This window comes from Salvia hispanica, chromosome 1, assembly GCF_029641045.1.
Source record: "Salvia hispanica isolate PSC_SH4W2 chromosome 1, Shi_PSC_v1, whole genome shotgun sequence".
NCBI lineage: Eukaryota > Viridiplantae > Streptophyta > Magnoliopsida > Lamiales > Lamiaceae > Salvia > Salvia hispanica.
This window is the reverse complement of record NC_142692.1, coordinates 34,142,545-34,213,807: the sequence shown is the minus strand read 5'-3', so window position 1 is coordinate 34,213,807 and position 71,263 is coordinate 34,142,545. Positions and strand designations below refer to the sequence as shown.

The following is a 71,263-nucleotide window of genomic DNA, read 5'->3' as shown; positions in this document are numbered from 1 at the left end:
AGGCTCCCACCAGACTCGATCAACACATGGAAGGATTTCAAGCTGGAATTCTTGGATTATTTTTTTCCGTCCAACAAGACAAACGCTCTGAAGAAGGAGATCCAGGAGTGCAAGCAAGAGTATGATGAGTCTCTGAGCTCTTACTGGTCCCGGTTCAAGGGACTGTTGGATGCTTGTCCGAACCACAGGATGATCGAGACGGAGACTTACTATATGTTTTACGAAGGTGCAAACCCTGAATCAAAAGATTTGATGAATTCCTCGAGCGGGGGAAATTTTACCAAGAATAAGGCAAGTGAAGCCAGAGAAACTTTGGGGAGATTGATCGAGGCGAAGAAGGCCTATGATAACCCGCAGAGCATTATGAGAAGGGGATCGGCCAATGCAGTGACTGAGCAAGATGATAAGAAAGTGGAGGCCAGGATAGATAAGTTGGAGAAAGCACTGTTGAATGCAATTGAGAAGTACAACCCTCATGCCCCACAAGAGAATGAGAAACCCCCGGGTCCAGAGGAAATGCAACTTCAACCTTATTACGGTCAACCCTGTGAAGGAGAGTATCAAGCCCAGGCGAATTCGATGGGGAGCTGGAATCTGGATGGAAGTTGGAATCAGGGAAGGCAAAAGGAGGCCCCATGGAGAACGCACCCTAATTTTAGATGGACTGACAATGATCCAAGTCAACCGCCTCCATTGCAGATCACAAATTATGCACACCCTCCAGAGAGGCAGTCCAATTGGTCAGGAAGGAATAAGGAGGGGTAGCAGCAATTGGGATACAAGACTCAGGATCATACTAAATAGGGAAGCAGAAATCAGAACAATCCAGGGAGCTCCTATGTGCCACCACACCAGAGGAATAACCAAGGAAATTATCAGAATTCCCAACCTAACCACCAAGAGAATCAAGGATCTAGCAACCAGTACAATAACCACCAAGGGAATCAAGGGAATTATCGGCAGAACCAAGGGCAGAACTAAGGTCAAGGGTCAAATTCAAATCAATTCAACTCCAAACCACAAAGGAGTCTGGATGACATGGTCCACGACCTAGTGAATTCGCAGCAGTTCATGTAGAATAACCTGCATTCCAACAATGACGTGGTGCACAAACTGCAAGACGCCCAGTTGGAACACAAAGCAGCCATGGATATGATGGCAAAGCAGCTGTCTCAGATTGCGGTTTCTTTGAATGAGATGCGGGGAAATGAAGAAAAACTTCCTGCCACAGTCAAGCCACCTGACCGAGCAAACATTAGTCAGATCACCTTGAGATCCGGGCGGGGCTATGAAGGACCGACGCTGGAGATCGATGAAGACACACACGCACAGGCATGTAAGGGGGAGGAGAGCCAAGTGTTTCACAAGGACAGCTCTAGACCTAGAGAAGTTCATGTTTAGGATGACCTCCAGAAAGGAGATTTAGAGGGATCTTTACCTCGAGCAGCTGATCCATTTTTCCTAGATCCAGAGCCTGAGTTAGAAAGTAAGGGAGTGAGTAGGGAAACTGGCGAAACCCCAGCTGGGAGTTCCACAAATGCGGTGAAGCGAGCGAAGCCGTTTCCATACCGAGGGGAAGCCAAGAAAAAGAAGGATGATACAGAGGACCTCATGGAAATTTTTAGCAAGCCGGAAATCAACATGCCTTTGTTGCAAGCCCTGAAGATGCCTGCCTTTAGCAAGTTCATCAAGGAATTTATAGCTGGGAAGACAAAGCCGGACGAAAAGATTGTGATCGGGGAGAATGTATCTGCTGTGATACAAAAGAGAAGGATGCCTTCAAAATGCACAGACCCAGGTATGTTCACATTACCCATTTCTCTAGGGGACATTAGAGTCGAGCATGCCATGTGTGATCTAGGGGCGTCTATAAATGTTTTACCCCTTTCAATCTACAAGAAACTGACAGGAGTTAGGATGGTCAATACCAAGGTGGTAATCCAGTTAGCGAATAGGACTTGCATCTGTCCTAAAGGTGTGTTAGAAAATGTCATAGTTAAGGTGCATGATTTTCTATATACTGCTGATTTCTATGTTATCAAGATGAATGATAATGAGTCTGCTGAGTCTAGTGGTGTGCTCTTAGGGAGACCGTTCTTACGCACCGCTAAGACCATTATCGATGTCTTTGATGGGAATGATTTTCTTGGACTATAATGGGGAAAAATATACATTTAGCATAGATGAGGGAATGAAAAGGCTATTAGATGTTAAAAATTTGTATGCTATAGATGTTATTAACCCCCTGGTCCAAGAATATCTTGAGACTGAATTGATACAGGAAAAAATTGACAACTCGGAGAAGTTGTTGGATGGTGTGCAGCAATGAACACAATGGAATTTACCGATGAGGAACTAGAAGAAGCCATCATGGAGTTTTGCAAAAATCTCAAGTCAGCTAGATCAAGGGGATCAACCCATGTGGCCAGTTTGGAAAATTCTCCTGGGTCTGGGAAGGAGACATTACCTGATGTTGCAGAAAAAAATCCCTTGTCACAGGAGACGAATGACATCAAGAAGGAACTGGAGACACTTCCACCAGATCTCAAGTATGCTTACTTGGAAGAGAAGGAGACATTCCCAATGATAGTCAACAGTAACTTGACCGAGGAGCAGGAGAAGGAACTATTGAAAGTAATCAGGCGGAACAAGAAAGCAATTGGGTGGACCCTCTCCGATTTAGTAGGAATCAACCCTGATCTCTGCATGCACCACATCCGGTTAGGGGAGGGTGTGAAGGCTCACCGAGATGCACAACGGAAGCTGAATCCGAACATGCGGGAGGAAGTTCTGAAGGAGGTGTTGAAATTACTCTCTCTAGGGATCATCTACTCCATCCCGGATAGTGAGTGGGTCAGTCCTGTCCATATGGTGCCCAAAATGTCAGGAATACAGGTTGTCAAGAATGAAAAGAACGAATTGGTACCCACTAGGCTGGTGACTGGGTGGAGGATGTGCATTGACTATAGGAAGCTGAATGAAGCCACGAAGAAGGATCATTTTCCTTTACCCTTCATTGACCAGATGTTAGAAAGGTTAGCTGGCAAACAGTATTTTTGTTTCCTTGATGGATACAACGGTTATTTTCAGATCTACGTAGACCCAGAGGATCAGGGGAAGACCATATTCACGTGCCCTTTCGGTACGTATGCATACCGAAGAATGTCGTTTGGGTTATGTAACGCACCAGGGACGTTCCAGCGGTGTATGATGAGTATCTTTTCGGATTTGCTTGAAGTATGCATTGAGATATTCATGGATGACTTTACCGTATATGGGAATTCATTCGACACTTGTTTGGCCAGCCTTGACCTAGTATTGAAAAGATGTCAGGAGAAGCACCTGGTCCTGAATTTCGAGAAATGCCACTTCATGGTGACTGAAGGTATTGTCCTGGGTCACGTGGTCTCTGAAAGAGGGATACAAGTAGATAAGGCAAAGGTGGATGTAATATCAAAGTTACCTTACCCCACAAACCAAAAAGAAGTTAGAGGCTTCCTGGGTCATGCGTGATTTTATAGGAGGTTGATTAGGGATTTCGCAAAAATCGCGCAACCGCTCACCCATCTATTGCACAATGATGTGGAATTCGTCTTTGATGAGGGATGCAAGCAGGCTTTTCAATTGCTTAAGGACAAACTCATGTCAGCACCAATAATCAGAGCGCCATAGTGGAATCACCCTTTTGAGATAATGTGCGACGCTAGTGACTTTGTTGTAGGAGTTGTCCTAGGTCAAAAGATAGATGAGAAAAGTTATGTGATCTTCTATGCATCCAAGACTCTAAATCAAGCTCAGAAGAATTATGATATCACGGAGTAGGAAATGTTGGTTGTCGTGTACTCATTCGAGAAGTTCTGACCCTATCTGCTTGGGTCGAGGGTTATTGTTTTCACAGATCATGCAGCGATAAAGTACTTACTGGCTAAGAAGGAGTCTAAGCCAAGGTTAATCCGTTGGGTGTTGCATTTGCAAGAGTTTGATTGAGAAATGAGAGACAAAAAAGGAACAGAGAATAGAGTAGTCGATCACTTGAGCAGATTTTTTCAAGGGGAAACGGAAGAGGCCATAGCCGATGCTTTTCCTGAAGAGCATTTGTATTATCTAGGGGAATTCCCTAGACCGATCAGTTGGGAGGCAGTTTTGGCATTAACCGGTCTAGGAGAATCCGACAAGGGGAAGCGAACACTAAAGGTAGTACCATGGTTCGCTGATTTGGCAAACTACTTGGTCACGGGAGAGGTGCCAAGTTCAGAAGAAATTTCCCGGGCCCAGAAGATGAAATTTAAAAGTGAAGCCTAATATTACTTTTGGGATGATCCTTACTTATGGAAGATGTGCTTAGATCAAGTGATCAGACGCTGCATTCCCGAATGGGAACAAAGAGATGTGCTGAATCATTGCCACACCTTGGCGAGTGGAGGTCACTTTGGACCAAGGAAAACAGCGAGGAAAGTATTGGATAGTGGGTTCTACTGGCCGACGCTTAATAAAGATGCCTTCGAGTTTTGTCAGTGTTGCGAAAGGTGCCAACAGACAGGGGGAATTTCAAGGAGGGACGAGATGCCCGAGGTCCCGATGAATGTCTGCGAAATCTTCGACGTGTGGGGGATGGACTTCATGGGACCGTTTCCATCATCCTATGGGAACACATATATATTGGTCGCAGTGGACTATGTGTCTAAATGGATAGAAGCCAAGGCCACCACGACATGTGAATTGAAGGAGGTAGCAAAGTTTTTGAAGGCCAATATTTTCAATAGATACGGAGTTCCTCAAGCCATCGTCTCGGACCAGGGAACACATTTTTGTAATCGCACCATCGAGGCTCTGATGAGGAAATATGGTGTGCACCATAGGGTATCTACCCTCTACCACCCTCAGTCTAACGGCCAAGCAGAAATTTCTAATCGAGAGATCAAGGCAATACTGGAGAAGACAGTCAATCCCTCGAGGAAAGACTGGAGTAAGAGGCTCGGTGATGCATTATGGGCCTACAGAACTGCTTTCAAGACTCCTATCGGAATGTCGCCTTATAGGCTGGTGTTTGGCAAAATGTGCCACCTGCCCGTGGGTATAGAGCACAAGGCGTACTGGGTAGTCAAGGAGATGAGTATGAAGCCTTCGGCTTGTGAAGTGGAAAGGAAGTTACAGTTACAAGAGCTGGAGGAACTAAGGCTGGAGTCTTATGAGTCTGCTATGTGGTATAGGGAAAGGACAAAGATATGGCATGACAAGAATCTCCGAGTCAAGGAACTCCATGTGGGACAGAAGGTGCTCCTTTTCCAATCCCGGCTCAAGCTTATGCCAGGAAAGTTGAAGTCTAAGTGGATCGGTCCATATACCATTGTCGGCCTCCGCACGAATGGAGCTGTAGAGATCCAGGGAAGTGCCTCTAACTCTATCCCTATCCTTGTTAACGGTCATAGAGTGAAAGTCTATAGGGATTATTCTGAGTTGTGTGTAGTGGAGGAAGTGCCACTACGTGCACTCCTTATTATCACCTAGTCAGACAAAGAAGTATTCTCGATGAACTCCTGGGTCAGGTAAATTGGTTTACGTTTTTTTAATATATACACTAAACCAGGGGATCTCGGGAATACTCAAACGGATTGTGTAAATAGTTTAATTGCGTTGTGAAAATAAGTAAAAATCCAAAAAAAAGAGAATCTAAATCTTCCAAAAATATTTTTGAAGCACCAGACTTCATAGGAAAATCGTTTGTCTTGTATTTTATCCTCGACCTAGGAGTCTGGCGTTTTCATTTTTTATATATATATAAGTGTAAAGTCGTGGTCAGGGAAATTAGCTAGGGGAAGGAAGTGTAGAGAAGGAATTTTAGGGGGGGGGGGGTGGAGAAAATTTGAATTTCAAAATTGGCCGATATTTATGGGAGGTGTACGGTTGCTTACATCACGCCTGCAACCACACCATCCTTTCACCAAAAGGCTAACCGCCAGTTTCTCTCTCCAATAATCTCAAACGACGAACGCAGATTCTCTCCCTTCTCTCTACTTTATTTCTCTCTCAAGAATTGCAAACCCTAACTCGATTTCTACTAAGTTTTCTTTTGATTTCAGATTACAGTGATGGATCCAACTCGTACCACAAGGAGTTCAAGGCCGGAGGTGTCAGCCATGGGAATGGAAACCGTCCAGAACCCATACGACGCGGTTCTTCTGGCGGAATTGACGCAAAAATTGGGAAGTGTCGAGAAAGCTAAGGAGGTCTACGCCCTATTCTCGGCTAGCATGATGACATCCGCGGCTGCCGCACCACTGCCGACGATCCCTGTTGATTCGACGGCTCAAACCGCAGTTCCCCACGAGTACCGGACTTTGGTCTTCAACAGGCGGAAACCAGAGTACCGGACTCTAGTCTTCAACAGGCGGAAACCGCTCCAAGCACAAGTCCACCGGAAGCGGACAAGGAGTGGGCGTCGGGTGAACTGACGGTAGACGGTAGGATGAATGGTGGTAATGAGAATGTGGAGTCCGAGGGACGAGAAAGTGAAAACCCTAACTCTGAGGGTGAGAAGAAGGGGGAAACCCCTGTTCTAGAGGGAGTTGTCGAGGGGGAAACCCCTATTCTGGAAGAGTTTGCTGAGGGGAAAACCCATGTGTTAGAGGAAGTTGTCGAGGGGGAAACCCCTGTTCTAGAGAAGTTTGCTGAAGGGGAAACCCCAATGGAGACCGGGGATGAGACCCCGAAGGATTTTAGGGGGACAACCCCTGATCCAATGGAGGAGGGGGCGACCCCGAGTGATGTCAGGGAGTAAACCCCTGTTTTTATTGAGGGGGGGACCCCAATGGTGGATGATATGGGGGAAACCCCGAAGGAGCCTTTAGGGGAGACGAACCCCGACGATACTGGAGTACCAGAGCCTGTCGAAGAAGGGCAAGATCTGATTGTGGACGTGGTGGATGACCAGGATAAAGACGAACCAAGGATTGAAGAAAGAGCAGAGAGGCGGAGGGCCAGGAGGAGTCTACTAGATGAGGTGGATGACTTGGTCTATTCTGAGAAAGAAGAGTTCCCTGCCCGAGGGACAGCAGTTGATGAGGCGGAGGATAGCCGCCTGGCCAAGGAAAGGACAAGGAAAGGGAAACAGGCAGCTGCGACCCAGTCGAAGCGGTCAAGGGAAACTCCCTTTGTCAAGGAGGTTGAGGAGCCACTTTCCCCACTGACCGAAGTTCCCTCCACCGAGGAATGAGTCGAGCCTACTACTGGGTCCGATTCCAAACCCGGAGAATCTGATGAGGAGTTTAACTATGAGCACCCGGAGGTTTGGCTGACTAGGGAATTGCTGGAGGCAATGAGGCACTTTGACGATCAGAAGAGGGCCGCAGCATACAAGGAGAGATGCAGCGCAGGGAAGATGGCAAAATCAGGCAAGTAGTACAGCTCTGAGGAGCTTAAGATGATTGAATGCGATGAGGAGTTCCGCGCGTGTATCCACGCGATGGGATTTGAGTGGTTATTGAAGCACAGCCAGGCAAAGGTGCCGGTGGACTTAGCTCGAGGGTTTTTCTCAACGTTTCGACTCAAGAACACTTCTGACCTCGACGTGGACTTCATCACATTCAGGCTTTTCAACGAAGAACATGAGATGAGCATCAGGGAGTAGTCCTTGAGGATGGGGTTGTTTTCCAGGGCTGATGATGACGAAGGTATCTGGAATGAGAGAATGGTCAGCGTACCAAAGAACACCCCAGGGTTTAAGATACAGGCAGCATGGGAGCTGGTCACCCACTCTAATGCGGGGGCGTTCAAATCCAGCTACTCCAAAGCCTTCCACATTGAAGACCGCATCCTCCGATTTGCCCAGACATTTATTAGCTACAATCTGATGGGAACGGCGAACTCAGCTCTGACAACCACTGACCTCTACTTCACCTTGTGTATGGCGAAAGGTGTGAAGGTACATCTTGGCTACTGGTTGGCCCAAGCCTGCCATCAAATGACAAACAATCCCGCGCGACATTTGTACACACGCCATCTCCTCGGCGCTTATCTCCAACGGAACATCAACATGAAGATAGCCAAGACCGCTCCTCTAGTCGTGATGTGTGAGCCCCCAGAGACCTTCAGCGTTGAATATTTCTTCAACAAAGGGCTGCTCCAGGCACACGGCAAGGAAACCTTCTTCTACGCGGTGGGAGATAAGGTGAAGACGGAGTCGGAGGCTGTGGAGGCTGTGCCCAGTGAGCAGGTTGAGGAGTTGAAGAAGGAAGTGCAAATGATGAGGAAGGAGATGATGAAGGAACTCGGTGGAATGCGGAGAGAATTGAGTGGGGCCCGAGAGGAGATAAAGGCGCTGCGGGGGAACATTGCAGACTTGGCAATGAAGTCCTCCAACCAGAATGAGCGGATAGCAGAAGTCGTGGAGCTGATGATGACAATGTCAAAATGGGTGGAGAAGACACTCTCCCTGACCCAGCAGAAGGTGCTTCCTGGATCCAGCAGTGAGGTCAAGCAGCCCGGCCAGGGCAGTTCCTCCATCCAGCGACCCCCACACCCGTTCAAGCCAGTGGTCACCCCATCCGCGTCCAAGCCAGTTTTAATCCCATCCAAGTCAAAGTCTCTGACGTTAAAGAACCAGTGTCCAATCAGCAAGAGAAAGAGGAAGAAGAGCCGGAGCTGCCGGCGAAGAAGAAGGTGAAGATGACCCGACCCGGATTCCCACCCCAGTCTGGCTCTCGAGGGGGCCAGACCCAGAAATGAATTGCTGCCCCCCCCCCCCCCATGACCAAGTAACTTTTATTTTCTGTATTAGTTTAATTTTTTTTTTTTTATGTCTTTGTTATTGTCTGTATTTCTGTTGATATTTGCTATATGTGTTTACCTTCTCCCACTTAGCCCAATGCTTGGTCTAAGTGTGATAAGTTTGTGTTTTCTTTTTATATTATCTTCTCCCACTTAGCCCGATGCTCGGTCTAAGTGTGAGAAGTTTGTATTTTCTGTTTTAATGTTGTCTTCTCCCACTTAGCCCGATGCTCGGTCTAAGTGTGAGAAGTTTGTATTTTCTGTTTTAATGTTGTCTTCTCCCACATAGCCCGATGCTCGGTCTAAGTGTGAGAAGTTTTATTTGGTTATATTGTTTGTTGTATGTTGGATTGACTGTCCTGTTTCCCCCCTTCACGACGATGGCTTGGGGACAACCTTGAGTGAAGTGGGAGGGGGAGAGGAGTCAATGCTTGTATGTGTTTAAAATGTTAAGAGTCGTTAAGTCTAGGTTTTGTTTGTGTCGCATGAGCTGGTGAATATAATACGGCATGATCTCCTTAGTGAGAGCAATTGAAGACATGATGTATTTCAACTTAGAAGCCTTTTCCTTTAATACGCCGAGGTCAGTCTGGATGAAGTAAGAACGATAGAAGATGCTTTAGCTGACTTAGTTGTGAAGCCCCACTATAAGAGAGAGTTATAAGCCTAAAACAATTTTGAGCTAACATATGTAAAATGGGGCCGCCACTGAATGCTTAGGGAGAAGAGTCCTGAAGGAGAAAAAAATAGGGAAATTGGGTTATGAAGGTATAAGCTGGTCCAGGGAAAAAAAAAAAAAAAGAGGGATAAAAATAGAGGAATAAGCTGGACGAAGTCTAGAGGGGAAAAAAAAGAGAAAAAAAAAAAGATGAGGTATAAGCTGGACGAAGTCCAGGGGAAATATGTCTAAGGGCAGGAAGCAATAGTAACTTGACCCAGGAATAAAAGGGGGAACGAAGTATAGAAAGGAGAAAACTCTCATAACTCGACGCTTCAGTGGTATGGCAATAACTTATGAGAGATTCTGTCCTAACATCCCTGTGAAGAATGAGTGATCAAGTGAATCCAACAATTGGGGAAGTAAAGGGCTATTTTGACGAACTGACAGATTGATTAGGTGGAAGAAGGGAAGGGGCCAATATGGAGAAGTGCAGCCTGTTGGATTGACCTTAATCTTGTGGGGATGGTTGCCTAAAAGTTGAAGCTAGTTCATGCATATGTGCTTATGTGTTTTTCTTTAAGTGTTTTGTCATTTTGTGTGTCAGTTTGTGTCTAGGTTTAGGAGTGTGTGTTAAGTTAGAGTCTAGAGAGTCGGTTAGGGATAACCATGCGTTGAAATTCGCCTTATTTCTTTTTCTTGTCTTTATACTTGAGGACAAGTATGGTTTAAGTGTGAGCAGTTTGATAAGGCTAATTTCATGCATCGGTTATATGATGAAAAATCACCATTTACTGGGTCTAACACATTGTTTAAGCCAGGTGTGTGAAGGAATTCGCCAGGTCCAGGAAGAACTGAAGGCAGTGGACCAGCGAAGGAAAAAAGGCGAAAAGTGAGCAGAATCAAGGAAGAAAAAGGCTAAACGAAGGGGATTCCGAAGCTGAGGGCAAAGAAGACTATTCACACAAAAGAGCCCCTGCTGGACCCACTTCCACGCCTATATAAGGAGGAGCATGCAACACACATGATATAGACGATTTAGCTCTCAGCTCGCACACACACACACACACACTTGGGAAAAATGAGAATTCTGGGGTAGCGTAGTGGTTTCATCTTCTGAAAATTTGTGCACCACCATCCTCAAGGAGGGCGAAGATACAATCGTTTACGTTTTAGCACTTGTGTTTTGATTTCCGTCGAACTTCGCCGTTCGAAGTCGATTTACTCGTTTGCTACTTACCGTTTATCTATGAATTTTATTTTACGTCATGATGGTGTTGATTCTGTGCTGATTTATGTTGATTTTATGTTTTGAGGAGTTTTGTTTCGGAGGTTGATTGTTATTCTCTGAGTTGGATGTCTTATGTACTTGATCTGGGAAATATGAGTTGATCTGTGGTTGTTGTTATTGATCTGTGGAGAATGGGCGAATCTGTAGTTATGGAGATGATTTTGATCGGAGTTTGTTTCGGATGCTTGCATCCGGAGTGGATTTAGCATCCGAAGTGTGGATCTGAACAGGGGAATTGAATTGTGCATGGATTCTGAATTTCTGCTTTCGTTTTTGCTTTAATTCATCTAGGAGATAGAGATCAGAGTTTCTGTTGGGTTTCTCGGCATTTTTCTGACGTCCGATTTGTTGGTCGCCGTTGAGTTGCGAGCGTTGTTCTGTTTTCATCATGTTTCAGTTAAATTCCGATGATGCTTTGCGTTTTGTAGGTAGTTGGGCTTAGAGTTGGTTACTTTGCAGGTTTTTGGTCGTACGTTTCTATTTTTGGAAAAATGGCCCCCACTGCATGCATCGAGTCTGTCTAGCTAGATTAGGTAGCAATATTACTAGATCTAGGAAGTTTGTTGAGATAGTGATGATATGATGTCAATTTGTGTTACGTGGTTGTTTTTGGTTTCTTAGATCTAGGTATAGTTAAATTTCTTTTCCTTTGTCTAGTATAAGTTCCTCAACCCCAAGTTGCGTGGCAGCAGTCATACCACCCAAAAGCCCTTTAAATGCATGATTTCGCATCTGTCCTCGTGGGATCGATCCCTACTTCCCTATACTAATTCTATTATACGCGGGTTGAGGGTTTTGAAGTGATATTTTGTGTGTACAACGACCGAGATCTTTCAGCGTTCCGTGAGTTCCTAGACCTTGTAATCTAGTGGATTCACTGGACCCGAGAAGCTTGATATTCCTTATTGTGCACGCAGTTTAAAAATATCTAAGTATCAGTAAGCGGTTGAGCAATCTTTGCAAAATCCTTGATAAACCTCCTATAAAAACCTGCATGACCCAGGAATCCTCTAACCTCCTTTTGACTCGTGGGGCAGGGTAGTTTCGAGATTACATCCACCTTGGCTTTATCCACTTGAATCCCTCTCTCAGACACTACATGACCGAGGAGTATTCCTTCAGGTACCATGAAATGGCATTTCTCGAAGTTTAGGACTAAATTCTTTTCCTGACACCTTCTCAATACCAGATCCAAATTGGCCAAGCATGCATCGAAGGAATTTCCATACACCGTGAAATCATCCATAAAAATTTCAATGCATACCTCCAACAGGTCTGAGAAGATGCTTATCATACAACGCTAGAATGTTCCCGGTGCATTGCATAATCCAAACGGCATTCTTCTATATGCATAAGTGCCAAAAGGCCAGGTAAAGGTTGTCTTCTCCTGATCTTTAGGATCCACATATATCTGGAAGTATCCACTGTACCCGTCTAGAAAGCAAAAATATTGTTTTCCAGCCAACCTTTCCAGCATCTGATCAACGAAAGGCAAAGGAAAGTGATCCTTTTTGGTGGCTTCATTGAGCTTCCGGTAGTCAATGCACATTTCCATCCAGTCACCACTGATCTTCAGGATCCACATATATCTGGAAGTATCCACTGTACCCGTCTAGAAAGCATAAAAATTGCTTTCCAGCCAACCTTTCCAGCATCTGATCAATGAAAGGCAAAGGAAAGCGATCCTTTTTGGTGGCTTCATTGAGCTTCCGGTAGTCAGTGCACATTCTCCATCCAGTCACCAATCTAGTAGGTACCAACTCATTCTTATCATTTTCCACAACTTGAATTCCCGACTTCTTTGGCACCATGTGAACTGGGCTCACCCATTCGCTATCTGGAATCGAGTAAATAATCCCCAAGGATAGCAACTTTAATACTTCCTTTAGAACCTCTTCCCTCATGTTTGGGTTTAACTTGCGTTGTGGGTCTATACGCACCTTCGCCCCTTCTTCCAGTCGGATGTGGTGCCTGCAAAGATCAGAGGAGATTCCCACCAAATCGGAGAACGTCCACCCTATGGCCTTCTTGTTCCTCCGGATTACTTCCAGTAGATCATTCTCTTGTTCCGCTGTCAAGTGGTTTTTGATTATTACTGGGAATGTTTCATCTTCCCCAAGGTAGGCATACTTCAGGGTCTCGGGTAGTTTCTTCAACTCCTTCTTTGGTGAGATGGCTTCCTGGGGCAGGGAGTTTTTCTCCAGACTTAATGTTGTTATTTCATCCAAGTTGGTTCCCTCGCCTGGACCTTTCGCCTGAATAGACCCCGTAGACTCGAATGACAGTGGTTGGTGGCAAAATGCCATGATCGCTTCATTGATCTGTTCATCTGTCAGGTTCCGAGTTAATAGGGTTTCACAGCATCCTGCTACCTCCTTATCAACAGACTGGCTCAGCTCCGAATTGTTAAACTGTTGCTGCATTAATTCAGTCTCAAGATATTTGAACGGTCAGGTTTGTTCCCCCTTTTTTGGTTTTCGTATGTGAATTGGAGTGTATCCAACTGATCAGGAAGAGATTCCCGACCTAGCTGAGTCGTTAGTACGATAACCGAGACCTGGCTTCAAACAAATTTCCTTAACCCACTTCTACTGGTTAGTATAATGGAGGTAAGGGTCGAATCCCACGAGGATGGACACGTTTTGATAACTGCGGTGACTTTCCTGGGTGTTTGGTTAGATACCACACTTGGGTTGAGATTTTACCTAGACAGGAAATAAAGGTGGTACTCTACTGACTAGTAGGCGGGAAAATAACAGACATGTGGGAGTGTTCGTGAAAATAGGGGACAAGGTGTATCAGAGACATATGGAAAGTGGACAGTTACTAAAAGAGGAAATTTAGACTACAAGGTATATCTGTTGGCTGTGGGCTTTCTGATAGGTCTGGATAGTACATCTGAAAAGTAGGGAACAAAAGCAAAGGTAACTTAAAAGTAAAAGTGGTCCAATAAAGTTGATTTTGACGTTTTCTTATTCACCAAGTATTAACAAAATTCAGATAAACACAAACACCATGACTGAACTTCAGATTCACAAATTCAAACTTAAGATCCATCAATTAAAATTCTTAAACTTAAATTAAACGGTAAACTGCAACTTTTACTTCTACTGACTGACATGCAAGGTGGTAATCACGACGTAGAAAAGAAACTCATGCACGAAGACTTGACTAAGCATAGCTACACTTTGAATCAACAACTCTCGATAAGAAAACACTTAGAAATTGAAAGCAATAACTAAACTTTCCTAGGCAGAATGAAGCAAACTCGAACCAAAGTGACATGCGAAATAGAAACTTCATAATGTAAACGTTGGAAAATAACAAGTACTTCAAAAGAGCAACAACGATGTGTGTTTGCAAATAACTTAAATGATGAAAACAAGTAAACTTTAAACTAAGAAAACGATTAAGATTGTTTGTGCCACTCCGGGCGATGATACTACTACACTGCTACGATAACTGGCTGGAACGACGGACTGATGACTTCTCCGGCAAACTCTGGACGTCAAGTGACCATGGCTGTGGCGAGGAACGAGAAGTGGGATAATGCTGAAGGATGGATCTTCTAGAGAGAATTCTACTAAGTATAATTGTCGAACTGCGAACTTTGAGCTTCGAACCCCCCCTTTTCTCTCTCTCCAAGTGGCTTCTTTTATAGGGAGGCTTGCCCTTGCTTTTAGGGTAGACTTCTCCCGCACTTTGAACTTTTTGCCCTTGTCAATGATCATCCCAGCTATCCTCCTTCTCCATCTCGAGCCTTTTATCTGGCATGCATCCTGGTCAGTATCGCACCCTTCTGGCACCCTTTTCACTTGCGTCACCTGAATCGTCTCCTACTGACTTGGATCCTTCAATCCTGCACACTTGAGCAACTGTTTTGCAGATAATACATGCATTTCACGACATACTGACAAGTAACCAAGGCTTAGAATACGACTTATCAAACTGCTCACACTTACCACATGCTTGTCCTCAAGCGTGAAGACAAACAAAAAGAAATAAGTCGAATTCGAGCCTGGTTACTCCCCTGACCGACTCTACCTAGCTAGACTCAAGACTCTGACGCAAAAGAAAAGAAAACAAAAACGACACAAACACATAAGACACATAGTTAACTTAAACACATAGAACAGACTATATTTTCAACCACCCTTCCCCTCGAGATCAGGTGCAATACGGCCTTAGGCAGCCTTGAACTTCCGCCGCCCCCCTTTTCTTCCCAGTCAGTATATCTGCTTGTCAGGATCACCCAATCCTAGGCCAAACACTGGGTTCACTCAGTCACTCATTCCTCATAGGGGATGTTAGGACTGTTTTCTCTCAATGCTAAACCACAGATGTTTCGGATTCAGATCTCACATGCAGCTCCCGAAGGTCTTTAAGGCTTGTAATGGGGCTAGTGGCTTGTAATGTTTGGGGTAGTTGAGGCTCTAAGGTCCAACAATAACTACTTATTTGATGAGGGAGAACTGTGTGCATTCGGGCTTCTGGCTGGGGCTTCTTCTTCGGATGGACAATTTCTGACATTGACTTCCAACTGGTCAGTAGCTTCTTTGTGGCTTTGCCACCCTTATTCCTTCTTCTCCTTCCTCTTTTTGTGGTCAAGTATCTGCGACCATTTTCTTCAATTTCCTTTTCTGTGGCTTCGCCACCCTTATTCCTTCTTCTATTTTTTTTTGGATCTGGAAATCTCAGATCGATTTTCTCTTTCTTCTTTGCTTTTCTTTTCTTCTAGTGGTCCCTTTTGTATGTCCTCCTGGGCAGTTGCTTCCTTGCCTAATGCCTTGCACGCACACAGCTCCAGTGGCTGATGGGTTATTTCGGGGTATAAGTTAGGCTAGAAAATGGGGTTCTAAGGGTAGGTTTTTCTTTTCTTTTTTTTTTTATCTATTTCTTAAGGGGGTTCCCTACTGCCTTCAGGGTTTGCTACACGCGGTCACCTTGCCCTAGACATCATGTGGTAGCCTCTCTTCTTTTTTTTTTTTCTCCAGTATTTAGTGGAAAGTAGTTCCACTTTGGGGTTTCTAACTCACCTTTTAAGGGGGCTTTCGTGTCTGACCTAAGGGATGGGTTTTTCCTTCATACTTGCATCATCTATACTGACTAGGGGTTACTGGAGGGGGTGGTTTCTGTTTTTCGGCATGCCTTATCTCCCTCAATTCCCCTCACCGTCAGTTCGAGGCAGTTGAGTTTTAAGCCCATTCACAAAACATAACACATAATTCCTAGACCTAAACAAACCTAAAAACAAACTAACATGCACTGACTCGAATAACACATATATACATGTCATACTGGCCATTTGCTCCCCCCTCTCACTTCACAAGTGTCTGCCCCAGATACGGGCTGTGAAGTGAAAATTGGGAATGGCTAGTATGTCAGACACACGTTTATAACAAACACATATTATATCTAAAAACTTCTCACACTTAGACTATTAAATAGGCTAAGTGGGAGAGTTTCAGATATATTATAAACAAAACAGAGCAAAATATTGACAAACATGAACTATAAACATATAAACTCCTCACACTTAGACTACGCAGTAGGCTAAGTGTGAGGTAACATGCCCACGAAAAAACACAAAGAAAAACATAATAAACATATGCACCAAAGTAGCAAACCCTTTACTTCTCACACCTAGACTATTAAATAGGCTAAGTGTTATGAATGGGGTTTGCATACAATTAAAACACATAAATCTCCTTATTTAATAAAAGTACGAAAATATAAACAAAAGAAAAACTTAAAAATTAAAAAGAAAACTAACTGGTCAGTTGGGGGTGGTTCGGTCAGATGTTCTTCCTGCTCCTTCAGGGTTCTGTGCAGGTGGGTCCGTTGGTCTTTCTTCAGTTTCCTCAGGTCCGGTGGGTTCTTCTTCCTGTCCTCCATGTCCGCTTGTTCCAGCTCCGTTGCTTGCCTTCCCTCTTGCCAACTCCTTTAGGACGCTCTCCATTAGGGCTGTCAGCTTCGCCATTTCTGTCCGCGATTGTCTATTCTCCTCAGCCAGCTCAGTCACTGCCCACTCCAGATTTTCTTACCTCAGCCTCTGCACTTGGTCGATCTGGGAAACTTGCACCTCTTGGCCGTGTTGTGCCCTTCCTCCAGGGGCTTCTCCCATTGGGTAGAACTGGGGTACACCTTCTCTGTAGTATACCAAATTGGTGCGGACGAAGAAGGGTATATCAAATAGGCCAGGAGCGTCGACCATGTACATTGGAGACAGGTCCTCTGCCTCTGTTATGATGATGTTGTTGCGCACGAAGGCTCCTAGTATGTGGCAGAGCGACAAGTTTCTGGCTGGGTAGGTGGCTATCAGGTGGCATTGGTAGGCTGTCCAAAACCCTAGGTGCAGTTTCCTTCCATGCTTAGCGCACCATACCAAGTACAATTCGGTCATGGACGTTCTTGCAGCGGAGTTGCTCTGCCCCAGTAGGTTATAGCCTAAGTAGAGCTGCACCAATCGTAGCATGGAATTGTTGAAGTGGGTGGATCTGGATTTTGTGGAGGCGAACTGGCCAGCATTGGGGTGGGTTAGCTCCTCCCAGGCTTCCTGGGGCTCAAATTCTATATGTCGCCTCGGTACTCCCCTCTCACGGCTTCTCCAGTCCGGACCTATAGCCTCCTCCAGGCTACACATACCCAATCGCACAGTCCACTCTATCAGACTCATCGACAGTTCACCACCGAATATCCTAAAGGAGATTGACACCTCGTCTAGGTCCGTAGTGAGTTGGAACCTAAACATGGTGAAGAACTCCTTCGCTAATCTCAATCTCACCGATATCTTTGGGTCCCTATTCTCTAACAGCCATTCAAAACCCAATGCTTCCATACTGGCCAGGAAGGAATCACGAACAGACAACTCATCCAAAGAGGGTATATGGAGTACCTTTCCGCATTTGACTTGCTTGCTACTGTTATCCTTGTCGTCAAATGCATCTTGAAGCTTTTTGGTGTCGTAGTGCTTCATGTCCTCCATAAGCTCATCAGTCAGCGTTACCCTCCACCGCCGGTACACGATCCTCTCTACCGGAGGGTGGACTAGTTCAAGGTAGTTGTCGGGGAGCTGCTGCTCGTGATAGTCTTCTCCTTCCAGAGAGATATCACTCTCTGAGTCAGAATCCTCGCTGGAAGTGTAGTCGGTGTCGCTTGATCTCCCTTTCTCGTCCGGCTCTCTGATCACTATGCTTGCATTGGCAGTGCGCTGTTTCTTCATGACTTGTTTCTTCCTAACAGGGGCTTTCCCCTTCCTCTTCCTTCCTTGAATGTACTTGGTTTCTTCGACATCCATTGCCTCTGCTTCCTCGTCGGCTTGTGTTGAAGTGTCCTCCTGGGCGGTAGGCTCGGCCACCATGCGGGCACTAGTATCACTTCTTGCTGCCTCCTCCCGACCTACTGACTCTGATGCGAGGTCCAGACCCTCAGCCACCTTGTCAGTATTTTCCTCCTGGTCAGTCGGTGTTGCTGATACTGTCCCTGTTGCCATTTGGGTGTCCTCCTGGCTAGCATTCGAGGGCTCTGTTGGTTTTGCAGCGGAAATCTATTTAGTTTGATTGAAAGATTTACATCTAAACATGCTTTTTCAGATTGTAAACTAGAAACATGTTCATAAGCATATAATCACAGATCATACTGAATATATGCAATTAATAACAACATACCGTAGGAATTCAAGAGTTGAATTCAGACTCCTTCTTCAATTGATCTCTACCACGGATCTTCTGATCGGTTCCCTTTTAACTCGAATTTGACCTTTGTGACGGCAAAGCTTGTCAAATCCTCAAAAGCCGGAGAAGAATTGGAGACAGAAATCTCTAAGGAAGAAGAACCCTAGAAATTGATTTTTCTCTCACAGATTGCAGAGAACTAAAAATATCGGTAGAACTAAAAATATCGGTAGAACTAAAAATCGATTGCAGAGAAATCGATTTTTCTTACTGCAAGAACCGACAAGTTACCTACTGTGAACGCCGCTCATAACTCGTCTATTGTGCAGAAAACTTAGACTCATTTTGCTTAAACCATGTATTTAAATGGAAAACATATTTCAACATCTCATAAATACATAAGTAACCCATAAGCAAAACACATTGTAACAAAATATTCTTTCTCATTAAATGGTAAAAATGGATAGAAGAGTTATTACATATACAAGCATACGAAAGATGCTTTTCCAGTATACTAAACTCTAACAATCTCCCACTTATACTCAAAAACAGCTTTTGAGTATACCAAAACTGCAAAATCCTCCCACTTATACTGAAAGCGGGTCTAGGTCAATCGAACACCTAATCCTTTCACGTGACGTTCAAACGTCCTGGCTGGAAGTGCCTTTGTGAATGGATCTGCCATGTTGTTTTCTGATGCGATCTTGACCACTTCAATGTCTCCTCTCCGCACTATATCACGAATGATGTGATATTTCCTCTCTATGTGTTTGCTTGCCTTGTGGGCACGTGGTTCCCTTGACTTTGCCACAGCACCAGAGTTGTCACAATAAATAGTGATGCTCTTGGGCATACTCGGAATCACATTCAAATCAATAAGAAAGTTTCTGAACCATACTGCTTCCTTTGCGGCTTCTGATGCTGCCACATATTCAGCTTCCATGGTAGAGTCCGCGATGCATTTCTGCTTCACACTCTTCCAAATTACGGCTCCACCTCCTAATGTAAACACATATCCAGAGGTTGATTTCCTCGAATCCCGATCAGACTGAAAGTCTGAATCAGTGTAACCTAAAGGATACATCTCGGATGCCTGGTAAACTAGAGAATACTCTTTAGTTCTTCTCAGATACTTGAGTATTTTCTTTACCGCAATCCAGTGTCCTTGACCAGGGTTAGACTGATACCTTGCCACCATGCCAACGGCAAAGCAAATATCGGACCTTGTGCATAACATAGCATACATGAGACTCCCAACTGCTGATGCATAAGGGATCCTTCTCATAGCTTCTATCTCAATAGGTGTTTTGGGACACATATCCTGAGACAGAGTGATTCCATGGCTAAAAGGTAGAAAACCTTTCTTGGAATCTTGCATGCTAAAACGCTTAACTATCGTATCAATGTAAGATTCTTGAGATAGGCACAACATCCTTTTCTGGCGGTTCCTTAGAACTTTAATGCCTAGGATGTGTCCAGCTTCTCCCATATCTTTCATCTCAAATTGACTTGATAGCCAATCTCTCACGTCTGACAACATTTTCTTACTGTTTCCAATCAACAGTATGTCATCTACGTAGAGTACCATAAACACTACATTCTTACCTTCAACTTTCTTGTACACGCAGCTCTCATCTGGGCACTGCTCAAAGCCAAAGACTTCACAGTTTGGTCGAAACACATGTTCCATGATCGAGATGCTTGCTTGAGGCCATAAATGGCCTTCTTAAGCTTCCACACCATGTGTTCTCTGCCCTTGACTACATATCCCTCGGGTTGTTCCATGTAGATGGTCTCCTCAAGACTTCCATTTAGGAAAGCTGTCTTGACATCCATCTGCCATACTTCCCAATCCATGTAGGCTGCGATAGACAAAAGAATTCGGATTGACTTGAGCATAGCTACTGGCGAAAAAGTATCATCGTAATCGATACCTTCTCTCTGGGTATAACCCTTAGCTACTAGTCTTGCTTTGAAGACTTTAACCCGTCCGTCAGGTCCTCGTTTACGTTTGTAAATCCATTTGCTCCCAATGGCAGTACAACCTTCAGGTAGGACTAACAAATCATAAACGTCTTTGTCTATCATTGATTGTAGTTCAGAATCCATTCCTTCTTTCCAGGAATGACTATCTGAATCTGCCATTGCCTCTTTGAAGTTCCATGGGTCTGATACATTGCCGTCTGGGTCTAAGTCAGATGACTCACCCAAACCAATGTATCTTTCTGGTTCACGAGGAACTCTCCCACTACGACGAGGCTCTACAATTTGTGGTACAGAAGTTGATATCTCAGGTATAGATTGTACTTGTGTTATTGGTTCTTTGCTTGTGGAAACTGAAGTATGTCTTAGTTCCTCAAGAGCTACTTCACTGCTGGGCTTATGATTCATCACATAGTCTTCTTCTAAGAACTTAGCATTTGTGCTAACAAATACCTTCCTATCTCGTAGACTATAGAATTCATAGCCTTTCGTTCCACTGGGATACCCTACAAACAAACATGCCTCAGTACGAGACTCCAACTTTGTTGGATCTTTCTCCAACACATGTGCTGGACAACCCCACACTCTGAGATGTCTTAGACTAGATTTTCGTCCAGTCCACAACTCATGTGGTGTTGTAGGTACTGATTTGGATGGTAAGTTGTTCAAGGTATAGCTTGTTGTGAGCAACGCGTGTCCCCAGAACGAAATAGGTAACTTAGCATAACTCATCACCGATCGAACCATTTCTAAGAGGGTTCTATTCCTTCGTTCAGCTACGCCGTTCTGCTGGGGTGTGTCGGGCGCAGTCAATTGGGATTCAATTCCCGCCTCTGATAAGTAGTCCAAGAACTCACTACTGAGGTACTCGCCTCCACGGTCAGACCGTAGAGACTTGATTGTCTTACCATGTCGCGTCTCCACAAGTGCCCTGAATTCTTTGAACTTTTCAAAAGATTCTGACTTGTGACGCATCAAATAGACATATCCTTCGAGTAGTCATCAATGAAGGTGATGAAATACTGAAAACCGCCTCTAGCTTGAGTATTCATTGGTCCACACACATCAGAATAAACGAGCTCAAGTACTTCCTTGGCCCTATTACCCTTGACCTTAAATGGTCTCTTAGTCATCTTGCCTTCCAAACATGATTCACAAGTTGTATAAGGTTCTGTTTCTAGATCCTTAAGTAGACCTTGGTCTATCAACGCTTGAATCCTAGTAGGGTTAGCATGACCAAGTCTAAGGTGCCATAAGTACGTTTCGTTCATTGAAACAGAAGGAGATTTTCTTTTTCGAGAAACTTTCGATGTTGAGTTAGATTCAGTTTTATGTTGCATATACTGTGTAGACATTATAGTGTAAAGATTGTTTTCCATGATGCCACGACAGATATAAGAACCACATTTCTTGATAATGCATGAATCATCAAATGAAATCGAATATCCATCAGAAACAAGTTTAGAAACTGAAATTAAATTTCTTCTAAACGAAGGTATCAACAAAACATTGTTCAACACTAAAATTCTATCACTAGAAAAACGTAAATAAACGTCTCCCACTGCAACAGCTGCCACTCTCGTAGCATCGCCCAGCTGGATTTCGATCTCTGCTTCATTCAACTGCCTTGTTACCTGCATAATATCAGGATCAAAGCAAACATGATCAGTAGCTCCAGTATCAACCACCCATTGCTGAGTAGATACAACTGCTAAACATGATTCTACAACGAGAGCTTGGTGCATACCTGAGCCATTGCCCTTTTTAGGACAATCCGGCTTCCAATGCCCCTTTTCTCCACATTTGAAGCACTTGCCGCTTTGCTTCTTGTTCGCGTTCACCCGTTTCTTTTTGCCCTTAGCTATCTTAGGTGCTACAACATTCTGGGCTTTCTTCTTCCCCTTACCTGGCTTAGAGCCTGAGGAAGACGGCCTAGAACTCATCATAGCAGCCTTTGTCTGGATCATAAGATCCTCCGCTGACTGCAACTCAGCCAACAGTTCAGCTAGGGTGTAAGCCCTCTTGTTCATCTCAAAATTGAGCTTGAACTGCTGATAGCTAGCTGGCAAACTCTGAAGGATTATAGTTACTTGGGACTCGGGATCAATGGTCCCTCCCAAAACCTCAATTTGATTGAGGTGGCTCATCATCTCGAGGACATGGTCCCTCACAGGTGTGCCCTCCTTCATAACCTTAGTCATGATGCTCCGAAAGGCTAAAGACTTAGCCGCTCGATTCTGAGTACCAAAAAGGTTATTAAGATTGTTCATAATCTCAGTAGCAGTGTTCATGCCTTGGTGCTGATGTTGAAGTACTGTTGACATAGAAGCCAACATGTAGCACTTCGCCATCTCATTGGCTTTACACCACTTCCTGTATGTTTCTTTCACTGCTGCAGAAGCATTTGCAGCAGGTACGGGTGGACATTCAGTAGTGAGCACATATTTGTACTCTTCGGCAGTGAGAACGATATCCATGTTTTGTTTCCATGCAATATAGTTATGACCTTCGAGTTTGTGTTCTTTAAGAATAGCGGAAAGAGGATTGAACGACATCTTGTTTGGATTTAGCTGAGAAAAAGAATAGCTTATTGTTACAAAGTATGTAAGATTCTAAAGAGTAAAAACCATTAAAACCGTTTAGATTCTCACAACAGTCAAATAGAATTAAGTACGCCTCTAGGGAGGTCAGGTAAAAAATTCATATTTAACAAAATTCTGGTCACAACATCGACGAATAGTCCAGAAACCACTAAGGTGGCATGGCTGCCAAACGTTGCCTAAGCTTGTACCATTGAATATTCACACCAAGAATTTCATTTCCGTATTGATACTCCTTCTAAGGAAGGTCGCACGCCACAAACAAAATTCTGCAGTTATCTCACAAGTCAATTCAATCTTCTAAACTTTGCAATTTCTTAGGATTAAAGCTCCCACTATGGTGGGTCGCGATAATATTGGAAATCACGTCTAGATAAAATTGAACTTAATTTTGAGAAGTCTAACCAATGAACTTGCTGTTTCTTAGGATTAAGGCTCCCACTAAGGTGAGTCGCGTTAATATTGGAAACCGCTTCATACATAGACCAATTCTTTGGAGACCATATACGACAGAGATCGTAATTATTGCTTAGTTATTTTAAGATATGGTTTTCTTTTAATTATCACTTAAGTGAATTAGGCAGAAAGTTCACTTATATTAATTTCAAATTAATAGATAGTTCTATTAAATCCATGAAATTAAACTAAGATAATTAAATAATTTGATTAATTAATAATTAAATAATTAATCAAATATTTTCTTTAATTAATATTAATTGATTATTATTAAATAATAATAATATTAATTATAATACTTATCTTTTTCGATTAGGTTTAGGAAATCTAGATATAATAGGATTTAGTTGAAAAATACTTATCCAAATCATCTTAAGATGTATTCTAGATAAATAGACTTTATCAATATCTTATAGATAAGGATTATAATTCAAACCTAACTATATCATGATAAGTATATATTATGGAAATAATCTACATTAAATTCCAATTTATTTATTCCATAAAAATAGAATCCTAGATTTAATAGGATTTATTTGAACAACTAAATCTAATCTATCTAGGATATATGTAGATAGGATATGATCCATCAAAATCCTTAAGATATAGATTAAATATTCAAACTTGTTTAAATCTTAATAAATTTATTTAATGATATTCCATATAATAATTAATTTTGATTTTAGTTACATAGCATTTCACCGATTACAATATTTGAAATCAATGCTAACTAAAATTGCCAAAACTAATTTCCTACTACTACCAAGACATGGAGTTCTCAATAGTTTAGTGATATTCACGTGAGCATATATTTGTTCACAAATTGAAAAACATGGACTCATATTATTCAAAACAATCATTCCACACTTCTCGTAACTATATCAAGTAATAGTCAGTTTCAAATTCACGCATAATAGATTATGAAAAAGAGCAGTTCAGTTCAGAAAAACACGCATTAGCACAACACACGTAATCAGTTCACTAAAACGTGATTTGTTCACAAAATCTGCCGGAAATTGCGGCAACAAAGCAGCTGACTTCGTCGCTGGCTGCAACTGCTCGACGGTCAGCCGTTAGGCGCTGCTCTCAGCCGTGTTAACACCGCCAGCAGGAGCCTGGTTCTGACCTCGAAATTGATCGCCGATCAGGCAGACCTGGTGCTGCTCTCGCCCGAGTAGACTCGGTCAGCAGCCTCCATCTACCTGACGACTCCGTTGTATGCCGCATCAAGCTGCTCTTGGTCAGAAAACATTCATCCAGCAGCTGTCTCCGTCAGATTCAGATCATGGGAATCGCCGGCGCTGCTCTCGGCGTTAAGAACAGCCAGCAACGCCCCTCGTCTCCCACTGATCTCACCTCCTCGTCAACCAGCAAGCCCCGTAACATGATCGAAAATTTATCGACCATCAGTGCCTGCTTCCTGTCGACAAATGGCGTGTGATCCGGAGCTGCCCTCGGCTTTCAACCGGCAGCTCCCACTGAATTTTCATGACATGGTGTCTACTCTCAACCACTAAAGGTTAGCGCCACCGTTTTATTCAAAGTGTGCGTGATTAATTGATCATCTAGGTCATGGAAAGCAAGTCACGACCTTGATCAATGCGATAACCGATCGTCTCGCCCTAGGGCACGATCAAATCGACTTTTCGAAAGTTCTAGATTCAACGAATAATTAATTGAACACTAAAACATGCATCGAAAACTATAAACATGCTATTCATACAATCAAAGCACGTAGTAAATCAAACAATCAGAGCCTAAAAAACTGGCTCTGATACCAATTGTTGGTTTTGCAGCGGAAATCTATTTAGTTTGATTGAAAGATTTACATCTAAACATGCTTTTTCAGATTGTAAACTAGAAACATAGAAACATGTTCATAAGCATATAATCACAGATCATACTGAATATATGCAATTAATAACAACATACCGTAGGAATTCAAGAGTTGAATTCAGACTCCTTCTTCAATTGATCTCTACCACGGATCTTCTGATCGGTTCCCTTTTAACTCGAATTTGACCTTTGTGTCGGCAAAGCTTGTCAAATCCTCAAAAGCCGGAGAAGAATTGGAGTCAGAAATCTCTAAGGAAGAAGAACCCTAGAAATCGATTTTTCTCTCACAGATTGCAGAGAACTAAAAATATCGGTAGAATTAATTCTGTCTTCTCTTCTTCTCCCTTTTATATTAAGTTAATTATTTTTGGGCCAGACCAGGGATCTATGGAGGATTGGATTGGGCCACAATTCAGGCTTTCACTAATTAAATTAAAACTAATTTAATTCAAGCCCAAACTTAAATATTATTATCATCCACTATAGATATAATATTGATTGCCCGTCCAAACCGAAATTACGAGTATTCCGGGACTTCCTCTTTAATTAAATCATTTCCCGTGTTAAAGATATATATATCCATTAATTAATATCAAGTCTGCTATCTGACTTTTATTAATTAATTTCTTTTTCCAAGAGTGGTCTAGTTTAGAAACATTATTTATTATTCATGGAATAAATTCCAACTGGCCAGTTTTCTGAATAATAAAACCTTTTTCTAAACACCTCTTGAGGATATTATCAGACTGGCCTTTCCTAGCACACGATTCATTGCAATAACAATACTAGCACCACTTAGACATTAATGATCACTACCCAATCTATCAGGGTTCTTGGGCAACGAAATACCCTCACCATTTGATAAGTCAAAGTAGTTTTCAATTAATATCGTATGCTCAATGTTATGTCAACAATGATTAAGAAATGACAATCACCAAGACCTCGTCTTTCAGTAAATAGCCAAGAAAGACTTATCTCACTGTTTGATCCTTTCAGTGCTATACCACACCGACGTCGTTCATTTCCTTAGGTAAGGAAATTTTCGGACTGACGTCGCAACCTTTCACGATAGGTAGTCAAAGTCTATCTAGGTTGTGAAACAGTTTTCTTACTGCAAGAACCGACAAGTTACCTACTGTGAACGCCGCTCATAACTCGTCTATTGTGCAGAAAACTTAGACTCATTTTGCTTAAACCATGTATTTAAATGGAAAACATATTTCAACATCTCATAAATACATAAGTAACCCATAAGCAAAACACATTGTAACAAAATATTCTTTCTCATTAAATGGTAAAAATGGATAGAAGAGTTATTACATATACAAGCATACGAAAGATGCTTTTCCAGTATACTAAACTCTAACAATCTCCCACTTATACTCAAAAACAGCTTTTGAGTATACCAAAACTGCAAAATCCTCCCACTTATACTGAAAGCGGGTCTAGGTCAATCGAACACCTAATCCTTTCACGTGACGTTCAAACGTCCTGGCTGGAAGTGCCTTTGTGAATGGATCTGCCATGTTGTTTTCTGATGCGATCTTGACCACTTCAATGTCTCCTCTCCGCACTATATCACGAATGATGTGATATTTCCTCTCTATGTGTTTGCTTGCCTTGTGGGCACGTGGTTCCCTTGAGTTTGCCACAGCACCAGAGTTGTCACAATAAATAGTGATGCTCTTGGGCATACTCGGAATCACATTCAAATCAATAAGAAAGTTTCTGAACCATACTGCTTCCTTTGCGGCTTCTGATGCTGCCACATATTCAGCTTCCATGGTAGAGTCCGCGATGCATTTCTGCTTCACACTCTTCCAAATTACGGCTCCACCTCCTAATGTAAACATATATCCAGAGGTTGATTTCCTCGAATCCCGATCAGACTGAAAGTCTGAATCAGTGTAACCTAAAGGATACATCTCGGATGCCTGGTAAACTAGAGAATACTCTTTAGTTCTTCTCAGATACTTGAGTATTTTCTTTACCGCAATCCAGTGTCCTTGACCAGGGTTAGACTGATACCTTGCCACCATGCCAACGGCAAAGCAAATATCGGGCCTTGTGCATAACATAGCATACATGAGACTCCCAACTGCTGATGCATAAGGGATCCTTCTCATAGCTTCTATCTCAATAGGTGTTTTGGGACACATATCCTGAGACAGAGTGATTCCATGGCTAAAAGGTAGAAAACCTTTCTTGGAATCTTGCATGCTAAAACGCTTAACTATCGTATCAATGTAAGATTCTTGAGATAGGCACAACATCCTTTTCTGGCGGTTCCTTAGAACTTTAATGCCTAGGATGTGTCCAGCTTCTCCCATATCTTTCATCTCAAATTGACTTGATAGCCAATCTCTCACGTCTGACAACATTTTCTTACTGTTTCCAATCAACAGTATGTCATCTACGTAGAGTACCATAAACACTACATTCTTACCTTCAACTTTCTTGTACACGCAGCTCTCATCTGGGCACTGCTCAAAGCCAAAGACTTCACAGTTTGGTCGAAACACATGTTCCATGATCGAGATGCTTGCTTGAGGCCATAAATGGCCTTCTTAAGCTTCCACACCATGTGTTCTCTTCCATTGACTACATATCCCTCGGGTTGTTCCATGTAGATGGTCTCCTCAAGACTTCCATTTAGGAAAGCTGTCTTGACATCCATCTGCCATACTTCCCAATCCATGTAGGCTGCGATAGACAAAAGAATTCGGATTGACTTGAGCATAGCTACTGGCGAAAAAGTATCATCGTAATCGATAACTTCTCTCTGGGTATAACCCTTAGCTACTAGTCTTGCTTTGAAGACTTTAACCCGTCCGTCAGGTCCTCGTTTACGTTTGTAAATCCATTTGCTCCCAATGGCAGTACAACCTTCAGGTAGGACTAACAAATCATAAACGTCTTTGTCTATCATTGATTGTAGTTCAGAATCCATTCCTTCTTTCCAGGAATGACTATCTGAATCTGCCATTGCCTCTTTGAAGTTCCATGGGTCTGATACATTGCCGTCTGGATCTAAGTCAGATGACTCACCCAAACCAATGTACCTTTCTGGTTCACGAGGAACTCTCCCACTACGACGAGGCTCTACAATTTGTGGTACAGAAGTTGATATCTCAGGTATAGATTGTACTTGTGTTATTGGTTCTTTGCTTGTGGAAACTGAAGTATGTCTTAGTTCCTCAAGAGCTACTTCACTGCTGGGCTTATGATTCATCACATAGTCTTCTTCTAAGAACTTAGCATTTGTGCTAACAAATACCTTCCTATCTCGTAGACTATAGAATTCATAGCCTTTCGTTCCACTGGGATACCCTACAAACAAACATGCCTCAGTACGAGACTCCAACTTCGTTGGATCTTTCTCCAACACATGTGCTGGACAACCCCACACTCTGAGATGTCTTAGACTAGATTTTCGTCCAGTCCACAACTCATGTGGTGTTGTAGGTACTGATTTGGATGGTAAGTTGTTCAAGGTATAGCTTGCTGTGAGCAACGCGTGTCCCCAGAACGAAATAGGTAACTTAGCATTACTCATCACCGATCGAACCATTTCTAAGAGGGTTCTATTCCTTCGTTCAGCTACGCCGTTCTGCTGGGGTGTGCCGGGCGCAGTCAATTGGGATTCAATTCCTGCCTCTGATAAGTAGTCCAAGAACTCACTACTGAGGTACTCGCCTCCACGGTCAGACCGTAGAGACTTGATTCTCTTACCATGTCGCGTCTCCACAAGTGCCCTGAATTCTTTGAACTTTTCAAAAGATTCTGACTTGTGACGCATCAAATAGACATATCCTTCGAGTAGTCATCAATGAAGGTGATGAAATACTGAAAACCGCCTCTAGCTTGAGTATTCATTGGTCCACACACATCAGAATGAACGAGCTCAAGTACTTCCTTGGCCCTATTACCCTTGACCTTAAATGGTCTCTTAGTCATCTTGCCTTCCAAACATGATTCACAAGTTGTATAAGGTTCTGTTTCTAGATCCTTAAGTAGACCTTGGTCTGTCAACGCTTGAATCCTAGTAGGGTTAGCATGACCAAGTCTAAGGTGCCATAAGTACGTTTCGTTCATTGAAACAGAAGGAGATTTTCTTTTTCGAGAAACTTTCGATGTTGAGTTGGATTCAGTTTTATGTTGCATATACTGTGTAGACATTATAGTGTAAAGATTGTTTTCCATGATACCACGACAGATATAAGAACCACATTTCTTGATAATGCATGAATCATCAAATGAAATCGAATATCCATCAGAAACAAGTTTAGAAACTGAAATTAAATTTCTTCTAAATGAAGGTATCAACAAAACATTGTTCAACACTAAAATTCTATCACTAGAAAAACGTAAATAAACGTCTCCCACTGCAACAGCTGCCACTCACGTAGCATCGCCCAGCTGGATTTCGATCTCTGCTTCATTCAACTGCCTTGTTACCTGCATAATATCAGGATCAAAGCAAACATGATCAGTAGCTCCAGTATCAACCACCCATTGCTGAGTAGATACAACTGCTAAACATGATTCTACAACGAGAGCTTGGTGCATACCTGAGCCATTGCCCTTTTTAGGACAATCCGGCTTCCAATGCCCCTTTTCGCCACATTTGAAGCACTTGCCGCTTTGCTTCTTGTTCGCGTTCACCCGTTTCTTTTTGCCCTTAGCTATCTTAGGTGCTACAACATTCTGGGCTTTCTTCTTCCCCTTACCTGGCTTAGAGCCTGAGGAAGACGGCCTAGAACTCATCATAGCAGCCTTTGTCTGGATCATAAGATCCTCCGCTGACTGCAACTCAGCCAACAGTTCAGCTAGGGTGTAAGCCCTCTTGTTCATCTCAAAATTGAGCTTGAACTGCTGATAGCTAGCTGGCAAACTCTGAAGGATTATAGTTACTTGGGACTCGGGATCAATGGTCCCTCCCAAAACCTCAATTTGATTGAGGTGGCTCATCATCTCGAGGACATGGTCCCTCACAGGTGTGCCCTCCTTCATAACCTTAGTCATGATGCTCCGAAAGGCTAAAGACTTAGCCGCTCGATTCTGAGTACCAAAAAGGTTATTAAGATTGTTCATAATCTCAGTAGCAGTGTTCATGCCTTGGTGCTGATGTTGAAGTACTGTTGACATAGAAGCCAACATGTAGCACTTCGCCTTCTCATTGGCTTTACACCACTTCCTGTATGTTTCTTTCACTGCTGCAGAAGCATTTGCAGCAGGTACGGGTGGACATTCAGTAGTGAGCACATATTTGTACTCTTCGGCAGTGAGAACGATATCCATGTTTTGTTTCCATGCAATATAGTTATGACCTTCGAGTTTGTGTTCTTTAAGAATAGCGGAAAGAGGATTGAACGACATCTTGTTTGGATTTAGCTGAGAAAAAGAATAGCTTATTGTTACAAAGTATGTAAGATTCTAAAGAGTAAAAACCATTAAAACCGTTTAGATTCTCACAACAGTCAAATAGAATTAAGTACGCCTCTAGGGAGGTCAGGTAAAAAATTCATATTTAACAAAATTCTGGTCACAACATCGACGAATAGTCCAGAAACCACTAAGGTGGCATGGCCGCCAAACGTTGCCTAAGCTTGTACCATTGAATATTCACACCAAGAATTTCATTTCCGTATTGATACTCCTTCTAAGGAAGGTCGCACGCCACAAACAAAATTCTGCAGTTATCTCACAAGTCAATTCAATCTTCTGAACTTTGCAATTTCTTAGGATTAAAGCTCCCACTATGGTGGGTCGCGATAATATTGGAAATCACGTCTAGATAAAATTGAACTTAATTTTGAGAAGTCTAACCAATGAACTTGCTGTTTCTTAGGATTAAGGCTCCCACTAAGGTGAGTCGCGTTAATATTGGAAACCGCTTCATACATAGACCAATTCTTTGGAGACCATATACGACAGAGATCGTAATTATTGCTTAGTTATTTTAAGATATGGTTTTCTTTTAATTATCACTTAAGTGAATTAGGCAGAAAGTTCACTTATATTAATTTCAAATTAATAGATAGTTCTATTAAATCCATGAAATTAAACTAAGATAATTAAATAATTTGATTAATTAATAATTAAATAATTAATCAAATATTTTCTTTAATTAATATTAATTGATTATTATTAAATAATAATAATATTAATTATAATACTTATCTTTTTCGATTAGGTTTAGGAAATCTAGATATAATAGGATTTAGTTGAAAAATACTTATCCAAATCATCTTAAGATGTATTCTAGATAAATAGACTTTATCAATATCTTATAGATAAGGATTATAATTCAAACCTAACTATATCATGATAAGTATATATTATGGAAATAATCTACATTAAATTCCAATTTATTTATTCCATAAAAATAGAATCCTAGATTTAATAGGATTTATTTGAACAACTAAATCTAATCTATCTAGGATATATGTAGATAGGATATGATCCATCAAAATCCTTAAGATATAGATTAAATATTCAAACTTGTTTAAATCTTAATAAATTTATTTAATGATATTCCATATAATAATTAATTTTGATTTTAGTTACATAGCATTTCACCGATTACAATATTTGAAATCAATGCTAACTAAAATTGCCAAAACTAATTTCCTACTACTACCAAGACATGGAGTTCTCAATAGTTTAGTGATATTCACGTGAGCATATATTTGTTCACAAATTGAAAAACATGGACTCATATTATTCAAAACAATCATTCCACACTTCTCGGAACTATATCAAGTAATAGTCAGTTTCAAATTCACGCATAATAGATTATGAAAAAGAGCAGTTCAGTTCAGAAAAACACGCATTAGCACAACACACGTAATCAGTTCACTAAAACGTGATTTGTTCACAAAATCTGCCGGAAATTGCGGCAACAAAGCAGCTGACTTCGTCGCTGGCTGCAACTGCTCGACGGTCAGCCGTTAGGCGCTGCTCTCAGCCGTGTTAACACCGCCAGCAGGAGCCTGGTTCTGACCTCGAAATTGATCGCCGATCAGGCAGACCTGGTGCTGCTCTCGCCCGAGTAGACTCGGTCAGCAGCCTCCATCTACCTGACGACTCCGTTGTATGCCGCATCAAGCTGCTCTTGGTCAGAAAACATTCATCCAGCAGCTGTCTCCGTCAGATTCAGATCATGGGAATCGCCGGCGCTGCTCTCGGCGTTAAGAACAGCCAGCAACGCCCCTCGTCTCCCACTGATCTCACCTCCTCGTCAACCAGCAAGCCCCGTAACATGATCGAAAATTTATCGACCATCAGTGCCTGCTTCCTGTCGACAAATGGCGTGTGATCCGGAGCTGCCCTCGGCTTTCAACCGGCAGCTCCCACTGAATTTTCATGACATGGTGTCTACTCTCAACCACTAAAGGTTAGCGCCACCGTTTTATTCAAAGTGTGCGTGATTAATTGATCATCTAGGTCATGGAAAGCAAGTCACGACCTTGATCAATGCGATAACCGATCGTCTCGCCCTAGGGCACGATCAAATCGACTTCTTTTCGAAAGTTCTAGATTCAACGAATAATTAATTGAACACTAAAACATGCATCGAAAACTATAAACATGCTATTCATACAATCAAAGCACGTAGTAAATCAAACAATCAGAGCCTAAAAAACTGGCTCTGATACCAATTGTTGGTTTTGCAGCGGAAATCTATTTAGTTTGATTGAAAGATTTACATCTAAACATGCTTTTTCAGATTGTAAACTAGAAACATGTTCATAATCATATAATCACAGATCATACTGAATATATGCAATTAATAACAACATACCGTAGGAATTCAAGAGTTGAATTCAGACTCCTTCTTCAATTGATCTCTACCACGGATCTTCTGATCGGTTCCCTTTTAACTCGAATTTGACCTTTGTGTCGGCAAAGCTTGTCAAATCCTCAAAAGCCGGAGAAGAATTGGAGTCAGAAATCTCTAAGGAAGAAGAACCCTAGAAATCGATTTTTCTCTCACAGATTGCAGAGAACTAAAAATATCGGTAGAATTAATTCTGTCTTCTCTTCTTCTCCCTTTTATATTAAGTTAATTATTTTTGGGCCAGACCAGGGATCTATGGAGGATTGGATTGGGCCACAATTCAGGCTTTCACTAATTAAATTAAAACTAATTTAATTCAAGCCCAAACTTAAATATTATTATCATCCACTATAGATATAATATTGATTGCCCGTCCAAACCGAAATTACGAGTATTCCGGGACTTCCTCTTTAATTAAATCATTTCCCGTGTTAAAGATATATATATCCATTAATTAATATCAAGTCTGCTATCTGACTTTTATTAATTAATTTCTTTTTCCAAGAGTGGTCTAGTTTAGAAACATTATTTATTATTCATGGAATAAATTCCAACTGGCCAGTTTTCTGAATAATAAAACCTTTTTCTAAACACCTCTTGAGGATATTATCAGACTGGCCTTTCCTAGCACACGATTCATTGCAATAACAATACTAGCACCACTTAGACATTAATGATCACTACCCAATCTATCAGGGTTCTTGGGCAACGAAATACCCTCACCATTTGATAAGTCAAAGTAGTTTTCAATTAATATCGTATGCTCAATGTTATGTCAACAATGATTAAGAAATGACAATCACCAAGACCTCGTCTTTCAGTAAATAGTCAAGAAAGACTTATCTCACTGTTTGATCCTTTCAGTGCTATACCACACCGACGTCGTTCATTTCCTTAGGTAAGGAAATTTTCGGACTGACGTCGCAACCTTTTACGATAGGTAGTCAAAGTCTATCTAGGTTGTGAAACAGTTTTCTTACTGCAAGAACCGACAAGTTACCTACTGTGAACGCCGCTCATAACTCGTCTATTGTGCAGAAAACTTAGACTCATTTTGCTTAAACCATGTATTTAAATGGAAAACATATTTCAACATCTCATAAATACATAAGTAACCCATAAGCAAAACACATTGTAACAAAATATTCTTTCTCATTAAATGGTAAAAATGGATAGAAGAGTTATTACATATACAAGCATACGAAAGATGCTTTTCCAGTATACTAAACTCTAACAATCTCCCACTTATACTCAAAAACAGCTTTTGAGTATACCAAAACTGCAAAATCCTCCCACTTATACTGAAAGCGGGTCTAGGTCAATCGAACACCTAATCCTTTCACGTGACGTTCAAACGTCCTGGCTGGAAGTGCCTTTGTGAATGGATCTGCCATGTTGTTTTCTGATGCGATCTTGACCACTTCAATGTCTCCTCTCCGCACTATATCACGAATGATGTGATATTTCCTCTCTATGTGTTTGCTTGCCTTGTGGGCACGTGGTTCCCTTGACTTTGCCACAGCACCAGAGTTGTCACAATAAATAGTGATGCTCTTGGGCATACTCGGAATCACATTCAAATCAATAAGAAAGTTTCTGAACCATACTGCTTCCTTTGCGGCTTCTGATGCTGCCACATATTCAGCTTCCATGGTAGAGTCCGCGATGCATTTCTGCTTCACACTCTTCCAAATTACGGCTCCACCTCCTAATGTAAACATATATCCAGAGGTTGATTTCCTCGAATCCCGATCAGACTGAAAGTCTGAATCAGTGTAACCTAAAGGATACATCTCGGATGCCTGGTAAACTAGAGAATACTCTTTATTTCTTCTCAGATACTTGAGTATTTTCTTTACCGCAATCCAGTGTCCTTGACCAGGGTTAGACTGATACCTTGCCACCATGCCAACGGCAAAGCAAATATCGGGCCTTGTGCATAACATAGCATACATGAGACTCCCAACTGCTGATGCATAAGGGATCCTTCTCATAGCTTCTATCTCAATAGGTGTTTTGGGACACATATCCTGAGACAGAGTGATTCCATGGCTAAAAGGTAGAAAACCTTTCTTGGAATCTTGCATGCTAAAACGCTTAACTATCGTATCAATGTAAGATTCTTGAGATAGGCACAACATCCTTTTCTGGCGGTTCCTTAGAACTTTAATGCCTAGGATGTGTCCAGCTTCTCCCATATCTTTCATCTCAAATTGACTTGATAGCCAATCTCTCACGTCTGACAACATTTTCTTACTGTTTCCAATCAACAGTATGTCATCTACGTAGAGTACCATAAACACTACATTCTTACCTTCAACTTTCTTGTACACGCAGCTCTCATCTGGGCACTGCTCAAAGCCAAAGACTTCACAGTTTGGTCGAAACACATGTTCCATGATCGAGATGCTTGCTTGAGGCCATAAATGGCCTTCTTAAGCTTCCACACCATGTGTTCTCTGCCCTTGACTACATATCCCTCGGGTTGTTCCATGTAGATGGTCTCCTCAAGACTTCCATTTAGGAAAGCTGTCTTGACATCCATCTGCCATACTTCCCAATCCATGTAGGCTGCGATAGACAAAAGAATTCGGATTGACTTGAGCATAGCTACTGGCGAAAAAGTATCATCGTAATCGATACCTTCTCTCTGGGTATAACCCTTAGCTACTAGTCTTGCTTTGAAGACTTTAACTCGTCCGTCAGGTCCTCGTTTACGTTTGTAAATCCATTTGCTCCCAATGGCAGTACAACCTTCAGGTAGGACTAACAAATCATAAACGTCTTTGTCTATCATTGATTGTAGTTCAGAATCCATTCCTTCTTTCCAGGAATGACTATCTGAATCTGCCATTGCCTCTTTGAAGTTCCATGGGTCTGATACATTGCCGTCTGGGTCTAAGTCAGATGACTCACCCAAACCAATGTACCTTTCTGGTTCACGAGGAACTCTCCCACTACGACGAGGCTCTACAATTTGTGGTACAGAAGTTGATATCTCAGGTATAGATTGTACTTGTGTTATTGGTTCTTTGCTTGTGGAAACTGAAGTATGTCTTAGTTCCTCAAGAGCTACTTCACTGCTGGGCTTATGATTCATCACATAGTCTTCTTCTAAGAACTTAGCATTTGTGCTAACAAATACCTTCCTATCTCGTAGACTATAGAATTCATAGCCTTTCGTTCCACTAGGATACCCTACAAACAAACATGCCTCAGTACGAGACTCCAACTTCGTCGGATCTTTCTCCAACACATGTGCTGGACAACCCCACACTCTGAGATGTCTTAGACTAGATTTTCGTCCAGTCCACAACTCATGTGGTGTTGTAGGTACTGATTTGGATGGTAAGTTGTTCAAGGTATAGCTTGCTGTGAGCAACGCGTGTCCCCAGAACGAAATAGGTAACTTAGCATTACTCATCACCGATCGAACCATTTCTAAGAGGGTTCTATTCCTTCGTTCAGCTACGCCGTTCTGCTGGGGTGTGCCGGGCGCAGTCAATTGGGATTCAATTCCTGCCTCTGATAAGTAGTCCAAGAACTCACTACTGAGGTACTCGCCTCCACGGTCAGACCGTAGAGACTTGATTCTCTTACCATGTCGCGTCTCCACAAGTGCCCTGAATTCTTTGAACTTTTCAAAAGATTCTGACTTGTGACGCATCAAATAGACATATCCTTCGAGTAGTCATCAATGAAGGTGATGAAATACTGAAAACCGCCTCTAGCTTGAGTATTCATTGGTCCACACACATCAGAATGAACGAGCTCAAGTACTTCCTTGGCCCTATTACCCTTGACCTTAAATGGTCTCTTAGTCATCTTGCCTTCCAAACATGATTCACAAGTTGTATAAGGTTCTGTTTCTAGATCCTTAAGTAGACCTTGGTCTGTCAACGCTTGAATCCTAGTAGGGTTAGCATGACCAAGTCTAAGGTGCCATAAGTACGTTTCGTTCATTGAAACAGAAGGAGATTTTCTTTTTCGAGAAACTTTCGATGTTGAGTTGGATTCAGTTTTATGTTGCATATACTGTGTAGACATTATAGTGTAAAGATTGTTTTCCATGATACCACGACAGATATAAGAACCACATTTCTTGATAATGCATGAATCATCAAATGAAATCGAATATCCATCAGAAACAAGTTTAGAAACTGAAATTAAATTTCTTCTAAATGAAGGTATCAACAAAACATTGTTCAACACTAAAATTCTATCACTAGAAAAACGTAAATAAACGTCTCCCACTGCAACAGCTGCCACTCACGTAGCATCGCCCAGCTGGATTTCGATCTCTGCTTCATTCAACTGCCTTGTTACCTGCATAATATCAGGATCAAAGCAAACATGATCAGTAGCTCCAGTATCAACCACCCATTGCTGAGTAGATACAACTGCTAAACATGATTCTACAACGAGAGCTTGGTGCATACCTGAGCCATTGCCCTTTTTAGGACAATCCGGCTTCCAATGCCCCTTTTCTCCACATTTGAAGCACTTGCCGCTTTGCTTCTTGTTCGCGTTCACCCGTTTCTTTTTGCCCTTAGCTATCTTAGGTGCTACAACATTCTGGGCTTTCTTCTTCCCCTTACCTGGCTTAGAGCCTGAGGAAGACGGCCTAGAACTCATCATAGCAGCCTTTGTCTGGATCATAAGATCCTCCGCTGACTGCAACTCAGTCAACAGTTCAGCTAGGGTGTAAGCCCTCTTGTTCATCTCAAAATTGAGCTTGAACTGCTGATAGCTAGCTGGCAAACTCTGAAGGATTATAGTTACTTGGGACTCGGGATCAATGGTCCCTCCCAAAACCTCAATTTGATTGAGGTGGCTCATCATCTCGAGGACATGGTCCCTCACAGGTGTGCCCTCCTTCATAACCTTAGTCATGATGCTCCGAAAGGCTAAAGACTTAGCCGCTCGATTCTGAGTACCAAAAAGGTTATTAAGATTGTTCATAATCTCAGTAGCAGTGTTCATGCCTTGGTGCTGATGTTGAAGTACTGTTGACATAGAAGCCAACATGTAGCACTTCGCCTTCTCATTGGCTTTACACCACTTCCTGTATGTTTCTTTCACTGCTGCAGAAGCATTTGCAGCAGGTACGGGTGGACATTCAGTAGTGAGCACATATTTGTACTCTTCGGCAGTGAGAACGATATCCATGTTTTGTTTCCATGCAATATAGTTATGACCTTCGAGTTTGTGTTCTTTAAGAATAGCGGAAAGAGGATTGAACGACATCTTGTTTGGATTTAGCTGAGAAAAAGAATAGCTTATTGTTACAAAGTATGTAAGATTCTAAAGAGTAAAAACCATTAAAACCGTTTAGATTCTCACAACAGTCAAATAGAATTAAGTACGCCTCTAGGGAGGTCAGGTAAAAAATTCATATTTAACAAAATTCTGGTCACAACATCGACGAATAGTCCAGAAACCACTAAGGTGGCATGGCCGCCAAACGTTGCCTAAGCTTGTACCATTGAATATTCACACCAAGAATTTCATTTCCGTATTGATACTCCTTCTAAGGAAGGTCGCACGCCACAAACAAAATTCTGCAGTTATCTCACAAGTCAATTCAATCTTCTGAACTTTGCAATTTCTTAGGATTAAAGCTCCCACTATGGTGGGTCGCGATAATATTGGAAATCACGTCTAGATAAAATTGAACTTAATTTTGAGAAGTCTAACCAATGAACTTGCTGTTTCTTAGGATTAAGGCTCCCACTAAGGTGAGTCGCGTTAATATTGGAAACCGCTTCATACATAGACCAATTCTTTGGAGACCATATACGACAGAGATCGTAATTATTGCTTAGTTATTTTAAGATATGGTTTTCTTTTAATTATCACTTAAGTGAATTAGGCAGAAAGTTCACTTATATTAATTTCAAATTAATAGATAGTTCTATTAAATCCATGAAATTAAACTAAGATAATTAAATAATTTGATTAATTAATAATTAAATAATTAATCAAATATTTTCTTTAATTAATATTAATTGATTATTATTAAATAATAATAATATTAATTATAATACTTATCTTTTTCGATTAGGTTTAGGAAATCTAGATATAATAGGATTTAGTTGAAAAATACTTATCCAAATCATCTTAAGATGTATTCTAGATAAATAGACTTTATCAATATCTTATAGATAAGGATTATAATTCAAACCTAACTATATCATGATAAGTATATATTATGGAAATAATCTACATTAAATTCCAATTTATTTGAACAACTAAATCTAATCTATCTAGGATATATGTAGATAGGATATGATCCATCAAAATCCTTAAGATATAGATTAAATATTCAAACTTGTTTAAATCTTAATAAATTTATTTAATGATATTCCATATAATAATTAATTTTGATTTTAGTTACATAGCATTTCACCGATTACAATATTTGAAATCAATGCTAACTAAAATTGCCAAAACTAATTTCCTACTACTACCAAGACATGGAGTTCTCAATAGTTTAGTGATATTCACGTGAGCATATATTTGTTCACAAATTGAAAAACATGGACTCATATTATTCAAAACAATCATTCCACACTTCTCGTAATTATATCAAGTAATAGTCAGTTTCAAATTCACGCATAATAGATTATGAAAAAGAGCAATTCAGTTCAGAAAAACACGCATTAGCACAACACACGTAATCAGTTCACTAAAACATGATTTGTTCACAAAATCTGCCGGAAATTGCGGCAACAAAGCAGCTGACTTCGTCGCTGGCTGCAACTGCTCGACGGTCAGCCGTTAGGCGCTGCTCTCAGCCGTGTTAACACCGCCAGCAGGAGCCTGGTTCTGACCTCGAAATTGATCGCCGATCAGGCAGACCTGGTGCTGCTCTCGCCCGAGTAGACTCGGTCAGCAGCCTCCATCTACCTGACGACTCCGTTGTATGCCGCATCAAGCTGCTCTTGGTCAGAAAACATTCATCCAGCAGCTGTCTCCGTCAGATTCAGATCATGGGAATCGCCGGTGCTGCTCTCGGCGTTAAGAACAGCCAGCAACGCCCCTCGTCTCCCACTGATCTCACCTCCTCGTCAACCAGCAAGCCCCGTAACATGATCGAAAATTTATCGACCATCAGTGCCTGCTTCCTGTCGACAAATGGCGTGTGATCCGGAGCTGCCCTCGGCTTTCAACCGGCAGCTCCCACTGAATTTTCATGACATGGTGTCTCCTCTCAACCATTAAAGGCTAGCGCCACCATTTGATTCAAAGTGTGCGTGATTAATTGATCATCTAGGTCATGGAAAGCAAGTCACGACCTTGATCAATGCGATAACCGATCGTCTCGCCCTAGGGCACGATCAAATCGACTTCTTTTCGAAAGTTCTAGATTCAACGAATAATTAATTGAACACTAAAACATGCATCGAAAACTATAAACATGCTATTCATACAATCAAAGCACGTAGTAAATCAAACAATCAGAGCCTAAAAAACTGGCTCTGATACCAATTGTTGATTTTGCAGCGGAAATCTATTTAGTTTGATTGAAAGATTTACATCTAAACATGCTTTTTCAGATTGTAAACTAGAAACATGTTCATAAGCATATAATCACAGATCATACTGAATATATGCAATTAATAACAACATACCGTAGGAATTCAAGAGTTGAATTCAGACTCCTTCTTCAATTGATCTCTACCACGGATCTTCTGATCTGTTCCCTTTTAACTCGAATTTGACCTTTGTGTCGGCAAAGCTTGTCAAATCCTCAAAAGCCGGAGAAGAATTGGAGACAGAAATCTCTAAGGAAGAAGAACCCTAGAAATCGATTTTGTTCTCACAGATTGCAGAGAACTAAAAATATCGGTAGAATTAATTCTGTCTTCTCTTCTTCTCCCTTTTATATTAAGTTAATTATTTTTGGGCCAGACCAGGGATCTATGGAGGATTGGATTGGGCCACAATTCAGGCTTTCACTAATTAAATTAAAACTAATTTAATTCAAGCCCAAACTTAAATATTATTATCATCCACTATAGATATAATATTGATTGCCCGTCCAAACCGAAATTACGAGTATTCCGGGACTTCCTCTTTAATTAAATCATTTCCCGTGTTAAAGATATAAATATCCATTAATTAATATCAAGTCTGCTATCTGACTTTTATTAATTAATTTCTTTTTCCAAGAGTGGTCTAGTTTAGAAACATTATTTATTATTCATGGAATAAATTCCAACTGGCCAGTTTTCTGAATAATAAAACCTTTTTCTAAACACCTCTTGAGGATATTATCAGACTGGCCTTTCCCAGCACACGATTCATTGCAATAACAATACTAGCACCACTTAGACATTAATGATCACTACCCAATCTATCAGGGTTCTTGGGCAACGAAATACCCTCACCATTTGATAAGTCAAAGTAGTTTTCAATTAATATCGTATGCTCAATGTTATGTCAACAATGATTAAGAAATGACAATCACCAAGACCTCGTCTTTCAGTAAATAGCCAAGAAAGACTTATCTCACTGTTTGATCCTTTCAGTGCTATACCACACCGACGTCGTCCATTTCCTTAGGTAAGGAAATTTTCGGACTGACGTCGCAACCTTTCACGATAGGTAGTCAAAGTCTATCTAGGTTGTGAAACAGTTTTCTTACTGCAAGAACCGACAAGTTACCTACTGTGAACGCCGCTCATAACTCGTCTATTGTGCAGAAAACTTAGACTCATTTTGCTTAAACCATGTATTTAAATGGAAAACATATTTCAACATCTCATAAATACATAAGTAACCCATAAGCAAAACACATTGTAACAAAATATTCTTTCTCATTAAATGGTAAAAATGGATAGAAGAGTTATTACATATACAAGCATACGAAAGATGCTTTTCCAGTATACTAAACTCTAACAATCTCCCACTTATACTCAAAAACAGCTTTTGAGTATACCAAAACTGCAAAATCCTCCCACTTATACTGAAAGCGGGTCTAGGTCAATCGAACACCTAATCCTTTCACGTGACGTTCAAACGTCCTGGCTGGAAGTGCCTTTGTGAATGGATCTGCCATGTTGTTTTCTGATGCGATCTTGACCACTTCAATGTCTCCTCTCCGCACTATATCACGAATGATGTGATATTTCCTCTCTATGTGTTTGCTTGCCTTGTGGGCACGTGGTTCCCTTGACTTTGCCACAGCACCAGAGTTGTCACAATAAATAGTGATGCTCTTGGGCATACTCGGAATCACATTCAAATCAATAAGAAAGTTTCTGAACCATACTGCTTCCTTTGCGGCTTCTGATGCTGCCACATATTCAGCTTCCATGGTAGAGTCCGCGATGCATTTCTGCTTCACACTCTTCCAAATTACGGCTCCACCTCCTAATGTAAACATATATCCAGAGGTTGATTTCCTCGAATCCCGATCAGACTGAAAGTCTGAATCAGTGTAACCTAAAGGATACATCTCGGATGCCTGGTAAACTAGAGAATACTCTTTATTTCTTCTCAGATACTTGAGTATTTTCTTTACCGCAATCCAGTGTCCTTGACCAGGGTTAGACTGATACCTTGCCACCATGCCAACGGCAAAGCAAATATCGGGCCTTGTGCATAACATAGCATACATGAGACTCCCAACTGCTGATGCATAAGGGATCCTTCTCATAGCTTCTATCTCAATAGGTGTTTTGGGACACATATCCTGAGACAGAGTGATTCCATGGCTAAAAGGTAGAAAACCTTTCTTGGAATCTTGCATGCTAAAACGCTTAACTATCGTATCAATGTAAGATTCTTGAGATAGGCACAACATCCTTTTCTGGCGGTTCCTTAGAACTTTAATGCCTAGGATGTGTCCAGCTTCTCCCATATCTTTCATCTCAAATTGACTTGATAGCCAATCTCTCACGTCTGACAACATTTTCTTACTGTTTCCAATCAACAGTATGTCATCTACGTAGAGTACCATAAACACTACATTCTTACCTTCAACTTTCTTGTACACGCAGCTCTCATCTGGGCACTGCTCAAAGCCAAAGACTTCACAGTTTGGTCGAAACACATGTTCCATGATCGAGATGCTTGCTTGAGGCCATAAATGGCCTTCTTAAGCTTCCACACCATGTGTTCTCTGCCCTTGACTACATATCCCTCGGGTTGTTCCATGTAGATGGTCTCCTCAAGACTTCCATTTAGGAAAGCTGTCTTGACATCCATCTGCCATACTTCCCAATCCATGTAGGCTGCGATAGACAAAAGAATTCGGATTGACTTGAGCATAGCTACTGGCGAAAAAGTATCATCGTAATCGATACCTTCTCTCTGGGTATAACCCTTAGCTACTAGTCTTGCTTTGAAGACTTTAACTCGTCCGTCAGGTCCTCGTTTACGTTTGTAAATCCATTTGCTCCCAATGGCAGTACAACCTTCAGGTAGGACTAACAAATCATAAACGTCTTTGTCTATCATTGATTGTAGTTCAGAATCCATTCCTTCTTTCCAGGAATGACTATCTGAATCTGCCATTGCCTCTTTGAAGTTCCATGGGTCTGATACATTGCCGTCTGGGTCTAAGTCAGATGACTCACCCAAACCAATGTACCTTTCTGGTTCACGAGGAACTCTCCCACTACGACGAGGCTCTACAATTTGTGGTACAGAAGTTGATATCTCAGGTATAGATTGTACTTGTGTTATTGGTTCTTTGCTTGTGGAAACTGAAGTATGTCTTAGTTCCTCAAGAGCTACTTCACTGCTGGGCTTATGATTCATCACATAGTCTTCTTCTAAGAACTTAGCATTTGTGCTAACAAATACCTTCCTATCTCGTAGACTATAGAATTCATAGCCTTTCGTTCCACTGGGATACCCTACAAACAAACATGCCTCAGTACGAGACTCCAACTTCGTTGGATCTTTCTCCAACACATGTGCTGGACAACCCCACACTCTGAGATGTCTTAGACTAGATTTTCGTCCAGTCCACAACTCATGTGGTGTTGTAGGTACTGATTTGGATGGTAAGTTGTTCAAGGTATAGCTTGCTGTGAGCAACGCGTGTCCCCAGAACGAAATAGGTAACTTAGCATAACTCATCACCGATCGAACCATTTCTAAGAGGGTTCTATTCCTTCATTCAGCTACGCCGTTCTGCTGGGGTGTGCCGGGCGCAGTCAATTGGGATTCAATTCCCGCCTCTGATAAGTAGTCCAAGAACTCACTACTGAGGTACTCGCCTCCACGGTCAGACCGTAGAGACTTGATTGTCTTACCATGTCGCGTCTCCACAAGTGCCCTGAATTCTTTGAACTTTTCAAAAGATTCTGACTTGTGACGCATCAAATAGACATATCCTTCGAGTAGTCATCAATGAAGGTGATGAAATACTGAAAACCGCCTCTAGCTTGAGTATTCATTGGTCCACACACATCAGAATTAACGAGCTCAAGTACTTCCTTGGCCCTATTACCCTTGACCTTAAATGGTCTCTTAGTCATCTTGCCTTCCAAACATGATTCACAAGTTGTATAAGGTTCTGTTTCTAGATCCTTAAGTAGACCTTGGTCTATCAACGCTTGAATCCTAGTAGGGTTAGCATAACCAAGTATAAGGTGCCATAAGTACGTTTCGTTCATTGAAACAGAAGGAGATTTTCTTTTTCGAGAAACTTTCGATGTTGAGTTAGATTCAGTTTTATGTTGCATATACTGTGTAGACATTATAGTGTAAAGATTGTTTTCCATGATACCACGACAGATATAAGAACCACATTTCTTGATAATGCATGAATCATCAAATGAAATCGAATATCCATCAGAAACAAGTTTAGAAACTGAAATTAAATTTCTTCTAAACGAAGGTATCAACAAAACATTGTTCAACACTAAAATTCTATCACTAGAAAAACGTAAATAAACGTCTCCCACTGCAACAGCTGCCACTCTCGTAGCATCGCCCAGCTGGATTTCGATCTCTGCTTCATTCAACTGCCTTGTTACCTGCATAATATCAGGATCAAAGCAAACATGATCAGTAGCTCCAGTATCAACCACCCATTGCTGAGTAGATACAACTGCTAAACATGATTCTACAACGAGAGCTTGGTGCATACCTGAGCCATTGCCCTTTTTAGGACAATCCGGCTTCCAATGCCCCTTTTCGCCACATTTGAAGCACTTGCCACTTTGCTTCTTGTTCGCGTTCACCCGTTTCTTTTTGCCCTTAGCTATCTTAGGTGCTACAACATTCTGGGCTTTCTTCTTCCCCTTACCTGATTAGAGCCTGAGGAAGACGGCCTAGAACTCATCATAGCAGCCTTTGTCTGGATCATAAGATCCTCCGCTGACTGCAACTCAGTCAACAGTTCAGCTAGGGTGTAAGCCCTCTTGTTTATCTCAAAATTGAGCTTGAACTGCTGATAGCTAGCTGGCAAACTCTGAAGGATTATAGTTACTTGGGACTCGGGATCAATGGTCCCTCCCAAAACCTCAATTTGATTGAGGTGGCTCATCATCTCGTGGACATGGTCCCTCACAGGTGTGCCCTCCTTCATAACCTTAGTCATGATGCTCCGAAAGGCTAAAGACTTAGCCGCTCGATTCTGAGTACCAAAAAGGTTATTAAGATTGTTCATAATCTCAGTAGCAGTGTTCATGCCTTGGTGCTGATGTTGAAGTACTGTTGACATAGAAGCCAACATGTAGCACTTCGCCATCTCATTGGCTTTACACCACTTCGTGTATGTTTCTTTCACTGCTGCAGAAGCATTTGCAGCAGGTACGGGTGGACATTCAGTAGTGAGCACATATTTGTACTCTTCAGCAGTGAGAACGATATCCATGTTTTGTTTCCATGCAATATAGTTATGACCTTCGAGTTTGTGTTCTTTAAGAATAGCGGAAAGAGGATTGAACGACATCTTGTTTGGATTTAGCTGAGAAAAAGAATAGCTTATTGTTACAAAGTATGTAAGATTCTAAAGAGTAAAAACCATTAAAACCGTTTAGATTCTCACAACAGTCAAATAGAATTAAGTACGCCTCTAGGGAGGTCAGGTAAAAAATTCATATTTAACAAAATTCTGGTCACAACATCGACGAATAGTCCAGAAACCACTAAGGTGGCATGGCCGCCAAACGTTGCCTAAGCTTGTACCATTGAATATTCACACCAAGAATTTCATTTCCGTATTGATACTCCTTCTAAGGAAGGTCGCACGCCACAAACAAAATTCTGCAGTTATCTCACAAGTCAATTCAATCTTCTGAACTTTGCAATTTCTTAGGATTAAAGCTCCCACTATGGTGGGTCGCGATAATATTGGAAATCACGTCTAGATAAAATTGAACTTAATTTTGAGAAGTCTAACCAATGAACTTGCTATTTCTTAGGATTAAGGCTCCCACTAAGGTGAGTCGCGTTAATATTGGAAACCGCTTCATACATAGACCAATTCTTTGGAGACCATATACGACAGAATTGGAGACCAATTCTTGATGTGTGTCTGGCTCTTGCCCCTCCTCCTCAGGTTGTTCTGCCTTTTTCGGTTGTTTGTCTGTCCTCTCCTCCACTGATTGGTGGACTACCCCTTCCGACTGTTCCGCTTCCTTTGTTGCTTCCTCCTTCCTTACTGTCTGGGATGCGAGGTCCAGTACCTCAGCCACCCCTTCAGGGTTTATCACGATTCGATCCCCTTTGCCCAAAACTGTTTGGAATTCTTCATCCGTCATTATCCCTTGCTTCCTGGCCGTCTCGTTCAGATCTATCTCCTCCTCCGCTACATCGATTTTTGCGTCAGTGGCCCTAATCTCCTCTGCTTCACCTTTCTCGCTCTCGCTTGCTCTCCCTCCACTCTCCTTGTCTTCTGTTTCTCCCCAGTTGGGATCTTGATAGGCGGAAAGAGGGCTGACGTCCATCGGCTCTGTTTGTTGGTGTATGGGAGAAGGGTGGGAGGGTTCTGATTGTGCAGCAATTGTTGAGGGAATATTTTCGGACGTTGGAATTGAGGTTTTTGGGGTGGTGGTGGGTGGGTGTTCTGTGGTTGAAGTTGGGGTAGGGTTTGATGTCGCCGGCATTCCTACGGTTAGGCTAAATCCGGCTAGGGTTGTTGTCCAGTCTCTGTTAGGGTCGTGTTGCCTTAGAAACGCCGCCAGTGCGTCTAAAGGAACCATTGCCGGAATTTGTGTCGTCGGCGGTGGTTGTGATCGTTGTGGGCTTGGCGGCCGCGACTTGGCTGCTGGCTGGAGTTCTGACGAGGCTTCGCCGGTGGTAGATGCTCGGTTGTTGGTTGCCTTTCTCTTTGCCATGACTGTACCAGTGGTGGTTTGCGGTGGTTTCTTTAGTGGGTGGTAGTTTTTCGGAGTGGGGGTGGTGGTTGTGGGAGAGAGAGTGCAGGTAAGGGTTTGTAAAGTGAAGGGGAGTAGGCGGTGGGGTGTTTTATAGAGGGGTGGGTAGTTGAGGGTTTTGACCGTTTGTAGGCGGTCGCTCGGTTGAGACGCTTCGTGTGGAAGGTGGTTGCGAGTGCTGGCAGTTATTGGACGTTGCTTGTCACGTCCCTGTTTCACGCGCCTCCCAGCCTCTGCACTCGCCTGCAAAGCTGCAACACCCCAAAAAACTTTACTCATCTCCCTCTTCTCAATTAGCTAGAAATAGAAAAAAGTAAATAAATGGGTCTTTAATATAATTCAGAGTTTCACCCAAGTAGTATCCTCGTGGTCAGTACGAACTCCGAATTAATATTTAAGATCCGAAAAAAAATCTTTTTGTTGTTTATCCTTCTTAACTTAATTTAAATTACCAAATATTTACAATATTTACATCATTACTAAGGGTATTTGAAGCTTTACCCGGTCAGTATGTACAATACATATGACGTTGACCAGGTGGAACTTCAAATCCCTTTCCTACTGGTCATTTAGATGCTCTTAAAGTGTAGTGGAATTTCTTCCACTACACACACTTCTTCATTTTCCCTATATATTTTTAATCTATGTCCATTAACAACAAAAGGTTCAGAGTTAGGGATACTCCCTGAAATCTCGACCACTCCATTAGCACGTAATGCAGTGATAATATAAGGTCCTGCCCATTTGGATTTGAGCTTCCCAGGCATTAGCTTCAGTCTTGACTGGAAGAGTAGTACTTTCTGACCAACTTGGAGATCCTTGGTTCTCAGATTTTTGTTGTGCCACATCTTTGTTTTCTCCTTATACCACATGGCTGAGTCGAACGACTCCAATCTGAGTTCTTCTAGCTCTTGAAGTTGTAGCTTCTTTTCCTCTTCACAGGCCTTAGCATCCACATTAACCTGTTGTACTGCCCAGTATGCTCGGTGTTCAATTCCCACTGGCAAGTGACACATCTTCCCAAAGACGATGCGATAGGGGGACATCCCTATAGGAGTTTTGTAGGCTGTCCGATATGCCCACAGAGCATCTTCCAACCTTGTGCTCCAATCTTTTCTAGAGGGGTTGACTGTCTTCTCTAAAATGCTCTTTATTTCCCTGTTTGAGATCTCTGCCTGCCCGTTGGCTTGAGGGTGGTAAGGACTGGATAGGCGGTGATGAACTCCGTACTTCTTCATCAATGCTTCGACCGTTCGGTTGCAGAAGTGAGTCCCTTGATCGGAGATGATTGCCCTTGGTATCCCAAATCGGCTGAATATATGACTCTTGAGGAACTTGGTGACTTCTTTAGATTCACAAGTGCTTGTGGCCTTGGCTTCTATCCATTTTGACACGTAGTCAACTGCCACTAGGATGTAGGAGTTCCCATAAGATGAGGGAAAAGGACCCATGAAGTCCATACCCCAGATGTCGAACACCTCACAAACTATTACTGGAACTTGCGGCATTTCGTCCCTCGCGGAGATCCCACCGGTCAGTTGGCAACGGTCACAGCCCTTGCAGAACTCGTATGCATCTCTATTCAGGGTCGGCCAGTAGAATCTGCTATCTAACACTTTTCTGGCAGTCTTCCTTGGCCCGAAATGTCCTCCACATTCCAAGGAGTGGCAGTGCGTCAGTACATCCCGTTGCTCCCAGTCAGGAACACATCTTCTAATGACCTGGTCTGCTCCTGCCTTCCACAAGTATGGGTCGTCCCAGAAATAATACATTGCTTCGCTCTTGATCATCATCCTCTGAGCCTTTGTCATGTTTGGCACCATTGGCAGCTCTCCTGTTACTAGGTAGTTTGCCAAGTCCGCATACCAGGGTTCCTGTTCCACTTTCTCCTTGCCCTTGGTTGTTGCGTCCTGACCAGTGAGTCTCATCACTTCTTCCCAATCGATCTTCCTTGCGGAGAAAATTACTTCACATAAATGCTCTTCCGGGAATCGATCCCTTACATCTTCACTGTTCCCTTCTTGTATTATTCTGCTCAAGTGGTCCGCTACCTTGTTCTCAACTCTCTTCTTGTCTTCTACCTCCCAGTCGAATTCTTGTAAAAGCAGCACCCATCTGATCAGTCGGGGCTTTGACTCCTTCTTCGCAATGAGATACTTGATCGCCGCATGATCAGTATAGATGATGACTCTGGATCCCAGTAGGTACTGCCTGAACTTCTCGAATGAATAGACAACCGCCAACATCTCCTTCTCGGTGGTGTCATAATTCCGTTGGGCTTGATTCAAGGTTTTTGATGCATAGAATATCACGTACCTTTTCCCATCGATCTTCTGACCCAGTACGGCCCCCACTGCATAGTCACTAGCATCGCACATCACTTCGAAGGGGTGATCCCAGTCAGGAGCCTGAATGATCGGTGCAGAAATCAATTTTTCCTTAAGGAGGTTGAAAGCAGCCTTGCAATGCTCATTGAAGACGAACTCCACCTCGTTCTGGAGAAGCCTGGTAAGAGGTTGGGCAATCTTGGCGAAATCCTTGATAAATCTTCAATAAAATCCAGCATGGCCAAGGAAACCTCTTATTCCTTTCTGATCAGTAGGGAAGGGTAGTTTGGATATGACATCCACTTTAGCTTGATCCACCTAGATTCCCTTTTCTGACACCACGTGTCCTAGAACAATTCCTTCTGTAACCATAAAGTGGCATTTCTCAAAGTTCAAGACCAGACTCTTTGCTTGACACCTTCCTAGAACCATATCCAAATGTTGCAAGCACGAGTCGAAAGAGTCTCCATAGACAGTGAAATCATCCATAAAGATCTCTATACAATATTCAATCAAGTCCGAGAATATGCTCATCATGCACCGTTGAAAAGTACCGGGGGCGTTGCATAGGCCAAATGGCATACGCCTATACGCATAGGTTCCAAACGGGCACGTGAACGTGGTCTTATCCTGGTCCACCGGGTTCACATAAATTTGAAAGTATCCACTGTACCCAGCCAGTCGCTCCAGCATTTGATCGATGAATGGCAGGAGGAAGTGGTCCTTCCTGGTTGTAGTGTTCAGCTTTCGGTAATCTATACACATTCGCCACCCAGTAACTAGTCTGGTGGGCACTAGTTCATTCCTCTCATTCTTAATCACCTGGATCCCTGGGGATCATATGGATTGGGCTAACCCATTCACTGTCTGGCACCGAGTATATAATGCCCAGTGAGAGCAACTTCAAGATTTCCTTCAGTATCTCTTCTCGCATGTTTGGGTTCACCTTTCTTTGGGAGTCCCTATGCGCCTTGGCTCCATCCTCTAGCCTAATGTGGTGCATGCAGACGTCCGGGCTTATACCTACCAGGTCCATAAGGCTCCATCCAATGGCCTTCTTGTTTTTGCTCAGCACCGTTAGTAGTCTTGCCTCTTGCTCTTCAGTCAACCCGCTGTTGATGGTTACAGGGGATGAGTCTTCCTCCCCTAGGTAGGCATACTTAAGGGTTGCTGGAAACTTTTTCAACCCCACTTGCGGGGGTAGTGTGTCCGTAGGTAGAGGGTTCTTCTTTGAATCCTCCTCTTGTTCCTGTTCAGCATCTGATTTTTCCTCCATACTGGCCGGTACCACGGCCCCTACGGATCCTGCTAGTTCTGACTTGTGACAGAATTCCATAATTGCTTCTTCGATCTCTTCGTCAGTCAACCCTCGGCTACTGATCAGATCACACCATGCGGCTGCTTCCACATCAGCCTGGGCATACACATCCAAGGCTTGGAGCTTTTCCTACAATTATTCGGTCTCAAGAAATTCTTAGACTAGGGGGTCAATTACATCAACATAACATAGATTTTCAGAATCTATTGGTCTTTTCATGGCTTCATTGATGTCAAAGACAAATTTCTCACAATTGAAGTCAATGCATATTGTCCCCTCGGCCATATCCACAATTGTCTTAGCCGTTCTTAAAAATGGTCTTCCTAACAATATCCCGCTAGACTCCCTAGCTTCTGGTTCACTCATTTTAATGACATAAAAATCAGCGGGATAAGTAAAGTTTTGTATCCTGACCAACACATTTTCTAATACACCCTCAGGATTGATACATGACCTATCAGCCAGTTGGATCAATACCCTAGTATTCGACAATTTTACCCCCTTTAACTGATTATAAATGGATAACGGCATAACATTGATAGATGCTCCTAGATCACACATTGCATGCTCGATTTTCACCTCTCCAATTGTTATGGGTAGGGTAAACATACTTGGGTCGGCTCTCTTGGGTGGTAGCTTCTCCTGTACAATGGCTAACGCTATTCCCTCCACCATGATCTTTCCATCCTCCTGGGCTTTCCCAGCTATGAACTCCTTTATAAACTTCCCTAGAGGGGGCAGTCTCACGGCTTGGAGAAATGGTATGGTGACATCCAGCTTCCCAAAGATCGACATGAAATCCACAGGGTTTTCTTTCTTCCTCTTCGTCACAAACCGATATGGAAACGGTTTTTCTCCCTTAGCCTCTCCAGTTAGTCCTTGTGGACTTTCCTTTTGTACCCCCTGGGTTTGAGATTCCGACGTGGGCAATGTTCTTTCCGGTTGCTCATTTCTAGGTTGTGTTCCTTCCTCCTTTCCTTCCACGGTAGGCCCCTCGTTTAGAAAAAACGGATCCTCCATCTGAGGCAGAGGCCTCTTGAGCTCTTCCGCTGAGATGGTGTCGCTCAACACCCTTTCTCTACTAGACTCCCCAATAGGATTCTTGAGTTGAGGTCCCTTGTAAGCTGTTCCGGACCGCAGTGTAATCTTGCTCACATTTGCCTTTTCAGGTACATGGACAGTAGATGGGAGTTTCCCTGAGTTCCCTTTCATTTCGCCCACCGAGTTAGCGAGCTGGGCCAACTGCCTGTTCATCATATCCATATTTGCCATATGCTCCTTCTGGGCACTTTGCATTCATTGCATTGTTTCATTACTGGACTGCAAGTCATTTTTAATGCTTTGCTGCGAGACAAACATCTCTCCCATCATGTCCTCCATGGACCTCCTCGACCTGTTTGGGTGATTGAATTGGTTCGAGCTCTAATGCTGGTTATACTGAGGTGGTGGGTTTGACTGGTAGCCTGAGAAATTTTGTTGGTTTTGGTTTGGTGGGTACTGGTTATACTGGGCAGGAGGGTTATACTGATCGTGGTTGTGCTGGTACTGATTTTGGTTTTGGTGGTGGGTGTTATGTTGAGGCCCTGGGTTAAATTGGTTCTGGTTCTGGTTTGGTTTGGTGAGTTTCACTGATGGGGTGGCACATAGGTAGGGTTCGGGTTCTGGTTTTGAGAGTTTTGGTTCTGAGGATGTTGGTTCCTTCCTACCCAGTTAGACTGGTAGTCAGGGTTTGTTGGTCCGCGGTTGGGATGTTGGTTCGGTTGGGGGTTGGGTTGATTTGGAGCCTGATTTTGGTTCTGATTCTGATTTCCATCTCCCCATCGGAAATTTTGGTGGTCCCTCCACGGTGCATCTCTTTGTTTTCCCAGAATCCAATTGCCGTTGGAATTGTAGTATCCTGCGGCATTTGCTTGCTCCACATCCAGTGAGTTGTCTGGCTGATCATATGGTAGTGCTGGGGCTTCTTGGCCTCTAGTTGGAGAAGGTGGTGGAGTGTTTGTTTGATTGCAGTCAGCAATTCCTTCTTTAATTCCCCCATCTTCAAGTCCATCCGTTCCTCCTGGTCAGTAACCGAAGCACTCGCTACCCTTTCTCTGCTGTACCCATCTCTCGCGTTGTCGTACGTCTTCTTCGCATTCAACAGCTTGCGTAACACCTTTTTGGCTTCACTTACTCTCAACTGGGTGAAATCACCTCCAGATGATGAATTCGCCAGATCCTTGGTTTCCTTGTTCATCCCCTCATAGAAGGTGTGGTGCACCTCTATCTCCTTCATGCGATGGTTGGGGCATGACTCCAGAAGGCTCATGTACTTCTCCCAGTACTCGCTCAGGGTTTCATCATATTCTTGCCTTATGCACGATATTTTCCTCTTCAATTCGCTTGTCTTTGAAGACGGGAAGAACTCGGCTAGGAAAACTGACTTGAAATCGGCCCATGTATTGATAGAGTCGGCTGGCAGGCGCATGAACCAAGTGTTAGCCTCTCCCTTTAGGACAAAAGGTAGGGCTTTCAGTCTGTAATCATCCTCGCTCGCTCCTGCTGGCCGCCTCAGTTCCTTACAGATTTTGCAGAACTCATTTAAGAATTCGTATGGTCCCTCGTAGCTCTTCCCACAGTACGTCGGTAGGATTGCAATCACGTGGGGTTTCACATCACAGGCGGTCTGGCCTGGGGTGACCACTATGGCTTGTGGGGGATCTCCGTCGGCGTGTGCGGTAAGTGTTGCGAGCTCGGGATCGTCCTCACCTTGGTCAGCCATCCTTACTAGTGTTCTTACTGGTTGGGGTGGAAGCTCCGGGATTTGGTACTCTAGCTCCTCTTTTTCTTCGTCGCTACTCGTGCCTAGGTCGGACAGTGCTGTCGACAGGCCAGAACGAGTGGTAACGAGTATTGTTCCTCTGGGAAGTATCCTTGGTCTCCACTGGCCAGGAGCCGAGCCACTTCTCATAAACTGAAAACAAAAAGAAAAGAAAAATTATAAACAGGATGTACACCAAAAAGATCACACACAATAACAGGTATGAACGCCATCCATCCCCGGCAACGGCGCCATTTTGAACGGTCAGGTTTGTTCCCCCTTTTTTGGTTTTCGTATGTGAATTGGAGTGTATCCAACTGATCAGGAAGAGATTCCCGACCTAGCTGAGTCATTGGTACGATAACCGGGACCTGGCTTCAAACAAATTTCCTCAACCCAGTTCTACTGGTTAGTATAATGGAGGTAAGGGTCGAATCCCACGAGGATGGACACGTTTTGATAACTGCGGTGACTTTCCTAGGTGTTTGGTTAGCTACCACGCTTGGGTTGAGATTTTACCTAGACAGGAAATAAAGGTGGTACTCTACTGACTAGTAGGCGGGAAAATAACAGACATGTGGGAGTGTTCGTGAAAATAGGGGACAAGGTGTATCAGAGACATATGGAAAGTGGACAGTTACTAAAAGAGGAAATTTAGACTACAAGGTATATCTGTTGGCTGGGGGCTTTCTGACAAGTCTGGATAGTACATCTGAAAAGTAGGGAACAAAAGCAAAAGTAACTTAAAAGTAAAAGTGGTCCAATAAAGTTGATTTTGACGTTTTCTTCTTCACCAAGTATTAACAGAATGCAGATAAACACAAACACCATGACTGAACTTCAGATTCACATATTCAAACTTAAGATCCATCGATTAAAATGCTTAAACTTAAATTAAACGGTAAACTGCAACTTTTACTTCTACTGACTGACATGCAAGGTGGTAATCGCGGCGCAGAAAAGAAACTCATGCACGAAGACTTGACTAAGCATAGCTACAGTTTGAATCAACAACTCTCGATAAGAAAACACTTAGAAATTGAAAGCAATAACTAAATCTAACTTTCCTAGGCAGAATGAAGCAAACTCGAACCAAAGTGACATGCGAAATAGAATCATCATAATGTAAACATTGGAAAATAACAAGTACTTCAAAAGAGCAACAACGATGTGTGTTTGCAAATAACTTAAATGATGAAAAGTAAACTTTAAACTAAGAAAGCGATTAAGATTGTTTGTGCCACTCCGGGTGATGATATTACTACACTGCTACGATAACTGGTTGGAACGACGGACTGATGACTTCTCCGGCAAACTCTGGACGTCAAGTGACCATGGCTGTGGCGAGGAACGAGAAGTGGGATAATGCTGAAGGATGGATCTTCTAGAGAGAATTCTACTAAGTGTAATTGTCGAACTGCGAACTGAGAGCTTCGAACCCCCCCTTTTCTCTCTCTCCAAGTGGCTTCTTTTATAGGGAGGCTTGCCCTTGCTTTTAGGGTAGACTTCTCCCGCACTTTGACCTTTTTGCCCTTGTCAATGATCATCCCAGCTATCCTCCTTCTCCATCTCGAGCCTTTTATCTGGCATGCATCCTGGTCAGTATCGCACCTTTTTGGCGCCCTTTTCACTTGCGTCACCTGAATCGTCTCCTACTGACTTGGATCCTTCAATCCTGCACACTTGAGCAACTGTTTTGCAGATAATACATGCATTTCACGACATACTGACCAGTAACCAAGGCTTAGAATACGACTTATCAATATTCCTGGACCAGGGGGTTAATGATATCGACAGAATGCAAATTCTCAACATCCAATGGTTTTTTCATGGCTTCATCGATGTTAAATGTGTATTTTTTCCCCATGATAATTTAGGCATATTGTTCTATCAAACACATCAATTATAGTCTTAGCGGTGCGTAAGAATGGCCTTCCTAAAAGCACTTCGCTAGACTCAGCAGATTCATTATCACTCATTTTTATTACATGGAAATCGGCTGGGTATAGGAAATCATGCACCTTGACAATCACATTCTCCAGCACACCCTCGGGTGAAATGCATGTTCTATCGGCTAACTGAATTACCACTTTCGTATCAACCAAACTTACCCCCATCAGCTTCTTATATATTGAAAGTGGTAACACATGTATCGAGGTTCCTAGATCACACATCGCATGCTCAATTTTTATGTCACCCAAAGAAATGGGCAAAGTGAACATACCTGGGTCTGTGCATTTTGATGGCATCCTCCTCTTCTGTATCACCGTTGACACATTTTCTCCAATTAATATTTTTCCGTCGGGCTTGGTTTTCCCCGCTATGAACTCCTTGATGAATTTACCGAATGTAGGCAGCTTCAAAGCTTGTAGGAAGGGCAGGTTGATCTCCAGCTTGCCGAAAATCTCCATGAAGTCTTCGGTGTCGTCCTTCTTCTTTTTGGCTTCCCCCCGATGAGGGAATGACTTCATGCGTTTCAACGTCCCTGTTGGACCTGGGACGGATGATTCGCCGACTTCTTTCCTTCCTTCCTCAATCTCCACTTTAGGCTCTGGGTCTAAGAAAAATGGGTCGGCCATCCGAGGTAGTGGTTTCTCCATATCCCCTTTTTGAAGACCATCTTCTACTCTGATATTCCTTACCTCAGTATCCTCTGGGTCAGGGGTCTTGCTTTCCTTGCTCGTCAATAGAGGTGTATTCTCATCTTTTCTCATCACCGGACCTTCATAGCCCCGTCCTGACCTCAAAGTTATCTGACTAATGCTCTTGTTGAAAGCTGACTAGGTCATGTACCATCTCATCCAGATTCCTCGGAGGCTTGTAGTTCGATTGATTTAAACTTGACCCCTGATTGTGGCTTGGTCTACTCCCCTGATTTGGGCGATAATTACCCTGACCTCCTTGATTGTTACCGAACTGGCTCCCTGACTCTTGATTTCCCGGGTGTGTTTGCTGAAAATTCTGATTGTTTCCAGTGGCGTTCCTCTGGTGTGGTGGCACATAAGAACTCCCTTGATTACTCTGGTTCCTGTTGTTCCAATTGGACTGGTCCCCTTAATTGCGATAACTCCAGTTATTTGGTCCTTCCTGATTTTTCCCTGACCAGTTTGGATTATGCTGGGGTACGTCCTGACCACGGTTAGGCCAGTTCTGTTGGGCCTCTACTGGACCTGGGTACTGTAGCTGGAGCTGTTGGTTTCCGTCTGCCCATCTAAAACAAGGGTTGTCTCTCCATGGTGCCTCCTTGATCTTCCACTAATTCCAGCTTGTATTCTGATTATTTTGATTCCAATTCCCTACTAGATTTACCTGGGCTTGGAACTCTCCATCAGGCGGTGGACCATAATAGAGCTGGAGTTGATTTTCCTCTGGACCTGGTGGCTTCTCTTTCTCCTGCGAGGTCGGGGAATTCTTTTTCTCAATCGCACTAAGAAGTGCCTTCTCCAACCGATCTATCCTGTCCCCAACTCCAACTCCTTCTTGTTCCTTGATTGCGTTGGCTGAACCTCTCCTCATGATACGTGGGTGGTGGTACGCCTTCTTTGCGTCGATCAGCCTTCCCAAAATCTCACGTGCTTCACTTGCCTTGTTCTTTGTAAAATTTCCCCCACTCGATGAATTCATTAAGTCCTTCGACTCAGGATTAGCTCCTTCATAGAACAAGTAAAAAGTCTCAGCCTGCATCATCCTATGATTGGGACAGGAGTCGAGCAGCCACTTAAAACGAGACCAGTACTGACTCAAGGACTCATCGTAATCCTGTTTGCATTCCTTAATCTCCTTCTTTAGGGCATTTGTTTTGTTAGACGGGAAGAAATAATCCAGGTATTCCAGTTTGAAATCCTTCCATGTGTTGATCGAGTCTGGTGGAAGCCTCAACAGCCAAGTATTAGCCTTCCCCTTAAGGGCAAATGGGACTGCACGCATGCGGTAGTCCTCCTCAGTAGCCTCGTTGGGTCGCTTTTGGATACTGCACAGCTTACTAAACTCGTTTAGGAATTCATAAGGACATTCATTCCTTCGTCCAGAGAATGTAGGTAAAACACCCAGCACATTTGTCTTGATATCAATAGACCTCTGGCGCTGGTTCGAGACTATGGCATGGGCGGGTTCACCGTCCAGATGTACAGTGAGTGAACCTATCTCCGGGTCGGGATCCTCCAGGTGTGCCATATCTACGTCTTCCTCTTCCTCGGTTTCGTAGTGCTCTGTTTCTGTAGACAACTTCGGATCCTCTCCTCCTGACGAGTTCCACTCCTTCTCACTTTCTGATTCGAATGGGAATGGATCCACTATTGTAAACCCTGATCTGGTGGTGGTGATGGTGGATGTTGATTCCTTAACCTGCCACCTGACTTGAGCGTCCCTTGACCCAGACGGGTTACTCCAGTTCCCAAATCGTGAGCCCTTGCTCATAAACTGCCAAGAAAAACAAATAACCGAAATTAAAACTATATACACCAAATCCTCAAACACGTAAACAAACTACACCATCCATCCCCGGCAACGGCGCCATTTGAAGAGTCTGATATATGAAGTTTAATGGTCAGCGAAAGAGTGTTCTAAAATTAATAAAGAAAACCCTCGGTCCAGGAAATCCGCTAGACACTAGGTCTAGGAACTCAGAGAACCTTGAGCTACCTGTCGTTGGGCACACAATCACTACCTTAACTCCCCCTTCAAAACCCTCAACCAACTTTAGCTAAGAACACTAGTACATGTAAGTAGGGATTGAATCCACAGAGATGAATGCGCAAGTAAACATGTTCAAAGACTTGGGAACTATTTTTTTTTCTGGCTGCTGCCATGCAATTTTTGGGGTTGAGCTTTAATTCCTAGACTTGGTAAATGAAATATTCTACTCTAACAGCTAGATCTAGGCAGAGACATAAAAGCATGCATGTTAACCGAAATAGAGCAAGACAATTACTAGACCGAGCGAACAGTTACCTAAATTAACCTAGACTTGGAAAAAGCTAAACGTGGGGACCATTTACCAAAACAACATAGTACGACTGAAAAACTGCAAAATAACTAACTAAAGGACTAACTAACAGCGACATCATCTTCTCCAATATTTATCACGAAACAACCAGCTAAAAAACAGAGCAAAATGAAGACCGAAACAAATTAAACGAAATCAAACCGATAGAAATACAGAACAGGTAAAACTAAAGCAGATCTACGAATACTAGATGAGGCAAAACAAGAATGCAGAACTTAAACAACTAAATGAAACGAAAACAAGCAGATCCAACCACGGGACGCTTAATCCACTCCGGATCCAAGCCATCCACAACAATCAAACATCATTTCCATCTCCGATCTTCACAAGTTTACGTAGATTCAACCGATCAACAACAAATTTCTCACATACCAACTCCAAACTCAGATCAACCAACAATAATCAGCAAATCAAACCAAAAACACCACGATAAGATAAACGAAAACAAAAGTAGCGATATCCATTGCAAAGTACGAAGTATCCAACCATAATAGCAAAATAGAGCCGAGCCTCGAACAGCGAGGACTCGGCGAGTAAGAGAAGTAAACAGAAAAGTAAAAGATGATTGTTTCTTCACCTCCGTGGAGACGGTGTTGCGACACTATTTAGCTGAAATGTGAACCCCCGCACCAAATTCCCCGTGAGTGTGTGTAGAAAAGTGAAAACTAAGCTACGAGCTGAAAAGTGATGATGCTCATGTCAAGCATATGCTCTTATTTATAGCGGACAAAGCTTCTAGACTTTTCTTGCAATCTCCATTTTTCCCTCTGATTCGATGCTCCTCAGTCTATTGGCTCTTCCTTTTTCTGCTTAATTTTCCCGCTAGCTTCCCCTCCCCGATAATCTTCATTTTCTTACTGGGGCTAGCGGTCTACACACCTGGCTTATAAAACCTTGTTACACCCATGAAATCACATAATTTTACCCCTAATCGATGCATGAAATTAGCCTTCTCGGTTAGTAAAGGTACCAGAAACTGCTTCAAGGCTGTTTTTCTCTACCCGACCAAGTGTGAGTAAAATACTAGCATTTAGTTTGCATAAATTTAATGACATTGATGGAGTTTTAAAACAATATAATGCAGATGCATACCATTGTGGATCCACTAGCTGAATGGGAAGAACAAAGGTTGTTTGATCTATTCCACACCAGGGTTCTGGGTGAAGTATTAGCTGTGAAAGATTTTGAATGGAATAACTATGAACTGGTGAGGTGTACTAGAGCAACTAAGCTGCTATTTAATATAAGTATCTAATTTTGTGAATATGTTAGATTTTCTTCCCGATTCAAGGACCCGAGCATGTATATCTTTTGTGCTTCGATGTTGCTGCTGGGAAGCTGAATGAGATTGACAACACACTTGCCGATTCACATGAATCCTTCAACGCTGAATATGGGAAAACACCTTCTTTGTTGGTACGTACATTAATTCGCTGATATTATCTGAGTCAACCATGGTGTTATATACGGTAATTGCACAATTGAATAGTTTTTATGGTTGAGAACTATAATTTAATGTAATTGAAATTATGTCGAGGAAGTACCTTGCTGATGCACTCATGAAATTCAGAAGACCCAAGCTAGCGGGTATGATTCGCAAATGTTCAACGCATCTACTCAGTATGCCATGGAGAGGCATTTTCAACAGGGTGGACTGTGGTGTGTACCTGATGCGCCATATGGAAACCTTTTTCGGAGATAAGGACAAAGATTGGGACTGCAGGTTCACGGCAAGGGGAAACAAAAACGTGGAAATGTTAAGGATTAAGTTCAACACGGCCTTACTCACGTTTAAGCATAATATCAGAGAAAAGGTGAATAAAATTGCAGCAGATCGGCACTGGAAAGAGAAGCCTGCAAAGTTCAGTTTCGAAAAGTTTGTTCAAAATTATGGTTTGGAGTGAGTGATCCGCCTGTCTGAATTATTTTGTGAGACACAAAGTATGTTATGCATTTTTAAAAACAGTTTTTGCCTTTTGTACGCTTGCTATTTCGGATTGTTGTGTTAGGGACATACATTATTTATGAACTATGTTAAACATCTTTTGTTAAGCCCTACTCTATTACATTATTGGAGATTTGGTGGTACTATCAGTATGGTTTTTACCTATATGTGTTGACCATGAAAAGGGAAAAATTGTAAGACTGAGGAAAAGCATAATGTACACATTACTATGCAGGAAAGTTCTGTTGCAATTAAACACATTGGTTATACTAATGTTAGTGACCAATGATGCAAAGTGTTTTAGATGAATGTAAACTTTTTTCATGAGCAAAGTTGCACTGAAGCACTTTTAGTTGTGTTTATTCCATCCATAATAATAGCTTGTTGGAATTGAAATTTGTGAAATAATAAATTGATAAAACAATCAGTTGAATCTGGGACCGCGAAGTATAATGTAAAAATCACAACAACCGAAGACAAAATTTCGGTACGAAGCATAAATAGGCAACAACGATTAAACTATTTGAGAAATTAAAATCAACATATAAGGCTGGAACGAATATCAAATATCCAATATAGTTACATTATTTGACAAAATATGGACATTACTAATTCATCAATTATACTTCTACCGAATTCCACTATGTTATATGATGTACCAGCTAAGTAGTTTATAATAACATGAATAATGTAGCGGCACCGGATTTAATGTAATACGTCCTACAAAAAACCGTGAAAAAATGTAGCATTTAACTTAAAATAATGTAATACGAAAAAAGGTTTATTGGAAAACATAAATACGACAGTTCAAACAAAACATAATTCTGGATCGACTTCATGAACATACATTCAGCATTTCTCCTTGCCCTTACCATTCACGTTTTCTGGGCAATTCCGGGAATCATGATGGCCCATCTCTAGGAAATTCATACATCTCCTCAAAGGTCTATTGTACTCCTTTATAGCCTTCTACCTCTTTGAAATTATACGCTTGCTATTTGTACTACAAGACCCCTTTGTTTGGATAACGTCAAGAGGGTGAATTTCAACAACTTCTGGTCTGACCATTCCATAAAACTCTTCAACCATCCTTCTTTTTTCAACTGCAGATATAGGTGGAGAATCAGTGTCTATACTAGTCTTCAGATCTCTCATACCACCAGAAAAAGCGCACAATGTATCCATATTTGACTGGCAACTAGCAAGGCAACTGAAAAAAATAGAGATCAATTCATTTGATAAAATCAATTTCTCATCTTGGGCATCAGTGTTTTGAAACACATCAGCCGTGTATCCATGTACAGCCTTTGCCAATGGCGTCTTCATCCACCTGCTTTCAGAGTACTTATCTGGAATGACCTTCAATCCGTTGTTCTTGAATAGGTAAAATATGTGGCAGCACAAAAACTCATGCCTGCCAAACAACTTGCATTCGCACACATAAGACTGGTCCGTCTTGTCATGCGTCACAACAAATGTGGTTCGGTGGCTGTCACCTACTTTATAGCAATCAATCACACCTTCGGATGACATACTAACAATCCGACATCTGCTACAACCCTCCACAATTTCTTCCTGGACTCTCCTGAACATAGAGTCGGTATACAATGTGGATGCATGCTTTTCGAAAGGTTGGTCAATGGCCAAAATTGGCACAAGAGTAGAATCTGCATAGTCCAACTTTGCATTAGAATTACGTTGAGATTCCAACGCATTATTGAAACTCAAATAGAATTCAGCAAGATTTAACCGAGGCTTAAGAAAGATTTTGTAAAAACTGTTTTCAGACTCGGAAACAGATGTGGTCCTAATCATCGATCCCAGCGAAAAATCCCAAAAATAAGCAGGTATCCAATACTTCCTATGCCGATACATGGTTTTGAACCAACCCACATTTTCTAGACCATATTCTACAATAATTGCATCCCACATTTCTTCAACTCCTCCGGTTCGTGTAATTCGGACCACACACAAGCATGGAAATCTTTCTTGAAATGTTCATCTCCTCTTCGGAGCTTTGACCGAAAGCGTGTGCATTATATGCCACATGCACCACCAATGTCTAGTGCCAACAAGAATTTCCTCAATAGCTGACCGCATGCCCAAATCTTGGTCTGTGACCATCATTTTGGGTGCAACACCCATGCACTCAATAAAATGTTTAAACAACCAAGCAAATGCACTTGTCTTCTCATTCGAAACTAGACCAGCAACGAATGTAACATGTCTCCCACGATTATCCTTACCAGTAAATGGACAAAAAAACATAGAAATGTCAAACCAACAAAAAATAATGTAAAAAAAAACTAAACATAATGTACAACCGTAAGGAGAGCATATTGTTTAATTACAATGTAACTAATATTGAATATAATGTAACAATTCGAAATCAACAGAATGAGGTACCTGTTGGTGTTATAAGTCGAATCGAAAGCAACGATGTCACTAAACATGTGGTAATTCCTTTTCGAGACACCATCGCACCAAAAATAAGGCTACCAACTGATTTTCACTATTAACTTCATAGTGATATGTAAATGCATCAGATAGTTCCTTCTTCCTACGCATCTCGTCCAACACCATCTGAACATCATAACCTTGAGCGTAAGCTTTAATGTCTCGAGATGCATTACGTATATCCCCAACGGTGCACCCCACCATTTGGTAGCCTCCCAATACCTCTTTCAGGAATTTGAAAGTCAACGTGGGGCCGATATTAGCCCTTGAACAATCAAGAATGAATTTCTCATGCACTTCAGTCAACTTTTGATTTATAGTCATGAATGGCTTATGTTGCACCTCCACCATGGTATGGTTATGTGTCTCTACAAACTCATGAATCTTATATCCGGGACGTCCGCCTTCGGAGAAATAACGAAGTGATATCTTCGCTGGGCAGCAGCACCGGTTGGATAAACGTCTCCTTTTCAGCGTGAAACCATGTCTGGCGTTCACCATATCCTCCTCCTCTGTCCTCTTCTTACCTTGACGAGTGCATACAATATACTGCCAAATAGTAACACCTTCTACTTTTTTTACTCCTTGTTTGCGCGTGTCAAAACCAACTGCTCGAGCATACACATCGTAAAAAGCAATTGCAAAATCAAGTGATTGGAAACACTGACCCACAACAGGTTTTAGTGATGCTGAACACTCAGGCACAATAGTAACTGTATGATTTGAAAATATGAATTGATCAGACGATTAGTAGAATACATTAAACACATGTGGGCATACATTACAAAAACATTTTAACATACATTCAACTGAAATTCACACATATGATCACTAAAATTAAACAGCGACATACCTTCTTCCATCGTCGTTTTACTATGAGAAAACAATCGATATCAGAACTTGTGTGTAGATACAAAAATGGTTGCAACTCCTATCACACTGTGTTTATGAAGAGTTTATGAAGATAAATGATAAAATGAGATTGCACGACTTTTCTGAAAATTAATGATAATATGAAGATGCGGGATTTTGTGTAGATAGGAGATCAAAATAATGTTTAGATACAAATAATGTAGATTTAGTGACGTATAATTTAAATTATTAGATAGATAATGCACGTTTTATTGTTCATAATGTTTATGTTAGCTGAGATTTTGTTTTTGTGATTGTGTGCAGTGGTTGTTGTACCTGACTATTCAAAAGATTTGAAGCATGTGGTTGGGCAGAAGTTCAAATCACTAGATTTTGGTTTCGCGTTCTACGATGTGTATGCCCGTGATGTTGGTTTTGATACGCGCAAATCACAAATGAGGAAAACCGATGGTATAATTACTTGGTATAATGTGGTATGCAACAGGAAGGCAGCAAGAAGTCGAGCGAGGATGACCAAGCAAATGCACGGTCTGGTTTTTCGATAAAACGTCGACGGTTATCCAAGCGGTGTGGTTGCAAAGCCAGTATCTCATTCAAGTTCTTCTCCGACGGAGGAGTTTCAGGTTATACTGTCGAGGAGTTCAACGAGGTTCATAACCATTATATGGTTGGGACAGAGCATCAGCAGCTTATGTCAATCAATCGAAAGTTGGACGACGTACATCACCAATTTATTCTTGATTGTTCAAAGGCTAATATAGGCCCCACGCTCATGTTTAATGTGCTGAAGGAAATTCTCGGTGGTTTTCAGCTCGTTGGCTGCAATGTTGGGAATATAATGAATGTTTCACGAGACATCAAAGCATACGCTCATGGTATTGACGTACAAATGATTTTGGATGATATGGCTAGGAAGAAGGAGATGTCTGAGGCATTCACATATGAGTACGAGGTTAATGCTAGCAACCAGCTGGTTGCTCTGTTCTGGTGTGATGGTTTGATGAAGAGGAATTACCACATGTTCGGTGATATTGTGGCTTTTGACACCACCTACAACACCAATAGGTATACCTGTCGTGCATTATAAAATTTTAATATGTACATTATTGTATGCATTACTATTTACTTTGTATGCATTATATATGTCCTTTGTTTGAATTATGTTGGCTTATGTTACGCAGGTATTGCATGATCTTCGCGCCATTCACGGAAAGGACAATCATGGACGACCAGTAACTTTCGCTGCTGGTTTGGTAAGCAACGAGAAGGATAGGCGCTTTTGCATGGTTGTTTAGACATTTTGTCCAATCTATGGGGGTTGCTCCCAAGATGATTGTTACAGATCAAGATTTGGGGATGAGATCGGCTATTGAAGAGATTCTTGTCGGACTCGCCGCAGATGGTGTATGTGGCATATCAAGCATAAGTTGGCCAATAAAGTTCCTGGTCAGTTATTGAGGGACGACGATTTCAAGAAAGAGTTCAATGCATGTGTCTGGTCGGACCTGCTTGAACCCGACGAGTTCGAAGAAGAGTGGAATGGAGTAGTTGAGCATTATGGCCTGGAATAACACAGTTGGTTGAAGACGTTGTACAAGTATATGCAATTATGGATACCTGCGTACTTCAGAGTTTTCCCACTGGGCTCGATGATTAGAACCACCTCGATATCTGAGTCGGAGAATAGTTTCTATAAAAACTTTCTGAAGCCACGCAACAACATTGTCGAATTCTACTTGAATTTCAACCAAGCTGTGGATTTTCAGCGGAATAGTAGAACAAAGCTGGACTACCAAGACGCTACTGCTCTGCCTATATTGGCCACTACTTTGCCTTTCGAGAAACATGCTTCTACTCTGTACACAGATAGTATGTTCAAGAAAATACAAGAGGAGATTGTTGAGGGAAATTACAGATGCCGCGTTTTGGGGTTCTCATCTACAGACAGTGTTGACACCTACAAACTTGGAGACAGCCTTCGCAATTCCTTCTTTGTGAGACATGATAGGAGTGATGAGTCATATTCTTGTGATTGCAAACTATTCAGTAGGTAGGGGTATCTGTGCAGCCATATCTTCTTTTTGTTCTGGAACAATGAAGTTAAAAAGATTCCGGATAACTACTGTGCAAGTAGATGGATGAAGACTCCGCTAGCTAAGGCTGTCCATGGACATTTTGATGAAACTTTACCTACACAGTCCATTGTTGATGAAAAGCAAAATGTTTCAAAGCAAGGGATCTCACTGTTCTATGGTTTTCTTCATCGATTTGAGACGGACATTGATGTGCTTCGTGCATTCGTAGGTGGACTGGAGGAACTTGGTAATTCACTTCAAGCTGGAACTCCTACAACATCCGCCTCTGAGAAGAGGCGAATAATTGAACAGTTTTAAGGAATGGAAAGGTCGGAAGTCGTTGAGGTCCACCCTCCGGATGTGGTAAAGACGAAGGGGCACGCGAGCAGCTCCGTTAGTTGTCTGATTTCCAAGAGAGAAAAGGCTATCAAAGATGCTACTAGGCCCCTAAGACGGTGTAAGGCGTGCAATGAGTTGTGCCATCACGACTCTAGAAATTGACCAATGCTTAAAGAGCTTGAAACGGAGAATGAGCTGCGTAAGGGAAAGAGGAAATGTTGATGCATTCTGATAATAACAACATTATTTGTTTTTGTTTTGCGTTTTATGTTCAGTATTGAAGTCGATGTCTTCCCACTGTGAACAAGGTTTTTAAAATGCTTGCTCCTTTTTTATGGTTTTTTGTGCATTATTGTTATCTATATGATACATTATTTGTATTTAGTACTTAATACTTTTTCAGAATTATTACAAGAGACGGGCATTTTGGAGAAACAATATTTTCCGCAATGTGAATAACCGTGCATTACATGCATAGTTCATACATTATAAATGTAGATTTATTACAGTATTGTGCTATATTCATTGGTATGTCACTGCATTAGTATCCCAGAAAAGTGCATTATAAATGAATTTACTTACATTATTTGTTTACTTACATGCATTGATTATCGAGCTTGTTGTAAAGCATTATTATATTCAATAGTTTTGTTCTACATTATTCCCTATATATTTTACATTATTAAGTAATAAATTGACATTATTAAGTTATTTGAAGCCATTATAAGTTTTGTGCAGCAAACTTTCAGTGCCAAAATATCTAAAACATTCCAACCCACAAATTCGATGTTCACCCTTCCAGCATGAGTTCTCATAGAAAAACATCTAGTTCATATCCAAATTTAAAAACATGTAGTTCACTCGATCCCATAATTCTCGACCCACTTTTCGAAGCTAAATTTAGGCGACCTATCCATCCAATGCTTCGTGGCTTGTGTTTGGTTGGTCCCAGTCTTCAAGTTGTGTGGAGAAGTTAGCAGAGTCGTTGCAAACTTCGTTCGCAACATTTCCAGGCTCTTTGTTCCTTTGGCAGTTAGTCCGCAGTCCCAATCTTTCTCCCTCTCTCCAAAGTACATCTCCATATGCCTCATCACATACACTTCCGTGTCCACGGTGCCGCTGTTGTTCCTCCACGGCATTGTCACGACATGCGCATTACATTTTTTGACCTGTGCCGTCATTTTTGAAACCTTGGACTTCGTAAGTGCTGCTGCAAATTTTTCTACACCCAAAAAAAAAACTTGAACAATGGCATATAATGTACAATTTGTGGTATATAATGCAGAAGTGATGTAGTGTAATGTATATTACTAGCAAAGAGGGTGTGTCCCCACATTTTTCTCCAAATGTCCCGTGTGTTTCAGCCATGGTGTGATCAATGATGTTCATCTTGGAATCTCCAATATCAAAACAGACCACATACTGATGGGTCGTCCCCCAAATTGGGAAGAAGAACTGCACAACGAAAGGAGCATTATAACACATATTATTATGTCACAACAACTAACAATCAACTACATTATTTTATTATAACTCACTATTTCATACTTGTCCCACTGATAGCTGCCCGTTCCAATTGTTTCCTCCAAAACCCTGGTCCAGAACGTATCAAACTGGAACTCTTCCGTCCATTCGGGTTGTGCGTCCACCATACACTGAATCTGTAGTTTGTTTGTGTTAGCCGTTACAAATTTTAAGTTATTATAGTAACTGGACAAAAACATGGAGATAACGGTGTACACTCACGCATGGTCTTGTTGAGAAGAAAAGCCTGGAAACCGTCTCTGGCGCCTTGTTCTTTTCCATTGTATTCAGGTAAGAGCTCCACGTATCGATAATATCGGGGCTCACTGGCTTGAATGGCTAAAGATTGCATCTCGATCTGCACAATACTCTTAAAGTTGTCGTGGTAGACAACGGAATCCCTGTACATGTTTACCCAGTTAAAAAAAATTCACATGTGCCAAAAATAAGAATATCTAGAGTATAAAATTTACTTGTTCTTATCCGCTATGCTAAGAACCCAGTAGTAGAGCTGCTTGTCCACTGTGTGTGGCTTTGCTGTCACTCTAACCGCTCTCTCGTTGAATGGAGACCGGGCAGCCAAACTAGGTTTCTTCACTCGTCCGGTTCCCTTTTAAAAAAAAATAAAGACACATATAAAGCACATACAAGTCATCACCAACCCTAAATGTTGCAATTAGTAGATCTATTACTTTAGTCTTTGAATTAACTACATTATTCGATACCTCATCCGCATCTGAATCCTGTCTGATGTGTTTCCCTCTCGCTTTTTCTTGATCACCAACCTCTCCACCTCCATGTTTTGCATCTACAAGTTGTAATGGCTTATTTGTTCGCACAACACCAATCACTACGCCCTTACGGGGTGCAGCAGTCTGTACCTTTAAACAAGAAAAAAAAATTACAATTCAATAATGCATGACATCAACGTAATAATATATAAATTTATGGCTTCATTTAGATATTCAACCTCCTGCCGAATGTCCATCCGTTTGCCCATCGCTGCCTTTGAAGCTCCCTCCCTAGCGGGCTGTTTTCTCTTGGCTGTCGGAACCTCGGCACGTCTCCCTTTGGTTGTCTGGGTTTTTAAAAAAAAGAATTAAACAAAATGAACTGAATAATGCAGACATACATACATATAATGTACAGTTTTACTTTCAATAATGTAACAATATTATTACACAATGCAAGTAATGCTTGAGACCTATTTACCTTGACGGTGTCCTCTACGGCTGCACTCTTTGATTTGTCTTTATTTGTCTCGGCTCGGCTTTACTCTTGGCCGCTGCATCCTCCCTATCCTTCCCATCATCTTCAACACTGCTTCTAGGCACTTGCAAACAATGGAACACAAATGAAAAGGTGTAATACTGTTACTAATTAATAACACTTAATCATTTAGTTTCTTAGTGCATACCTCAGTCGCTGCTAAGATGGAAGGTTTCTCAAATCGGGCACCACCATCATCTCCTGCTGTGTTATCAGGGATATCACTGCCTATTTGCTCTTGCACGGGCATGTCCTCTCCCTGGTCAGCAGCACCAACCGGCTCATCTTGGGCTGTATCATCATTGTTGCTTGTCCCTGAACCACCAGCTACGTCTGTCGTCTGTGTTTGCTGTGTAGCAAACGGGTCAGGACATTCAAAACCATCCAGCACAAAAGATGGCCTATCTAAGCCTCTTGCAATCGTCTTCTTCTTGTCGTAGGCCGCCATCATTTTTTCCATCTCATCAATCCACTCTTGATTGTACTCCTCTTCGTCCTCCCTCGCTTGAGTCAAACGTGTAACAATCTTTTCTTGCTCATCCACATGTTCCTCCTCCAAACCCAACAACTTCTTTCCAATTTGACTGCCAACTCGTACGCATTCATCCTCCATCATTTCAATAGGAATCATTTTGAAATCATCTACCCACGTCGAAATCGCGTAGCCCAGGAGAGTGCTTGACTTGATAAACTTATCTCTTATACGCTTAGCTCTATTCCTGCTGGGTCCTGCACCACCTCCTCTGTTCACATCTTCCAATCTCCTTGCTTCCTCTTCCACCAAATACTTCTCTTTATCTACCCGGTCCTCCAATCTCCCAGTACCGAACTGGTCGCGCTCAGCCTCCTCTCTTTATTTTAGGGTTTCCGTTGTCCAACCTTTTATTGTTGGCCAGGCCCGGATGACTCGCCTCCGGATGTGAACCACGCGGTCCACATACGCCAACTGATAAACAAAGAAGAGTTGCAAAAGGTCAATAATTGAATATGTTGTATGCATAATCACGGACAGTGATGCATAAGTTAAACAAAATATGAAATATGCTTACATATGAACAAATCCAATAATGCATGTTCTTATTTGATATTAATGCATGTAAATTATCTTATAATGCAGAAATGGTTTCACTTACCAATAAAGAGTGCATAGGCCCGGTGAAATATACAGTTTCACCTCTCTTCCAAGTAGGATACGTGGCCTCCAATACTGATAAGACGTAGCCGCACCAGTTGAGATTCCTAATCTCATCAACGTCGTCGATGAAATGTAGAATCTTCGGCTTCAAATTATCGTCTGCCAGCGTCTCAATTACTGCATTTTCTAACATGAACATGAACATGCGTCTGAAATCTGGACCACCGTTCACCTCCTGCTTAATCAGCTTCGCAACGTCGCCCGCGGTCATTTTGTAACGACTCTTTCCACAACAATCTGCAACGTAGTCATTGAACTGGAATTCGGTTTGCTTATCAACTGACCTTGAGATTGGTCTAGGCCCTCTTGGAAAACCTAGCGTCAGATGGACATCTTCCTCATCGATGGTCAATCTTCCACCCCCACACAAAGATATCTGGCAGCGTGCAAGATTAAATGAGTTGAGAACCCAATAGGCGATGTACCCAGAAATCTCGCTGATGTTGTAGTGTAGCATGGCGCTGAATCCAAGTTCTTCCACTGCTTTCTTTTGCCGTGGGATAAGACCTTTCAAACAGTTTACGAATTCTGTTGTGCTCCGGGTGTATAAGTGGTCAACCTTTTTCCCTCGTGCCTTCATCTTATCCCCTTCTTCATTTGAGGTACTAGCCTCTGCCATCTTCTGTTCCTTAAGTCTCTCCCTAAACTTTTGTGCTATTGCTAGAGGCAGAACATCATCCGCAGCCTC

General features: G+C 42.1%; 6 protein-coding genes and 3 pseudogenes across 6 annotated transcripts; 1 reads left to right on the top strand and 8 right to left on the bottom strand.

The window, feature by feature from the left end:
• Window positions 1-21,985: 21,985 nt before the first annotated feature.
• On the bottom strand, window positions 21,986-22,401 carry LOC148933667 (uncharacterized). Its single transcript, XM_089067473.1, has 2 exons — window positions 22,119-22,401; window positions 21,986-22,005 (listed from the first exon to the last, which is right to left on the bottom strand). The coding sequence occupies exons 1-2, from the start codon at window positions 22,399-22,401 to the stop codon at window positions 21,986-21,988; spliced, it is 303 nt and encodes a 100-aa protein (XP_088923599.1).
• Window positions 22,402-26,708: 4,307 nt separating this feature from the next.
• LOC148933666 (secreted RxLR effector protein 161 pseudogene) lies at window positions 26,709-27,350 on the bottom strand (annotated as a pseudogene).
• A 2,351-nt stretch (window positions 27,351-29,701) lies between these two features.
• Window positions 29,702-30,117, bottom strand: LOC148933665 (uncharacterized). Its single transcript, XM_089069862.1, has 2 exons — window positions 29,835-30,117; window positions 29,702-29,721 (listed from the first exon to the last, which is right to left on the bottom strand). The coding sequence occupies exons 1-2, from the start codon at window positions 30,115-30,117 to the stop codon at window positions 29,702-29,704; spliced, it is 303 nt and encodes a 100-aa protein (XP_088925988.1).
• Window positions 30,118-34,419: 4,302 nt separating this feature from the next.
• On the bottom strand, window positions 34,420-35,061 carry LOC148933664 (secreted RxLR effector protein 161 pseudogene; annotated as a pseudogene).
• Window positions 35,062-42,089: 7,028 nt separating this feature from the next.
• On the bottom strand, window positions 42,090-42,731 carry LOC148933663 (secreted RxLR effector protein 161 pseudogene; annotated as a pseudogene).
• A 19,081-nt stretch (window positions 42,732-61,812) lies between these two features.
• On the bottom strand, window positions 61,813-62,775 carry LOC125220838 (protein FAR-RED IMPAIRED RESPONSE 1-like). Its single transcript, XM_048122973.1, has one exon. The coding sequence runs from the start codon at window positions 62,773-62,775 to the stop codon at window positions 61,813-61,815; it is 963 nt and encodes a 320-aa protein (XP_047978930.1).
• Window positions 62,776-62,841: 66 nt separating this feature from the next.
• On the bottom strand, window positions 62,842-64,163 carry LOC125220837 (protein FAR1-RELATED SEQUENCE 5-like). Its single transcript, XM_048122972.1, has 3 exons — window positions 64,154-64,163; window positions 63,343-64,013; window positions 62,842-63,084 (listed from the first exon to the last, which is right to left on the bottom strand). Exons 1-3 carry the CDS (start codon window positions 64,161-64,163, stop codon window positions 62,842-62,844), a joined length of 924 nt encoding a protein of 307 aa, XP_047978929.1.
• Window positions 64,164-64,218: 55 nt separating this feature from the next.
• On the top strand, window positions 64,219-66,566 carry LOC125220836 (protein FAR1-RELATED SEQUENCE 5-like). Its single transcript, XM_089061043.1, has 6 exons — window positions 64,219-64,243; window positions 64,477-64,580; window positions 64,658-65,238; window positions 65,355-65,405; window positions 65,804-66,219; window positions 66,274-66,566. Exons 1-6 carry the CDS (start codon window positions 64,219-64,221, stop codon window positions 66,564-66,566), a joined length of 1,470 nt encoding a protein of 489 aa, XP_088917169.1.
• Window positions 66,567-67,444: 878 nt separating this feature from the next.
• LOC148933662 (uncharacterized) lies at window positions 67,445-68,393 on the bottom strand. Its single transcript, XM_089061036.1, has 4 exons — window positions 68,334-68,393; window positions 68,126-68,248; window positions 67,901-68,042; window positions 67,445-67,812 (listed from the first exon to the last, which is right to left on the bottom strand). The coding sequence occupies exons 1-4, from the start codon at window positions 68,391-68,393 to the stop codon at window positions 67,445-67,447; spliced, it is 693 nt and encodes a 230-aa protein (XP_088917162.1).
• Between the last annotated feature and the right edge of the window lie 2,870 nt (window positions 68,394-71,263).

Bases quoted from the DNA above. Each gene is read 5' to 3' on its own strand.
- LOC148933667 (XM_089067473.1), bottom strand. From the start codon at position 22,401: ATGAACAAGAGGGCTTACACCCTAGCTGAACTGTTGGCTGAGTTGCAG. The intron at 22,006-22,118 runs GTATGCACCAAG...GATATTATGCAG, and splicing joins TAAAAAGGGCAATGGCTCAG to GTAACAAGGCAGTTGAATGA.
- LOC148933665 (XM_089069862.1), bottom strand. From the start codon at position 30,117: ATGAACAAGAGGGCTTACACCCTAGCTGAACTGTTGGCTGAGTTGCAG. The intron at 29,722-29,834 runs GTATGCACCAAG...GATATTATGCAG, and splicing joins TAAAAAGGGCAATGGCTCAG to GTAACAAGGCAGTTGAATGA.
- LOC125220838 (XM_048122973.1), bottom strand. From the start codon at position 62,775: ATGTGGGATGCAATTATTGTAGAATATGGTCTAGAAAATGTGGGTTGG.
- LOC125220837 (XM_048122972.1), bottom strand. The intron at 63,085-63,342 runs GTAGCCTTATTT...TTTACTGGTAAG, and splicing joins TTAATAGTGAAAATCAGTTG to GATAATCGTGGGAGACATGT.
- LOC125220836 (XM_089061043.1), top strand. From the start codon at position 64,219: ATGGTTGCAACTCCTATCACACTGT. The intron at 64,244-64,476 runs GTTTATGAAGAG...GATTGTGTGCAG, and splicing joins TGCAACTCCTATCACACTGT to TGGTTGTTGTACCTGACTAT. The intron at 65,239-65,354 runs GTATACCTGTCG...TATGTTACGCAG, and splicing joins ACCACCTACAACACCAATAG to GTATTGCATGATCTTCGCGC.
- LOC148933662 (XM_089061036.1), bottom strand. From the start codon at position 68,393: ATGGAAAAGAACAAGGCGCCAGAGACGGTTTCCAGGCTTTTCTTCTCA. The intron at 68,043-68,125 runs GTGAGTTATAAT...TTCGTTGTGCAG, and splicing joins AGTGGGACAAGTATGAAATA to TTCTTCTTCCCAATTTGGGG. The intron at 67,813-67,900 runs TAGTAATATACA...TTTTTTTGGGTG, and splicing joins TGGGGACACACCCTCTTTGC to TAGAAAAATTTGCAGCAGCA.